This window comes from Ursus maritimus, unplaced genomic scaffold (assembly GCF_017311325.1).
Source record: "Ursus maritimus isolate PB19 unplaced genomic scaffold, ASM1731132v1 scaffold_36, whole genome shotgun sequence".
In the NCBI taxonomy this organism is placed as follows: domain Eukaryota; kingdom Metazoa; phylum Chordata; class Mammalia; order Carnivora; family Ursidae; genus Ursus; species Ursus maritimus.
The window spans coordinates 6,637,182-6,709,270 of NW_024426230.1; positions in this window are offsets into that span (position 1 = coordinate 6,637,182).

The window sequence follows — 72,089 nt, forward strand, 5'->3', positions numbered from 1 at the left end:
CCAATATTGTTCTATTCCTTTAAATCACTTTGTTCAAATATTCAATAATATGTACACTTAAATCTGTGCATTTTTTGAACACGTGTTTTACTTCAATGAAACGGTTACTTGACACAAAACAAATAATTACATAGTAATGAAAATAGGCTTCAGAAGATAGACATTTCTCCAAAGAAGACATACAGGTGGCCAACAGACACATGGAAAGATGCTCAATATCACTAATTATCAGGGAAATGCAAATCAAAACACAATGAGATATCACCTCACACCTGTCAAGAATGGCCAAAATCAAAAACACAAGAAACAACAAGTGTTGGCAAAAATGTGGAGAAAAAGAAACCCTTGTGCCCTGTTGGTGGGAATGCAAACTGGTATAAAACAGTATGGAGGTTTCTCAAAAAATTAAAAATAGAATTACCATATGATAGAGTAATTCCACTACTGGGTATTTACCCAAAGAATACAAAAATACTAATTCAAAAAGATATATGCACCCCTGTGTTTACTGAAGCATTATTTACAAAAGCCAAATTATGGAAGCAACCCAAGTGTCTATCAATAGATGAATGGATAAACAAGATGTGATAGATGATAGATAGATAGATAGATAGATAGATAGATAGATAGATAGATAGAGGAAGGAAGGAAGGAAGGAAGGAAGGAAGGAAGGAAGGAAGGAAGGAAAAGGAAGGCAGGCAGGCAGGAAGATTGATTAGTTGGCCATAAAAAAGAATGAAATTTTTCCATTCACAAGAACATGGATGGATCTAGAAGGTATAATGCTAAGTGAAATAAGTCAGAGAAAGACAAATGCCATATGATTTTATTCATACGTGGAATTTAAGAAACAAAACAAATGAGCAAAATAAAATGAGACAAATCAAAAGGCAGACTCTGAACTATAGGGAACAAACTGATGGTTACCAGAGGGGAGGTGAGGGGTGTGGGATGGATATAATAGGTGAAGGGGATCAAGAGTACACTTATCTCAATGAGCACTGCGTAATACACAGAATTTATAGAATACAAACATATTCTATATATAGAATCGTTGAATCACTACAGTATACACCTGAAATGAATATAACACTGTATGTTAATTATACTGGAATAAAATAAAATAAGAGAGAAAATAGGCTTCAGAAGAAAAGTTTTAGCTTTGCCTTTTCGTGTTCTTTACTGACCTGTCATACCAATAAATTGTTCCATAGCTGTGGGTTCTATACCGGCTTCATGAAGACTTCAATTGGTCTACAATTTTACTAATGGCAAATAGAAGTTAAGGACTTCTGTGCATAAATACCTCTGTAAAAATAACTCCAAATGAAAGGCACTATAAAGCACTACAGAATGCTTATATCTTAGATTTTCATGTGTTTGTAATTTTTCCCTGAAATCTAAAAAATTATTATACTGAGGAATAATTATCTTATTGTATCATGGCTACATAACTACCAAGTGAGTAGGAGCTGATACCATTATCCCATCTATCAAGTGAGGCAGAATATAACCAAAAACACAGCCAAAACCCATCTGGATTTTTACTTAAAGAGGACAACAGACGGATTCAGTACTTGTTTTGTGACCTACCAACTCAAATATCCAATTTCTCCTTTGACCTCATCTACCAGACAGAGACTCCTGTAGTCATTTTTCAGAAACTAGCTTTTAATATCGCCTTCAGTGGAGAAGTCCATGAACATTTGTTCCAGACATAAAATGCTTTGGACAGCTGTCCACATTTCTCTCCACACCTGTTTTTTCAAGGCTCCTTCAATTCTTTCGATTATATCAGATAGACAGCCTGACTGACATGCTAATCGGCATTCAACACCTTATGCAGTTTTACTCTCTCCCACCAAGAGGGCAGCTAAATTTCCTTTAAAGGGAGAGAATGTGTCCCCTGATCCTGAGTTCTGACAGTGGCTTCAGTGGGAGAGAGAGGAAGACTGCTTCTTGTTCTTAAAGGAACTGAAGATCGTTACATCATATTAAACTTCCATGCAATATATGTGAAAGTAGTAACAATGCCTCAAAAGATCTAGTGGGTGTCCTGATGACAGTACATCTCATCCTCCTCAAAACAGAAGAGTTATTTCTGATACGATTTATGGGACCCATTTGCCCTACCTCACCAGAATCATGTTAGTCTACCTGATTGTTTCAGGCTACTCTAGGGATCAACTTCTTAAGTGCATAAATAGTTCTAGGAGTGACCTACATCTATGATTCTAGCTTCTAAAATTCTCCAGTTTGTCTCCAACAGGTTTATAATGCCTTGCCACCAGGAAAGGTGGCTCTCATTCTCTAACAGTTTTATGGACCAAATCATTAAAACAAGCATTTATTTCCCCCCAATTATAGGTACTAAACCCTAAATGGAAATGTGATTTAGTTCAATGTAATAGCTGTCAGGAAATCCAAGCAGGGAAATTTAACCAAATTCACTTATCCTAATTTCAAATCCAGTATGTTCTTCCAAAATTTTCTAAATTGTACAACATTAGCAAAGAACATCTGTAATGAAACATGAATTATAAGTGATAGCATGCAAGCTCAGAGCTTGATAACTTCAGCTACCTGGTCTTCTCGGTTCCAGTTTCCCATCTCTACCTTGCTAATGTTTCCTAAGTAAATCTCCTTAAAACTCAAGCGGTTGATGTTCTTAGAAAAGCAGTATCTTCTGATATACTTTCAGAATCAAGTTCAAAATTCACAGCTGAAGACCATTATGCAATAACTTCTCTCATTCTCTCATCTCTGTCTATCACGATTATCCATTTCCATTACCTAGTCTTAGACCCATCAGCTATTCCACCCAACTGGAGGAAAATCTTTTCTTTTACACATGCACACACACACATGCACATTTTTCCAGGACATAACTAGTTAGTTAGAGGGAAATATACAATATGCAAAGAGATTAACTTTAACCATTTAAATATTCAACACTACCATTTTGAAATGCTGGGATTCCATAGAGGCCAATTATGTAAGATGAGGAATAAAACACTCATGAGAAGTTTTACATAAAACTGGAATGGAACTTGAGTTACTCTGCTCTTGGTTATTGTTAGATTTCAACCTTGTGAAAATTATTAGAGTCTGGATTTGTCACCATAAAGAGGAAGTATTAGTACTTAAATTAATGAATAAATGTTGCAGGTTTCAAATTCTTATACTTTCCATTTTTGCTCACAAAAACTATGCTGCAAACAATATTATTAGCAACTGAATAGCATTATCATATTTCTTCCCAGAATTTATTTACAGTATATCATTAATGATAAAAACACCTTTATGTACCCAAAATATTTTTGAAGAAATAAAACCAACCTGAAGGATAAATTATTTATTAGTATTTTGATCCTGAAAATTTTTAATGCCCTTTGAAAGCTATTTCAAAACCTTCCACGACCAATATAAAGTACTATGAGTAGAATGATTTTTGTCACACAAATTCCTTGCTGGTTTTCAATTAACTTCTCGCTTACCTAGATGTTGTGGGTTTACACATGCTGTTGACCTTGAATATCGATTTTCATTTAAAAATGTTAAAGAGATGATGTTCTGAACTATAAGTAACATAAACTCTGTGGGTATTTAAAATTGAAGACAGAGAAGAAGAGTTGCTTTTAGAAAGAGCAAAGAGGACAAGTGAACAATTTAAAAATGGAATGAATGGAATTTAAAAATGCAAATGAGTGAATCATATTTTTCAGAGAAGCCAGATGTCCACTTGCTTCCATGTTACAAATCAGTATAAAGGCTTATTTGTAAGGCAAGGTTTACGCAATAAAAACAAAATGATGTATTTAGAAAAACAGTCTATTGATCCATCTGGTTTCAATGTCTATGTAAGAAAGGAGAAAAAAGATGGCATTTTTGTTAACTTCACCTCAATTATCAAGATCAGAGTTGTTAATTTTCCTTCAAAAGGGCAGTAAATATGCACTATTTTGTATGCAAAATTTGTGTGTACTTATGAGCATTTTCTGTAAAGAGAGATTTCCAAAAAGGTTAAGAACCACTGCTCTTCTATCCCAAACATCTACATTTTAGAACTACATTGTTCGCAACTTCATTTGGTTAGATAGTAAGACACAGTGCAGTATTTTAAGAAGTCAAATACCCTGGAAATAAAATTTTTTCGTGGAAGAGCCCAATTTGGTGAGTGGATCGAAATTAATGTACTTGGAAAAAGGGAAGAAGGAGTAGAAATGACAAAAGCACTGAAACATCTATTATTGTTGTAAAGATAATCATTTATCCTCAGAAATGATAATACAAAAATCACATAACCCAGACAAAAAAATTGTTAAAAACTGTGTCAATACTTTAAGTATATATACATTTATTTGGCTGATTGTTTGGGTTGCTTTAATATGATCAGTTACCTATATTTGATCAAGTCCACCAAAAAAATAAACAAACTGAGAACTGAGAAATTTATTCAAACTGTGTTGAGTCACTGAATTTAACACTATCATATCACTTGAAAATTTGTGAATGGGAGGGGCATAAGGAGAATAGAAATGTATGCATCCCTAGGGTACCTAAAATCACTGAAAGTTGGCCAAAGTATATACTACAGATGCTATCCCTTGCATTTTTTTATTTGAACATTCTCTTGGAAATTTGTACTTCAAATCCCTTAATATACTACCATTACTTCACCGCTCTATTTTTTAAAAGGTCTACACAGAAGAGAGGGAATGGAGAATTATCAATTACTGAGAAAATGTAGGTTGAAGACAGCCAACACTTACCAGTAAGGCTCTTTCACACCCACATCCACATAATCCACTTGGGCCTGTTATCTGATCAAAAATAAGTATATTTTCCAGCTCATTTCACTAGATTTTTAGTTCAACCTTTGCTTTATATAAATAGAACTTATCTAACTAAGCAGAATTTTTAAATAAGAGGGGTGGCTAAATAACACAACGTGAATAGTACTATTTCTAAGATTTTCTTTTGGACATATTAGACCAAACCACTTTTACCTTCTGTACTCATACACAACTTATCACAATTAGAGGAAATATAATACATTTAATACATGGCCAAGGAAGTTATAGAAGCTACTTAAAAGAAGAAACCGACGTTTCACCTAACTTTTACAGTAACTAGGGCAAGTATTTTATACACGGAACAGGAGCTCAGGAAATACCTCTCAGTGAGGTTGTAATATTCATATGATATCTAAGAAGAAACATTAATTCTTTGTTAGTTATTGTTGGTAAGGATACAATCTTACTTGCTGAGGAAATGAACTTGAAAAATCGTTATTTGATCTTATTGTTTCCTTAAATCATCAGGCTATGTCACATGACTTGCACTCATAATATAGGAAATCACCTAAGGCCTTGCTTCTCAGGGTGTGATCTGCAGACCAGCAGCATCAGCATCACCTTTGAGTTTGTTCAAAATGCAAATTTTCCCATGCACCCCAGGCCTACTGAATCAGTATCTTCAATTAGACAAGATCCCCAGGTGATTCATAGACATATTAAATTTGAGAAGCACTGGTCTAGATTAGAGGTTCTCCAAGTGTGATCCTCAACCAGCAGCATCAGCCTCACCTGTGAGTTTGTAAAAAATGAAAATTCATCAATCCAACCCCAGGCCTACTGTATTTTAACAAGTTCTCCAGGTGGTTCTTAGGCACATTATAGTTTGAGAAACACTGGCCTAGGTCATTAAATTCTGATTTTGTTTCAAATATTTTCTATGTACCAAGCCCTCCTGCTACCTGCTTCTTTTTCACATATGCTAGAAAGAGAATCTTTCTAACACAATCCTTTCTATTCTATAATAGAAAGGGGAAAAAATGCTTATATATTTAGCTGTTCTTGGAAAGCCCTAGAATCCCATCAAATATTTAAAACAATTTGATTGTAGGTTTCCCTGTTTGAGTTTGTTGTTATTCCAGTATCATTCCTATTATCTCAAAAGATACCATGAAAGTCTCAGAGTCATATTCACTTACGTTTATCATGTGTGAGCATGCATATGCACGCACACATACACTCATACACACCATTCAAAACATGGAGGTACTGAATAGGTAGCAAGTAGTTACTGTTTCTCCTTTCCTCCCCATGTAACATAAAAGACAAGAAAGAAAACCCAATATCAAAACAAATTGGCAGAAGCAGAACTTCACATAATGTAAATTTTTAAAGCCACACACAAAAAAAGAATGTTTTAAAGCCAAGAGCCTCTTAAACAGCACAAATTAACTCAGCTCTCCTGTGGCAATCTTTGGCCTACTGGCAAGAAACGGTAATGGTCCCATTTTTACCATCGAACTAGTTGAGTGATCACCTCCTCTATGAAGCCTTCCAGTCTCTCTGAGGCAAAATTAGAAGCTCCTCTTCGGACTTCCTATAGAAATGTTGGTGTGCCTTTATCATAACCCTTACTATATTGTGTTGTTAATTTGGGTTATTGCTTCATTCAGTAGACTATGAATATTTTAAAGGTTTGGAACTTTATCTTAGTCTCTCATAGCAAGAATAGCCATGCTCTTTAGTCAATACTCAGTAAATATCTTTCACTATACGAATGAGTAAATGAATGACACTATCACAGTAAACAGAATACACCCTTTCAAAGCATAAGAGCTCAAACAACAATGAAAACACCAGGCATCAGAAATAATCACAACCCTGCAGTCCTTCTTACATTAAAAGTGTTAGAATCCTGTTCATTTTGTACCCAGGTAGGCCCTGAACAGTTTAAATGACTTGCTCACATTTAGATAGCATGATATTGAAAAATCAGACAAACATCTTCTTGGTTTTTCCATTGCCCAACACTGTCCCTTGAAAGACCATGAATGAACCCAAATATATGCTTTCACACTTAAATAATTATGAAAATTATGTTGCATTTCACCTGAACCATTGCCTTACTTCGTTACATACTTTAGAACATTTAGAAAAATGTTTTTCATTCTGGACCTTCACTTTTAAGCCTCAAAATTCTTACTATTGGAAATAGATTTTCTCCTGTCTGGTTTAGGGTATCTTTGAAACACTTCCAGATCTCATTTCACCTTAAAAGTCCTCTTCCTTTTTCAGTACCTGTGCTTGAATCCCCTTAATGTTAAAGTTGCACGCACACACACACACACACACACACACACACCAATGAAAGGGCAGACAACTTAACACTGCTTGGAGGATTTCTTTCCCATGCTTTGGTCCCAAACAAGCACATGTAATATTGGGTGACCTTTTGCTCCAGACTATTCAGTCTATTATATAATGGCTTCCTTTTCTTAGACATGCCAGGCCTCAGATTTTTGAAGTGGAGCATCAGAAATTTACCATATGAACAATGAACAATCCCAAAGATCTTTGGGGCCAGAGAATCAACAGTGTTAACAGTACCATGCCCTTACCCCAAAATTATCTTCCTCTGCACTTTAGCTTTCCAAATATATTTTAGTTATAGAAGGCTACTCAAGTGCCATGTGTGAAGAAATGAAGGTAAAAAGGGATGTAAGAAAAAGACAAATGTGGTCACAGTAAAGAAAATAATGTAAATAAACTCATCCTTATGAATATAACCAATCATTAATTTGACTATACACTTATTTACCTGGTTTCTTAGTGAGAACATTTGTAAAATTCTCTTGTACAGGTGATAAAATCAGTTCATGAAACACCATGCCCGGGACAGGGAAAATGTTTCAGGGCAAATATATACAAAATGTGCTTATTGAGCTAAAAGAAATACAGACTCTGTGTGTGTGTGTGTGTGTGTGTGTGTGTGTGTGTGTGTGTGTGTGTTTTCTGCAAGCTAAATGCATGATTTTGAGATACGGCAAGGGAAAATATATTATTTCTGTATGTCTTTCCCACCTACATACTACAAAATGACTGCATAGATGTCATTTCAAAGTCATAATAATTTCTTAACTAAGTGGAGGGAGATATGAAGAAAAGTGAATACTGAAAGTTATCTTAAACATCAATGCTTTCAAACACTGATTCATGGTAAATTTCTAGCAAAACCAGCCTGAGGTAAATGGAGATTAATTTTGAATTAAAATACTTTATTCATTCAGATCATGGCAAAGATAATACGTAAAATGAGAGATCTAAAATATATAATCCTATACATCTATGATTCCATGGAACGTATTAATGATTATTCAGTTCCTTGCCCAAAATGAAACGATGTCACTATAATATAGGAGGAAAACAAGTTTCTGTAACATTGTGAATGACATTGTCATTGTAATACTTGAGTTTATTTTGCCTTAAATACTGTTATTAACTTATTCTTGCTGGTTATAAAAACACTAAGAAGAAAAAAATTAAAAACAAAACCTTAATGGATAACTAAAGAGCTTTGTGTGCTAAATTCGATTCAGGTTTAATTTGTGAACAGAAATCTTTTAACGTGTATTTGGTTAAGGATATGTGATCTGGTCACAAAACGATGAATGGCCTGGGATGTAAGAACCAGCTGTGAGTTTTAAAACTACAACTTAGAGAATTCTAATGTCTTAAATTTATCATTGTCTATGATTTTACAATAGTACCATAATCTACTTTAATAACAGCACATGCTTTTTATTATTTTGTGAATTCTCAACCCCCTTCTCCAAGGAAATCAGATTTCAGAAGTTCTCACACAGTCAAAACCCTCCAACATGAAATTTATAATCAAAGACTCAGCCCAGAAACACATCTAAATTCTGTTCAAGCAAAGTATCTCTCTCTCTTAAATGTTCTCACATATCAAATCACTGTATTCATCCCTATGTATTATTTCTGCTATAAAAATATCAGTGTGCTTTTGGAAAGGTTTTTACTCTTACAAAATTATTGAGATGTCTATCTGAAAATCAATGGTAGGTTTGGTGACATAATTACTCTAATTCTCAAAAGCCAGGCATTCATAAATGTGGAGCTATGTCTTTTCCTGGTGGTAAAGTTCAGGATTTGCTAATTGGTACAATCAGAGAGCAATAGTTTCAAGGCTGCTGCAGCAGTATGCTTACCTAAATTGATGCACAAGCTAGGTCCATGGCGAGAAGCACTCATTTACCCACAAAAACTGAGAAATTATATTGCCCAGTAATCAACTTGCGTAGGCAGTTGTTCATAGATGTGTCTCTGATCCATGCACTAAAAAGCAGAGCCATGTAGTGTCTTATTTCTTCACCCTCCAAAGGAAAAGTCAGAAAACAAATCACAGAGAAGGGACTCAGAAAACATAAGAGCTGTATCTTCAGCCCACATAAGCTTATTATATGGTTGTACAGTTATAAGAATTATATCAGTAAAGCACCTAAATAGACATTTCACTTGAGAGTAAAGAAATATAGAGCCTTATAATAAAAATAAAGACTTTGAAAGCCAGTGTTAGTTTTCTATTTCCAAGTTCATGAAAGAGATTATAAATAGCATGTACTTTTTAACATGCACAGTCTATAGCTTTCAAAAATAATATTCTATAGAGGATACAATACATTTATTTAGTTATTGCTTACAGCAGGATAAATATCTGTCATTTCACTTATATTTCTACCCATAACTAGAAGCTATGGTAACCCCCCCTTCACTGTATTCGTATTATTAAAGATTTTGTAAGGCTACCATAGCTATATTTACATATGTACAACTTGAGGTGCATGGGAAAAAGCAAGTAATCAAGAACTTCAATTTGGTGTCTTAAGAATTGTCCTCTAGTCTTATTATCCTGCGATTGTGTTCAGAGCTTGAGAATTTAAAATGGGGGAAAAAAAAACCTCATATAGCAATCACCATTTTTCCTGTAATCAAGTCCATACTTCTTTTCATATTCTTTCACTGGATTGCTTTTCTCTGTTTATTGTTGTTGCTAAACAAGGTGAGAGTTTAGGCGACATTTTTCAGTGATGATTTCTTTTGCAATAACAAAATCTTAAATGCAGTCTCTCTTTTCCTCCTGCTATATGCTATCAAATTCATCTTTGTATGGAAGGCACAAACTAAAATGAGTAAATTGCCCTTAGTAGGTAGTACTCTTTTCCAGACACTAGGAAGTAAATTGTCAAAGAGTTACACAGGGTTTTAGCTGCATGATTCCCATTGACTTTAATGGGGGTTGCAAGGAAAACACCCCATGCAAAGCTCAGAAAAGTAGGGGTTAGTTTTCTTTATCATCTCCACTGTATTTTGTACCCTCCAGCCTTGAACATTCTCTCTTCACATTCCTTTCTGTGCTCCCCTTTGTGTCTTACCCCTAAAAGGATATAAATCTGAGGTCATTTCATTTAGTCATCTGCATACATAGCTACTCAACATACTCTACTCCTAATGCCATTTTCAAAGTTTCACAGTTAAACATCTCTTTCTCCAACCTCCCAAATCCAAATCATCCAATATCCGGTTCATATGTATAGCTAGAGAAGAATATATTTTTCATATTTGAAGGATTATTATAATATTAACTGGGTATTTTTGAAATTTGTATTGTATTTCAAATGATATCAAAATTGCCTATATTATATTCTTTCCTACTTCTTAAAAAAATGCCTATTAGTACTGTCACATTCACTATTATTTACTTTTTAAGTAGTTTTAGTATTTCCTGAACATTCCCATAAAGCACAAATTTATAAGCTACTGGGAAATGCACCGGGCATTGCAAGGCAGTTATCATAGCCACTTCAGCAGCAGTTAGCTAAAGTGTTTCATAGGACAACTAGTGAACAACATAATAGATACCATGATGTTAGATACTGGCAGAATGGGTATAAGTTTCTATCATGTCTGGGGAATGAAGGACACTCTTGTCTGTGTGATAGAGACAGCAATACCACAATTGCCTGATGTCACTCTTATATAATACATTGCAATACACACACACACACACACACACACACACACCCTATGGGATTGTTCTAATTCTCTAGCAAGTTTTGATTGTGGAGAGAGCCAAACTAGGCTAGCTTTGAGCTAGATTTTTATGAGTGTTTGATTCTGTATAGAATGCACAAAAGGCCCAATCTTCGTGCCTACCACTTTTTTCATTACTGTGGCATTAATTACAAAGTAAGATGCCAAGTAATTGGCAAGGGGAACACTACTTGCTTATTTATCAGATACCTTTATCCTATGCCCCTGGCTTCTCTCCTTTACTGCACTTTTATAATAGATTACCAGAGTAGCAATGTAAAGAGTAAAGGGTCTTTCCTTTGCACATTTATAACCCAACTTACCTTGAATTCTTTGTCTTATTTCAAATCATGACAGTAAGAAAGGATTTGCACTTAGCGACATATTAATCAACACACAATACACAAACACATAAAGTCTAAAACAAAGCAAAGAGTATGTTCTGCTAAAAGCAAATGGTTTGCTACCAAAAATCCTCCCAGTTCATCCTTGCACCTATGGATTCATTATTTCTGGGAAACACTGTGGGAGTGTGCCATAAAATACCAGACAAACAGAGCGAGCATCCTGAAATCTTCTCAACACGCAGGGTACCTCAAAAACCTACGAGAACACACTTTTTTCAATTTGTTGTCTTATTTGTCCCCAGTTATTATCAATTACTACTGTTCTGTCTCCGTGTTGATCATGACAAAAGATATGTTTCTCATAAAATAACACGTTTGGACATAACGAGAACCTTGGTTCCCATCTTTCCCGTTGCCGAATAGCACGTCTCGTGCTGTACAGGCGCAGTTGGCTGTCCAAGGACCCTGATGCCAAATTGCGGAGGATATTCTTGTCGCAGTGACAAATTGCTTGCTGGTGGGCTGTGCAGAGTGTTGTTCTGGCAGCATCAGAGTTGTCTACGTGTCTGTCACTTGGTTAGGCTGCTTCAATGCTAGGTGATTTCATCCCCACCCCCACCCCGTCTCCTTTTTCTTCAGTGCGGTTTTTCAGACTTACCTTTGCTTCCCAGTGAGTGGGGGCTTTAACTTTCACTTGACAATGAGCCTATGGAAATGCCTCCCAAGCTCTCCGTACAGGTATCTGTAGGGTGAGAGAAGGATTTTTTTCACTGTGCCATACTTGTTTTCCATACAAACCTACAGGCTGCCATTACAGCCACCCACATCCCTGTTGGCAACGCACTTATGCAGTGAGCGCCTTAATGAATCCAGACAAAACTGCACAGCATTCCTGACACACAAGAAAATCATGCATTTTAATGGTATTGCAGGGTAATTTATTGCTTCAGTCTGTAAAATGTTGATGGTCAATGTTATTTGATAACATTTCAGCAAAGAGATTATTTTGCTTTTGATTTGATGCTTGCTTTTAAAACTAAAAAAGATTTATTTTATAAATTCCTTATATTAAGTATATTTATTCAGTGAGGATCTGCTTTAAAAAAAAAAAGCAGAAATGTAAACGAGTAGACAATATTCAGTAAACAAATTAGCTTGTAAACATACTGCAGGCAATCCCAAGTGTCTGTTGACTACCTATGAAGGTATATAATTTAATGCCTCCAGATAATTTGTGGGTAAAGTCTAACCAGTTGACATTTTGAGATAAATAATAAATAATACTCCTATTTCATTACTGAGTTTATAATTAAGTATAAACGTAAAGGCATTAAAAAAAACTATAGCTACAGGAGATACAGTATTGTAAAATTGTTTTGTAAAACTGAAAAGGATAATGTAATGATGTAGGAGGTCTTTTTTATTCTATGGAATGACAGTAGATTTTTTTTCCATGGAACATATTCTGCAGCACTGGGGTATTATTTAAGACTTGAGGATGTATAAAAGAAGCTAATGGGTTTTTCACAAAGGATAATATACAATGAAATAATTCTAAAAGGAAATGAACAGGCTTTTAATCTTGTGGGAAAAAAATGTTTGTTTTTGCTCTTCTCATATATAAATGTATTTGTTAGTTTTATTGTTAAAACTGTACCCTTGAATCAAGTAGAATATAACATTCTTCTAAATACTTTAATATAGAAATATTAGATAAGACTGGTTTTCAAAAAATAGATATAAATGTAGCTATACCACAGATTTCACTTGCATTGATTAGAAATAGTAATAATAAAGCCGCAAGTAGATGAACTTGGAGAAAGACTAAAATATATTTTAAGTTTCAACCCTCAGGATACATAGGTAAAATTTTCAGTGCACAGTGACATTTAATTTAGCTTGTTTTTATCATGACTGTTGCTATAAGACTTAAGTCAGCCCTCTGCACTACATGGGTATTTCCAAACTAAACTTATCGAATTATCTTTCCCAGACACTTTTGTGTTCTGTTTTATTCTCTAAAACCTGGCAGCACAAATGTTCCAGCTTTTATCACTTAGAAGCATCCAGTATGAGGCTATTGATCCTAAAATTGCTAGGGTTTTCTAAGAAGGCTGCTTGTTGGTTCTGCACTGTTGTCACTGAAGTGGTTAAAGCTTTGTTTGTTTGTTTTGTTCTGAATGGCTCTTAATGGATTAAGCTTTAGGCTTTCACCAAAGCAGTAACTGATTGTAAAAGTAGCAAGGAATAAACTAACCACAGGGTGTATGTGTGTGTGTGTGTGTATGTGTGTGCTGCCAGAGCAGAGTAAATTATGATCTTTAAATTCTAAAGCTAGTAAAAATATATGTTAAATAAAATATTTCTTACTATATATATATTAAGTTTATCCCATGTAAATTGCCATGAATTAGATTAGCTGATACCTACAAAAGATCATCTCTATTTAATCAAGTAATTGAATTAAACTATACAACGACCCACAGCTCTTGAGATATTCATTACAATTACAAGATCGCATTGTACCATGAAATCAACATGCCATTGTGTTTTGATCCTAGAACAGCTTTTCATAATTTTACCAATAATACTCAAAATGGTGATCCCAAGTTATATAAACCTTTAAAAGCTATTACTAGAACTTTAAGTAATATATGCACTTGTCTTCATAATATTATGCTGTGGTTCTGGACTTGTATAATTAGGTTTCAGCTTGAGTGTGATATTAAGTAGAGGATTAATAACTTGATGAGTAAAGAAACACCCATATTTGGAGAAACAGATGGAAATGCATGAACTTATATGACTATTTTATACAGCGCCAGCTCCTAAGACAAGGACCTTATTCAAGGTCTCATTACCAATGCATGGTGATTCAAAGAGCTAAATACTCAACTCAAAAAATGAAATTACATTGTACAAATCTTTCAACAGGGGTGATAGACAAAGCACTACAGATTATGTTCAAGTCACCCCTCCAGTTCTCCAGGAATGGCATCCACTGCTGCTCTTGAGTACCCCATAGCCATTAGCAAATAGAGGGTGACTCCACCTGGCACAGCATGACTACCTGCCCTTGGATTTGCTGGGGAATATTTTTTTCCCCCAATGGACAAATCATGAAAATCTAGAAGAAACTGGACTAAAATAAAATGGCCTCTGCTTCAGTTTCAAATAACCCAAGACTCATTAGTCAAAGTCTACAAAGATGACAGTCCTTTGGCAAATTTTCAACATGGCTGTTCCAGAGATGCAACACCGTATCTAGGCCTCTCTGAATGTTATACTTGGAATACTGCATTTTAGAAGAATACCATGTTAGAAAGAATGAGGATACCTTAAACATGGAGTTAAAAGCCCTCCATTATACCTCTAGATTCTCTTGGCCATGAATATAAGTGCAAATGAACAGTTTGTTTTACCTCTTAGAACATTAGCTAATTCACTAAATCTCATATATAAAGAACAGTAAAAAGTTCTTCTCTTTCTCACAAATATCACGCACAAAAGACCTGAAATCTTGGGGGAAGTTTCTAATTCCCATCTCATACTTGTAATAAAGGCAATGAATTGAATTGAAGTGAAAGGGGGGCTATATTAAAGGAAATGCATAAGCTTCAAAATGAGAGTGCATTTATCGTATAGAGAGAACCATCGATTCTGCTATAATGCTGGTGTAGTCTTTGTAATTTTCAAAATTCCATTCAAAGTGCTGATATTCTGATGACAGAACTAACTGCCACTGTAACTCCAGAGCCTAGCATTAAGAGAAGGGATTTCAATGAGTGCAATAAAAAAGAAGGCAATTTTTCCCCCTTGCATGTAATATTCTAAAATTAAGGGAGGCAAAGTGTTATAAAACCTAGATGAATGCTGTTAGTGAACGACTAATTTGCTAACTGTGTGACACCCAAAAGCCAAATGTACTTAATATTTATATAAGAAAAGATGATGCATTTATAAAAAGCAAGGGTGCTGTGTTATAATCCTTTCTTGAGGCCTTATACCAACATAATAAGGGTGGGGGTTATAAAGGAGAGGGGTTTTCCTCCTCTTTCTTTCCTTTTTAAGATCAGGGATACCTCTAATTGACCTAATACACGTTTATGCCTATACCTTGTCAAGAGGAAAACACACAAGCCATAGGGCCTCCTTTTGGTTGTGCCTATTTTTCTCACTGTATTTCCCAATATTCCTTCATTCTACTTTCTCCATCACCGTTTCCTCTTCCCTACTCACACTGCCCTGGTCCACATCCTCTCGCATTAACCCTCCTGGAGTCCCCTAGCCTTCTCTTGTCACTCCTTTGTCAAAGACAGAAGAGGAGGGCCCTGGGGAATGACATGGCCCAGGACACACCCCTAATCTTCTTCCTTGTTTACACCACCACCTGCAAATGAGGAGGAAACTTTCCACAGTTTGAATGAAAAGCTTTGGCCTCTCCTATAGACAGGGATGCACAATGCGGAAATAGTATTTGTTAACCAGGCTGAACCATTAAAAAGATCACACACGACAGGGTGGCTTTGAAACTCTGAGGAATTTCGGCCATACCAGGTTAACTAAATGGGAAGCCAATAAATCAAGTGAACTTTCCTGACCCCCAGACATCCAAAAACTCAAGTTTATACAGAACTTTAAAGAATTGGGTTATGAAGACCTTTTTGTTTTTTAATTTCGTGAGGATGAAGGAGTACTTGACACACTGGCAAATACTTCATCTGAGAGCAGAAACATGTTTGCATTTTGGAAATAAAGCAAAAAAAACATCCAGAACTGATTGTCAGTAAGTTGATTTCAACAGTGTTTGGATTTTAGATAGTATATTAAAAAGCTGAAATACAACTTTAAAGTATGCAAAAAAATATGATTCCCCAGGTTTTCATTGCATTCTTACAGTAGAAAGAAGAACACAATTAGGAGATACAGAAGGATTAGGTTAAAAACTGGAAGTACACACCAAGTCTAATATACTGATAATCCTGTACAAAACAGCTCCTGTTAGAAGAGCGTGTGCAAAGGCGAAAGGTTTATAAAATGTACCTGATTTTTAGATCATAGAAATGATGTGTACATATAGGTTTCAGTAGCTTGAAAAAATATCCTGTGCAGTAAGAACCTTCTTTTCACTAATTTGAACTGCGCAATATGGCAGGAAGGAATTTCAAAGGAGATATTTATATATGTATTTCAATGTTTACTGCCAGGCTTTGCCTTCTCATTTTATACTCAGCATTTCGAATGAAAACGCTTACCTACCTTCAAAAGGTTCTAAGGGCTTGCCCCTTTATATTTATGTATATGCAGAATGTTTGAGGTACTAGAAATATATCAGCATTTCCAAATATCTCAGAGGTAATACTACCCTGCATTTGTCAGTATATGGGTATGTGTACACCACTTACTGAGTAATTATAATCTGCCATTATGTTTCATTGGGAGTACATTTTTATTGTAAATTTTAATAGAGGGTAGACTTTAATGACAATAATCTAGGAGACAGGCAGACAACAAAGAGATCATAAAGATGGAAATAGGTATGAACACAGATAGTGATAGAACTTCAGTAGAAGTAAAAGGGATCAATTTTGGCTTGGAATTATTTTCTGCCCTTAGGTGAGTATCTCCAGGCCTCATTTCCCTTTCGACCAATTGAATGCAATAATTGTTATCTATTTTTAAGCAATTATGAACCAAAATATCATAGTTTTTCATGGCTAGAAGGGACTTAAATACCAACTTTTGGCAAAAATGGATGGCCAAAATTTTCTGAAGCAGGGAACTGCCAAAGGATAGAATATAAACTTCCCACGAGAATCCAGACCCCAAGTTCTGAATTCCTTCAGAAGAAAGTTCAATCACATCTGTATCTCTTAAATACTTCACTACTTCTACAACAAATCCAGTGGTACCCAGAGCACTGTTGAACACCAGAGGTGCTTAGCAACATGGCTGCTGACTGACTCACTGTTGGTAAAAGGAAAATTGTACGCAGCCCAGGTTTCATTGTTACCAATTTCATTACTTTTTACTTGAAGGGCTGTAATCTCTCACTCTCTTTCTGGGAGACTCCAATTCATTCTGAGGTGTCATGCACACATGTGTGTGCACGCGTGTGCACGCCAACCCACAATCACTTAAGCGCTAATTTCACAAATAAATGCTGAGTCTTCTCCCAATACCACAGAACCACTCTACCTCCAACACCCCGGCCTCCCACTGTTTTCCATGAGGAATACAAAGAATAAGGAAAACATTCTTTGAAATCAAACAAAAAAATCACTATCATAGATGGAAAGGAGACTAGTGCCAATGAATGATGGTAATGGTCAGATGGTTTCTTTTTGCTAGACAATTCTGCTCACACAAAAAATCAACGGGGGTTGAAACACAGAAAAACTAGCAGAGCACCATGTTCAAAGCACCTACTATGTGTCAGGCACCAGATGTAAATTAATCAGGATAAAGAATTGTACAAAGTCTGAGAGCAGATCTTTTTTTAATCTATGCCTTCTATAAATTGCTTTAATCCATTTAAAGTGAAACATCTCCAATAAAAGGACGCTAGGCATTCTGTACTATTCAATTTTGATAATGTACTTAGAAAAGAATGCCTGGCACATAGTAGAAACTTAAATATTTGTTGCATGAGTGAATGGTTATACGTACTTTTCAAAGGCAAAATAAATCATCTGCCACTTCTAATGTATTTGGAAAGACATCAATAAATGGCTATTGTAAGGAAGATTGCAGATGCTAGTTAAGATAATCTAACTGTGTAGTAGTTTATTTATTCTACTATAGAATTTTTGTTCAGAACCCCTGGGGAAAACTTTTGTTGTGATTACTTCTAGGCTGGCAGTCAGTGACTCCACTCCAGAACAAAATCTCAAACCAAACCCATGTCCTTTCCTCATGTCCCTGCCATTTAACCATCCAGTTGTTAACACATTTTAAAATCTGACAGGTTATTTCACTTCCAAAATGATAGTAAGAGTCACACATGTCAGAACTCTACTTGATAAGTTGTGCTCGTTTCAAATGTGGTATGTGAGCACTGAATCCTCACTCTTTAAATCCTGCAAAGCGTATCAATAATTATGCCAAATCCATCCAACAGTTGATTGAGGTGTTTTCAGTCTGATATGGGTGTCAAAAAGGGAACATTAACTTTATTCAGATCTTTGCCTGATATGTTGAATGGAAAAAAAAATCCATTCATACATCACAGATTCATCCCTAATACTGGAAATTAGGAAAAGGTATCTCTGATTCCACACACATTTTCTCTGTGGTTACGGAGGTGATTCTGCCACCTGGCACCCTATCCCTCCTTATTATACCCAATTATATCTGTCATATGTAAAAGTTCTAAGAAGGATACAAATTTGTATAATTCTCAGGTGGTGCTTTACAAAGAAATCGCTTTTTTAAACTCCAATTCCTAATATATTTTGAAAAGAGTAATGATTCCTTAATTATGAAGTTAATTTTTAAAAGGCTATCTATCACAATCTCTTCAGGCCTCTCCTGATTTAATCTTACATGTTCCTGCTGTATGAAGAGTGGCTGAACTCCAGCCTGAGAAAATTCAGTGGTGGGAACTCTTTACTTGGGGTTCCCACATTTATTTGTGACATCCGCAGTTTGGAGCTGTATTTGTGCTGGAGCAGACAGAAATACCCAATGAAGAAAGTAGGAGCAACACAGTTTGTCTTTAAAGTGATGCAATGCGGCTCCAAGGTAGTAACCCAGAAAGACTCAAAATGTATTTTTTAACCGAATCAATGTGAACATCAAGTATAAATTGAATACAAAAGGGGATTTTCTAATAAATAACAGACCAACATTGGAATGGAGAGTATCACTCTATATATTAACTTTACTAAGGAAAAGTTTAAGAAAGGTTAACCTTAATTTTATTTTTTGATCATAGAGATCTGCAGTGAATATGTTACTGGTTATATATTGTAGATAAATTCATCTTCGGTATAAACATATTTTTTCAAATGCTTATTCTTGGCAACACAAGTGAGAACAATTATTTTGTAATTGTGTATGTTTCTGCTCTAGAATTCTTCCCCTAGAAAGCTTCTAAAATCCTCTAGCTGTGGGTGACAGTGGCCTGAGGTTAAAATCTAAACATAAATTTGTCGTCATCTTTTAATTTCGTGGCCTTGAGCTGTTGACCCAAAGAGGTGTTAGGAGTTCTCAAGGGCAGAACTAAATGGAGCAAACACTTGTCTTTGGAGCCCAAGCCCTGACCTTAAAGATGTAAACTGAATTGCCTACTCCCGAGGATATTGTTATAGTCAGGTATGTGAAAATGAGCAATAGGATGTGAAAGAAAGACAGAAAAAAGAGAGAGACATTTGGGGGGCAGGGAGGGTGGGTAAGGAAAAGCATTTTAAAGACTTTGATTTGGCATAAGTATTTAGTGTATATTTTATATTTGTTTCATTTTATTTTTTTTTCTTTTTTACCATGGTCTGCTTTAAAAAAACTGTAAAAGAGTTAGGCTTCTGACTTTTAATGAATTGCTGTGAAATTTGGTTACATACATTACTCCAACCCTGGGGGGGGTGGGGGAAACAATTATAGTTCATTATATGCATCTCAAGTTGTTTATTTCTTAGGATGCACAAGGATAGTTTAAGGACTTGTTTCTGCCAAGAGCTTTCTTCCCCCCCAAATAATTTCACAACAGAGTAAAAACACATGGACTTTATATAAAATAAAAATAGAAGTGATATAAGGGTTGTATTTTTATAGCTGTATTTGAGTACATTTCAAATGAATGTTTGTTAAACAGGGGGAAAAATCAGACTGGCATTGTCGTGATTCTAAGCGAATTAGGTGAGGCAGGAACAGGAAGAAGCTGAGTAGCTTGCATTTAATTAGCACTTACTGGTACAAAATAAATTAGACAGATTTGTCTTGTTTTATGAGCAAGATCCTGTTTTTCTATTTCATTTTCTTTGTGCTTTTGGTAAGGACGGATCTGGCGCTTTGGATACTAAATAGGCAACTAATTCAATTGGTGCTTTCTCCGAGGGTCTGCTTGCAAACCGGTGCCAGACTCACTGGTCCTTTGTGTACTGCCCGCCCTGCATGTGTCTGGGCTCCCCTGGCCAGTCCGTTTTTTTGTCTCTGATGGTTAATAAGCTTTGAGCCTAGTAGTCAAATGTGGTGGGAACGGGGACAAGACGAGGGTCCTTAGTGAAGGTGTTTGTTGTTAAATAGAACAATTCAGCTGTCTCTTTAGAAAACTTGACAAAAGGAAATGCTCCCTGCTGAAAATTTTCTTAGCCTGTTGCACAAAAGATGAAGTTTGTTTAAGAAATTGCTGCTAAAGAAAGCGTCAACCCATTAAGGTAATTATATGGAACCTGTGCCGTATAACAGCTTAATTGATGTTAATGTTTGTCTAATTGGTGATTGGGAGAGTGCAAAGGACTAAAGGTCTTCCGAGCACTTTCAGTCACGGCTCTGAAAGGGGCTCTTCTGGTTTTCACAGTTATAACAATGCCTGCGCGTCTTTCTCAGATTACGCCTTGTTTTCAGCCCCTTACAGCATTCTGCTCCACTACTTAAAGCGTAAAATAAGGGTGAAGAGCCATTGTCTAATGCAGCCTTTTTCAAAGAGTGTTTCTGACAGGGATTGTTCTAGGAATCAGGCAGGAGAGAAGGGAGTGTGAGAGGTGAAAGCCACTATCACCCACTTGTGTCACCTCCCCAATGAGCAGCAAGAGCCGCCTAATTGCTGCATCTGGGTTTTTTTTTTTTTTTTTTTTTTTTTTTTTCCCCCAACCCTCATTTTTTTTAAAAAAATTCTTCACACCTTTTGCCTCCAAGCCTCCATTCTCTTAAACAAGATCCTTACACCGATGCCACATGTTCCTGTGGAATCTATCAAACAAAACAAAACAAAAAAACACCCAACCTGGCTGACATTTTTAAAAATTGGCATGAAAAGAACCATGAGGAAAACATATATAACAATAAAATGCATGCACAAAAATCTATGCAATTTATCTTTTCTAAGATTTCACACAATAGTATCTATGGACATATTTACAAATATAATTAGATAAAACAATTCACGTGTGTCCCTCAACATGTATCTGTGACTTTTCTGTGCAAAGATGCAGGCATGACTATCACATGGATCCTCTGCATGCAGACACAAATGTAGAGACTTTGAAAGCTTGCATTTGTTTTCCTATGAGAAGGCCATTTAAATGTATCATTCATCTTTAGGGTTTTTTAAAAAAGTCAATTTTAAATATCATTGATCCGGGTTATAAAACTCAAATGCTTAAATATTTTGCATCCCAAGATAAACTGATTGAAGAGCCAAGACTTGTCTTTAAAAAAAAAAAAAAATCAGCTTACAACACTCATACACACACACACACAATGCATTTAACATGCCCCCATCTCTGAAAGTTATAGTTCGTTCTCAAGCTTTTCAATTTTTATGTTTTACATTCCTATATTTAACAGATTGATATTTTCCTGTTTGTTCTCTTTAAGATTTCTTCTCTACATACAGAGTGTATTCATGTGCTATCCTAATGAGGAAATGACGAGTTTTTATCAACCTTATTAAACATACACCCAGAAGATATCCATTTTAATAAGGGGCCAATTACTAAGTGTGTCTTCAGTTAGAAAGAACTTAGCTTTTACCTTGTTCTTTGGCTCTCCATGTGTCTAATTAATTGAATCTTGAAATCGTTGGACTTTCAGCTTAAGAGAAGACTGAAGAAGGGAACTTAACAACACTGCCTATTCCTTTATGTCTAGAACGGGCTAAAAAAAAAAAAACACCTGTAATGCTAAAAGACTCAGGCTTTTGTCTGTTTCTAATATTACTTTTCTGCCTAATTGCCATCACTGCCACGTACATTAGGCCCTTTTTCAGCAGGGTTAAAACAGGGCCAGTGATGAATGGAAAACTGATTGTACTGCTGTCAAACTTGAATGTGAGGCTTATTCTAGAGATAGAAGTATGAGGAAAAGGACAGAGAATTGCACTTCATTAAAGCTCTACCAAGCTGATTGGAGTGGAGGAGGTAATTGAGATTTAAAGTGGCATTCCCATCACACTGTCCCTTTTTCAACTTAACAACTGTCATTCAAGCCACATAGGGCAACAATTGGCCAGATTTCCCAGCTCTTCTGAGTAATAAAACAGACACTCACCTTCTGGCTATTCGTTTTACTTACTTTGTTCTAATTTCCAATTCATGTGTCATTAGTGAACGAAGATTGACAAGAAATAGCTTTGACCTCACAGATTTGACCTTCAACCTCAGAGACCCAACTCTAGTCTGAACATAGGTTGGAATATGCTAAGAAACACCTTTCCTTTGCACAAGAATGAATGGCAGTTTTTTCATCATTGTACCACCCCCTGCTTGCCACTACATTTAGACTATGAGACATGTCAACTGCCTGTCACAATTACAATAGACACAGCAAACCAGAATTTTCCCCAAATCCAAGGGGAACTTCCTGAACAAAGAGTAAATTTTATTGCACAGATTTTGGAGACCTCCAATTTGTAGAGCCATAATGAATGCATCCCACAGACAAATAGGTAGTTGTTAATTATCCCAGCAATTTCTTTTTTTAATGTGCTAACAACACAGCATGCTAAGCCTTCATATCCTACACTGTTACCTGATGATCTCATCACATTTGAAAAGATGGTAGTCTGGGAAGAAGGCATTATTATAGCAAGTATGCATGACAATAAGTTACATGATTATAATTCCTTATTTCCATGATTTAATAAAAGAAAGTGTGATATTTTGGAAACAGATGGGTTTGGCTACACCTTTACTGAACCAATGGAAATAATTTACCTATAGTATCACTTTAAGATAAACATAATCTTTGTATTTTCCTTGACTGATTATCCGAAAGCTTGTATATACTAATTTTGTGTCATGAAAGCATGCTGTGGATTAAAAAAAAATTGAAGGACAAGACCTATGACCTGAATAAGAACCCTCAATAAATTTAAAAGTAATTCATGCCTTTGATATATAGTTTTGAATAAAAACTGGATTTTGGAAATCTATTATGGTTAGGAAACTGTTATGGTTCCTTCATATTGAGTAACAAACATTTGGATGATACTAGTATTACACCCCTAAATAAACAGAACAATGAAATACACCACTTTATTGTGCCAAGTGTTTGAAAAGTTGACTTTGTTTCCTTCATGATAAAACATTTTGAAAACACTGCCAGGTTACTGCTTTGACTTCATTTTAATGAAATGTGAAGTCATTTTCATTTTACCAGCAATAGTCATTCTTTTCTTCTGTTGTTTTTTTTTTTTTTTTTAAATCATGGGTATATGACTATAATGACTTCACTTTAATGGATGTTACAGTCATTTGGTTTTCCCTTGTAATATTCTTCTATTATAACATGGATTTGCATAACTCATTGTGCTTCACTGTGTTTTCTGAATTTCTTACTTGTGTTGCTAAAAAAGGAGAATACAATATATTTTCTTACAGGAGGAGGCATTAACTTTCATGAGAAATCACAATTGTTATCACATCATCCGTAAGTACTCTTAAAGCTACTACCTTCAGAGAACATTTAAATAAAACTCAAAGAACTGATTTCTTTTGAAGAAGGTGATTAGCATATAAATACAAAAGAATCATTTCAGAATAGGACACACTTCCAGAGTATGACATAGTAAGAGTTTACTAATAATTATAAAAATTTGGGGTATCTATTGTGCATAGACCATTCTTTATTACACCTGTCACAATTATGTATGAAACGTGCTTTCGGGGTAACAACAGTAACATATTTACCATCCCTTTGCCCTGATGCACATACCCTCCCTGTTACAACAATGATCTTCAAGCTAAACAGTAAAGAAAACTCTTTGTATTTGGAATTTTGCTTTCTCATGGGTAAATTTTTATGACCTTCCAATTCTGAGAAAGTCTGAACTTATGATTTTATCTCAGCAGCACATTTGTGGTCATCAAAAGAAATAAATCTCAGACTGTTGGTAGCCTCTGTAGAGATGTCTTTTATCCTACACCTGTGACAATTACCCTGTGTTAGTGAAGCTAACAAGAGTTAGGCCAGAGGTCAAGGGTCGGGGCACTGTCAAGAGGAAGTTATTCTTTAGTCCACTAAAACTCTTATCATCTTCATCTAATGTGATATCCACCTGTCAGTCAGAGAATGTAGGCCATTGTCTGGTGCTAAGTGCTGCAATTTCTGCCTCAAAGATAGCACATTTTATTACTTTTCTTATAACTACCATTTTCTATCATTAAAATTTCATCTTCAACATAAACATACTGAATAAACATTTTATACTAAAATAAAAACAAGGAACAATATTAAAAACAAGTTTCAGGTATTGATGTTTGTTTGATGGATTCAACAGTCATATGTAGTGAACGGAGTCAAAAAGTGAACCAAATAAATAATGAAATGAGTAGCATTAGAGAAATAACAAGTGACAGAAGAGTTCAACGATGTACCATGAGCCTAAATGAGTGTATATCTACATGTAGGCAGACTCATTCCCAATATTACAGACCAACACAATATCCAGCTAACAAATATGTTTCTAGAACATAATAAAGTATCTTCTGAGAAATGTTTTCATAATGGACTTTGGTGGAGTTGATGTGTATACACAGTAGGCTTTGCTTTTGCTATACATGGATATAATGACATTCCATTTAGAATGTGTAGTGGAAGGCTCAGTTATCCTAGAAGTAGGATATACAAATTGCAATTCCTTATCATGAGATAACTTGCAAAGAAAATCTGGTGTCAAAGAGCCTTCCTTTAAAGAAAAAAAAATTAATAGAGATCTCAAAGTATTAAAAAAGTGCAATGTGTGATTTAAGAGTCATAAGGCTACATGTGAGTTAAGTTGGGTTTTTTAAGTCTTCTCTTCACAGCAAGGATACTCAATCACAAAAGAAGCTTCATTCTATCCTTTGTCACCAAAGGAAAGTAAAGAAAATCTCTAGCACTTTCTTGTGTCCCTTTCCTTCTGGTAACTCCCATGAGAATAACATAGTGGGATGAAAAGTTTTAGAGTGGAATGCAGGGACCATATACCTGAGCTTCACATCACTACACCAAGCTGTTGGCTAGTTGAATAGCATGAGTCACGTTCCTTAGCTGTCAAATGGGAATAAGAGCACATTATTCTCAACCCTATGAATTTTTAAAGGCTTAACAGCATCTTTTTGCATCCTCGGTTACAGATAGAAACCTCTCCCCTGTGCTCCCTAAAAAGTTTTATCTTAACCTGAGAAGAACATATATATGCCACCTTCATGGCTTTGATCTTTTTGAGGACAGTGATGGTGTCTTCATTTTTTCCCCACGTACTTAGTATTCTGTCTGTTAAATTAGTGAATAAAGGAATCATTCTTAGGGTGATTATACCTCCTGCTATTTGCCTACTTCTTTTAATGTTTATTAATAGGCCCCATTCACTTTCAAAATTATCCAAGTTTGGATGACAAATTACATGGTATTCATCATTTCCTTACTGGAAGTAGAAACTACTTATGTCACCAGTGTTCTCAAGATCAATTAATGTCCACTCAGTTCTCTTTTCTTTACAAAATAACTTCAATTCTTCTTCTTTTTTTTCTTTTTTTTTTTTTTTTTTGTCTAGTTGTTTTAAAGTTTGGAGATTGTTTTAGTGAATAACTGAGGCATAGATTTGGGCTTCTACATTTACTGTCATCCAATATTTATATTACCCTGTTCCTAAAATAACTCTGGAGTTCCTTACAAGTTTAAGATTATAGGATTCTAATAAATACAGTCTTATCCTTTGATCGGTCTCCCAAATTATATCCAAAGGCCTCACATTTTACTATTATTTTAGGTAACAAGCAGGTACCAGCTTAGGTATGCCAGCAAGCATAAATAAACAGTACATTCAAATAGGATTGGCCCTGTCTTTGGAAACACGAATTCTGTAGAGAAAACACATGTGAGAGGGTGAGGATGAGAAAATAGGTCTTGTCTTTATGGTAGTAACTGCATGATAAATGACATCCTCAGATAGGAGGCACATAGTTCAAAAGTTGGCATCTGTGTCTGAGTATACCATTATGTTAGAAACATGACCATTTCCGATTCCAGAATCAAAAATCGAGTTTGCTAAGAAGCCACTTCCAAATTCAACCATCTTTTTGTCAGCCTTGACATGTTCTTCACTTATTCAAACATTCTATATCCTTATGCATCAAAAGCTCTGATTAAAATCCTTAATATGAAAAACACACAAAAAAGAAAATACGTAGTTTTGCAAAATAAAACTTATAGCTTGTAAGTAACATTTTCAACTGATTTCCATTGGATATTAATTGTAGGCTGTTTAAGAACCTATACTACTGTTATCCCATGTACTCAGTATGTGACTTCAGTCTGGCTTTTGAAGTAATATGTAAGGAAATGTTCTCAGATAATATTCAGAGCAAACAAGCCAATTTTGACCCTCAAACAGCCTGACCACCTTCCATTTTACTTTAGTTCTATTGTCTTATCTTCTTTATATCCTATCCAAATAAAACTAAAGGAAAACATCAGAGGAAGCTCAGGGATGAGTCATGAAAATCCTTCCGACCAGCCACCAGCTGAATCACCAAACCATGAAATTGCTCCTGATTGGCATATCACTGGCAAAATTTACAGAGGAATGGGATAGTGGTCCCATAAATTTCAATAATTTCTAAATCTTTAAAATAATACATCTTTAACCTATTTCACCTTGAAAATAATACTAGTTGGAGGTAAACAAAGACAAATAATATGACACTTCCTAGATTTCTCAAGATTTCCTATGTTCTTTTAGCATCTCTGTGGTTACCTGTAATCAAACCTGAATCAAGACGTTTCCAAAATAGTAAAAGTTAGTAAAACTAATTAACAACAAAGGAAGAGGGGGAAAAAGTGTTTGTTTCTGTGCCTGAGTTATGTATATTCAAGGAAAGAAAACCTGGAATTTTTTGAAACGTAAGAACCTGAATGATTTTTGTGAAAGGCAAATATATTCTTTGCAATGATCCATAAAGAACGTTCTACTTCACACTCAAGATGAAATAAACCCTCTTCTCTCAACGCAAACTACTAAAATCCACCCCAAATAGCCTCAAACACATGGAGATCAGCCTCAAAATCAGATCAGCTGAGCATGAAAGTCACAGAAGTAGAAACGTAATGGCTTTACTTTGAGTATTCACCTCAACAGGGTTCCTCGAAGTTTGCTGATTCAGACGCCTGGTTCGTTTTACTATTAAGATTTTAGAGGTTCTGGTTCAAGACGGTGACTTGGGAAGATCCTGACCTCACCTCTTTCCATACACACACCAAATCTACAGCTCTATATGGAACAATGTTCTCTGAAAAAAATCTAAAACCTGGCAGAAGAACCCCTTCACGTTGAGCAAACAGGAGGGATACCACATCAAAGCAAGCAGGGAAGGCTGACGCACAATCTCGCCATAAACCCCACCCACAGCGAACGCAAAGTCCGCGGGGAACTCAAAACCCTGAGCAGCTTCCTGAGGAGAGAAGGGCTAGTACCCCACAGCTGGCACCTCAACATTTTTTTAAACGACTGTACTTATTTGAGAGAGAGAGAGAGAGAGAGAGACAGACAGACAGCACCTGGGAACCATGGGGGAGGGGCAGAGGGAGAGGGAGAGAGTGAGAAGCAGACTCCACGCCGATCATGGAGCCCCTTGTGGGACTCGATCCTTAGGACCCTCAGGTCATGCGCCCCCCCCCCAGCCCAAGACACTTCACCGACTGAGCCACCCAGGCACCCCCAGACACCTCAACTTTTTAGACCAGTACCTGAGAGAGGAGCCTTAAAAACCTCCGGGGGTGGAAGACTAACAGCGCTTGCGCTCCAGAGACCCGGGGTCTGTGGTGAACGGCGGGGAGGCTCTTAAAGGGCCCACGCCCGGATTCACAGACCCCAGGGCTCAGGGCGGAAGCAGCCCTTTGAAAAGCACCCATTGTTTACGTGAAAGAGGCTCTTTTACTAATCTTAAAGCATTGGTCCGAGGGGCGGGGGCCTGCTGGGAAACACTCTGGGGAAGGAAGCTGGTGGGCACCATCTTTCTGATCTCGCTCTTCCTTTCTAAAGCCAGAGCGCACCATTTAAAAAATTTCTTTTCTTTTTCTTTCCTTTTCCTATCTTTTTTTTTTTTTCTTTTTTTGCTGGGTGCAATCTTTGTATCCCACCTCTGCCTACTCCAGGTGTGAGTACAATCCTGATGCTCTTCCAATGCCACATTCTAGAGCTCCACGATGGGGCGGGGGGCGGGGGGGGGGCTCTACACATAATCTGGTGACCCAGTTTTTGCAGCTGTCAAACAGTGAATACCCCCTTGAATCGCCTGGCTCTGGAGGTCAGGTGGCCTGCTTTCCCGGACCCCATGAGACTATAACAATCAGACAGTACTTGGTAGACTACCATTCCCAGGACACTGCCTAGACCTCAGACTGAAACACATCCCAGTCTTCCTGAAAAAGAGTCCTATTTGCTTGTCTAGGAGTTTTGGCCTGAGGGACAGGCTTCTGATTTGGCACACTTACAGAGGCCTACAGAAGTACTCCTAGGGAATGGAGGCTAGACTTTGCACTCTTCCTCTGCCTCACTCCAGATCACCAGTATCTTCCAGAAGGGAGCTTAATACCCTTGCCTGGTGCCCTGATTTTCGCAGCTGCTGCCAGGAGACACTACATCACTTGGCTGTGTGACTGGTGGGGCTCATGGGTCCCACAGGACTGTAACTAATGGAGAAAGTTCTTCAACAGCTACCACCCCTAGAGCACAGCAAGAGGAACAGGCCCAAAGCTCAGTCTTTCTGTGAAAGAAACCTATTAGCTTATCATCACAGCGGCAACCTGAATTATGCAGGCTCATAAATAAACACATCTAAGGGCTGACTGTATTTGTGTCCTGAGACCCGAGACGGTGGGCACTATCTTTAAACTCTTCCTCTGCCATGTTCCTGAATGCCAGCAACTCTCCAGGGAGGGAGCTCTTACTAGTGTTTGGTACCCCAGTTTTTATATCTGGTGTATAGTGTTCCCTTATTATTCATTCAATGTCTGTAGGATCCGTAATGATATCCCCATTTCATTCTTGATGTTGATAATTTGTGTTACCTCTTTTTTCTTGTAAGATTTACTAGACCTACAGGCTAGAGGTTTCAATGTTATTAATCTTCACAAAGTACCACCTCTTTATTTCATGGATAGCTTTCAATTTCATTGATCTCTGTTCCTATTTTCTTACTTCTGCTTGCTTTGTACCTCTTTGGCCTTCACTCAGTCAGACACTTGAGAGGGTAGGGACTGCTTCATTACTGACACCACAGAGGCTGGGGAAAAAGAGGGAGACACCACCCTAGCTGGGAAGGGGACTGGCACCTCGTCACAGCTAGGTAATGCTTTAAATGCAGGCTCTCTAGGTGGTCTCTGCTGATATCATGGGACAAGGGTAGAGGCAAGTGGCAGGGAGGGGGAGCTCATTACTTCCTGGTGGGAGATGAAAGGTTTTGCTCTCTACTCAGCCTTCTTTGATACCATCCCAGCGATACCATCCCAGCGAGAGATTTGAGGAGACTCATTCCAGCCTTGAGAAGATAGAATTCTAGGCTCCTCATTTGGCCTTTGCTGGTGTGAGTAGGGGATGGACCAGGTTTTTTTTTTTTTTTTTTCCTACAGTCTTTTGGTAAAGTAAAGCAGCTATTTTCCAAAAATTTTGTTTTGCTAGACTGCCCCTTTCCTGTCCTTTGGTGAGAGAGCAGGCTTTTGTTGGAGCTTTCTGTGTCTGCACCTACTGGTGTTTCCCAGTTACCAACTTCTTCAGCTCCAAGAGTGGGGTGCGTGAAGCAAAAGGAAAACCTAGGGAACTCATTCTGGGGCCTGAACTCCCTAAGTGGTGTGCCTTTTACTCTTCACTTTTCAGAATGTCTTATGTTTGTTTTATATATAATTTCCAGGAATAGTCTATCTAATTTATCTTCCCAAAAGTAGAAGTCAATCTACATTATTTTTATGTTATAATAATTTTTATAATATATCATATATTATTTTGTTGACAGTCCATTCAGTGTATAATAGAAATTCTGTCTCAATGGAAACTGTAGACCAATTTACCTTGGGAGTAATTAGCTAAACGAAGAAACCCATGTTGATAAAAATCACCTTAGAGTCATCTTTATGGTTCTGAAAGTTAAAAAATATACCAGCACACAGTTCCAGATCTAAACTATCTAGAAACTATGACATGTTTTGAATCACTGGCTCCCAGCGATTAGGGAAAATAAAATTCTCTGAAGAATTTTAGGAGGTTGAATACGGTTGCCAACCTTTTTTATGTTTTATCTCGAGAAATATTTGCTATTATTTAGTAAGATCTGGTTTATTTTATTAAGAAGACTACAATTCCTTAATTGTTAAGTGACATCAAGAACCGTTTATACTGGCTAAGCTGTATAAAAAAGTATTTCCATGTGTTATTTCCAACTGGCAAAGTTCTGCCAAATACCGATAGTAATGCCTCAGTGAGTTTAACTGCTTAAACCTAAAAACTATCTCAATGAAAGGAGAGTAATTATTTTGCATTTGATAATATTTAGATAAATATAGTTGTCAGATTTAGCAAAAACAAAACAAAACATACAGGACACCAGTTAAATTTGAATTTTGGATAAAAAACAAACAATTTTTAGTGTAAGTATGCCCCACACAAAATTTGGGATACACTTATACAAAACAATTACTTGTTGTTGTTTATCTGAAATTCAAATTTAACTAAGTGTCCTGTATTTTATGTAACAATCCTGTATTTTAAAATGTTAAAAGAAAAATATAGCTCATTATACAAGAACTAGATATATATGGTGTTTTATATATATAAAGTATATATGTGTTTTAATATAAAACATATATATTTTATATAATATAAAATATCATATATATATAGTGTTTAAAAAGGCATCAAATATGTGTTATATTTTAGAAATTGCTCTTAGATTAATCATAAAAGCAGAAAAGCAAAGAATTATGGTCCAAAAAATACTAAAGCAGAATGAAAGCAATTGGTTAGGAAATATAAAATAAATGTATTTTATATTTTACCCTTATTTTCTCTGTATGAAAGAGAGTAAGAAGAGTGTGAGAAAGAAATAGAGAGGAAGGAAGGAAGGAAGGAAGGAAGGAAGGAAGAAAGGAAGACTTGATTATTGAGGGAGTGGTAGAAAATGGTAAAGAATCACAAAAAAAAAGTTGTTTTATATGGAAAAACACACAGTATTAGTCCTTTTGCTAAGGCAAAAAATAATAATTTCTTTGAACCCCCAAATGAAAGAATGCTGAAGGAGGATCATAGGAGGAGCAGTGCTGGGTTGTGGGATGATTATAAGTTAGCGGTCAAATACTTGTTTAAAATATTTATATATTACCTATTAATATGAAAACATCTTTAAGCATGAAGTATTCTGACCTATAAGAAATTATTATTGTCATTAATCATTATCTTTGGAACAGAAAGATAGTATAAAAATAGGCATTAGGGAAAGCTTTCATTCAGTATTTTATGTTTGGAATAAGGAAAAATGAATCAAGGGTTAGTAAAGATTTTTATTAGATCAAATGCCTTCTAATGTTTGACCTGCGTTATTTTATTTTGCCTAAGGAGGCTCCTTCTCACCCAACGCCAAGGGTATACCACTAGATTAAGTCAGTGACCTCCGACCTGGTAACCCAACTTCAGTTTTATCTACACTTAGCTACAACCTACAGGCCAGTGATAAAGTTTTCTTTAGTAATCCTTTTCTCATTGTCCTTTTCTTCATTGTCAAAACCAAATGAAGACCAAATTCTCAGCCTGTTTCCTAGGGCACCTCAGTGAGATCCCAACCAACCATCCAGCTTTCGCTCTGGCTATTTCCCCACTGGCAACCCAGGAAGCAATCCAATCGAAATTATAGTTGACCCTTGAAAGACACAGGCTTGAACTGTGCGGGTCCACTTTTATACAAGGATTTTTTTTACAGTACTGTAAATTTATTTTCTCTTCCTCATGATTTTCTTAATAACAATTTTCTTTTCTCTAGCTTCCTTTAATGTAAGAATATAGCATATAATGCATATAAGATAAGAAATATGTGTTAATCAACTGTTTATGTTATCAGTAAGGCTTCCCATCAACAGTAGGCTATTGGTAAAGTTTTGGGGGAGTCCAAAGTTATATGTAACTTTTCAACTACACAGAGTGTCAGTGCCCCTAATTCCTGAGTTGTTCAGGGCCACCAGTACTCATTATCTTCTGAAGCCCTCAACTTTCCTATCTCTCTGGTTTTGTTCCTGATATACCGCTCACTTGTGCCTTCCTCCCCAGATGCCACTTTTTACTACAGAAATCCTTGTTTTCTTTTAACAGCATAATTTCAATTCCTCTCCACCACACTGGGTATTTCCTGGTCAGTAGCCCCAGTTGTTCTCACTCCCAACTATGATTTCTTACCTATTTCTTGACATTGTTTAACATATTTGAATTGCTTCATCACTGCTTAGTTACTTCTTTGGTCCCTCCAGGAGACAATAAAAGCTTTGATTTGCTCATCCATCTTTGGACTATAATTTTAATACTATCTCAGACTCTAATATTTTTCTATAAATTTTCGATAAAGATTGGTTTAATAGTATTGGTAAGAAGCCCAAGGTTTTGTGGTTTCCAATGAATGACTTGGACTTTGGGTGATAACTCTTTCCACATTCTTATATCGTCAGGCTTGTCCTTCAACAAAATGAAGTAAATGAGCCACTGGAACATGAGTCAATGATTAGAGTCAATAGCTTTTATGAATAAAGAATCAAAATGGCCATTAGGAAAAAAAATACCTGAAACTGTCTTGGAAATTTCAAGTGCCTTAACTACAGCTGAGTGCTTACAAAATAATAAAATTCTCAGAAACAACAACTAGAATTTAAAGGACCCCAAACAGGCTTCTATATGACTTCTTAAAGTGGAAAAAAATACTTACAGCTTACTTTATAGGCTTTTTTCTGGTTTAGTTGAAACTAGCATAACTGAGATACAGAGTGTCAATTTGGGGAACTTTTTAAAGGTTTTTAACTTTGCTACTGGAAAGGAGAGAAATGTATTTCTTTAAAATGAAAACTTAGCCATGGAAGAAAACAAGAAAAATTGCAAAAGGCAGGGAAATTACAGAATCTACAATTTTGGATGTTCGTGATTTTCCACTATCCCTAGTAGATAACCTCGAAATTAGATGACAATAAGAGGTGCTTTCTGTGACAAGTACTTCTGTTCTTACTAGATTTCCAATAGTCATTTAGATATGGCATGGTCCAAAAATGCCTTAAAATGTTATAACTTCTCTTATTTTCAAAGTTATATAGATGTTTTAAAACCATTCCTGATATAATCAGCTCTTTAAACGGTGGGTGATATCTGTAATTCCTCCAATGAATTCTTTTCTTTAAAACTTTTTTAAAGGTGAAGATGTACAATCTACATTGACAAAGAAAAAGCTAGTTATTAATATGGTGGGAGAGACAATCTCTGTAATTCAGAGGAATCATCCTGTTTCTCTAAGAAATCACTATCATAGCTTCTCAAAATGCCCTCTTTACCTAGATCTGCTATAAGCCCTAACCTTCCTTCAAAGTTCAATTTAGTTCTTACATTCTTCAAAAAAGCCTTTTCCTACCCTTTCAGTCCTTCATGATGACCCCCCAACTTGAACACCTGTTATATATTTGTCACTTGGCATGCAGTACCTGGTAGATTTAATTACTTTTTTAAAGTCAATTTGGTCATTCAAATCATAACATGAGGCTCTTACTGTCAGGGTCTCTTACTACAGTGTCCCAAGCTTGATAGGACACTGTCAATAATGTACGTGGTCTTAATAGAGACGATTATGCCTCAATGTTTAGGGAGGCTCTACTTGGTCCCTTCACTGTATCAAATAAGAAGAGTATCATAAACTGAATGTTTGTGTTCCCCCAAAATTCATACATTGAAATCTAACCCCCAAAAGTGATGTTATTAAGAGGTAGGGTCTTTGGGAAGTAATTAGGTCATGAGGATGGAATGGATGGTATTAAACCCTTATAAAAGAGGCCCTAGGGAGATCCCTTGCCCCTTCCACCACATGGGGACACAGTGAAAGACAGCCATCTCCTAACCAGGAAGCAGGCCCTCACCAGATACCGAATCTGTTGACTCCTTGATTGTGGACTTCACAACCTCTATAACTGTTATAGAAATGTCTGTTGTGGGGCGCCTGGGTGGCGCAGCAGTTAAGCATCTGCCTTCGGCTCAGGGTGTGATCCCGGCATTATGGGATCGAGCCCCACATCAGGCTCCTCCACTAGGAGCCTGCTTCTTCCTCTCCCACTCCCCCTGCTTGTGTTCCCTCTCTTACTGGCTGTCTCTATCTCTGTCGAATAAATAAACAAAATCTTAAAAAAAAAATAAAAGTCTGTTGTTTATAAGCCCTCCAGTTGTCTATGGCAACTTGTTGTAATAGCCTGAACAGACTAAGATAGGGAGAAAGTAAGCAATCTGAAATTTCTGCTGAGTGAATAGATAATTTTTCAAACCATGGAGACGTTGATAAGTCTTAAACATAAGTACAAGATAACCAGGCTCAGAAGTGAGTAACTTAACCTGTCATTTATATAGGTACACTCCTTCAAATAGTAGTCTCAGAAATTTTTCTATTGTATAAATGTATTTGAGGAACACAGCAGACTATACCACCCTCTTGACCATGTGCAGTGCACACTTCCATATTAAAAGTTCTGAGAAATCCAAGCATAAAGACACATTTTGAACTCAGCCTTCAACCCATCATTTCCTATATTTGTTTTTGGACCCTGTAACCTTACTACCATAGCTTAAAATTGTTATCATTTGGAGCACACTTTGAGAAATAAATTGCAATGCATCTTATGAACAGCATCTAACCCACTTATCTTCACCAGAAGTGGGTGGTAGATGGGACGCTGCCCAGCTGAAGATGTGGAGGCATTTTTCACACAGGACCACGTCAGCATTCTCTTGGCATCCTTCTATACTTTCTAATAATACTTGACCAACAGAGTGAATTTCATAGTTATTTGTTAAATAGCTAAAAGTTTGGCATGCTGTTATTCTTATAAAAGCATATACCACTTATATTTAATAAAGATGTAGTGAACTCAGGTCTGAGGACAAATTATAAGTAAAAAAGGATAAGTGTAGGCTGGCACAACTTGAAAATGTTTAAAGTCATTTTGTCATAATAAAATACAGACATGTCCCTAAATATATTTAACTGCCATCTAATATTTAAGGAAAAATAAAAGTATCCTTCCTATATTCAACTATTTCAGATTCAGATATTTTTTGGCCAAGTCACATTGTCACCTACCTAAGTTTTAAAATATTTGTTGTTGCTAATTATTCTATATACTGTAAAGCATAGGATGTGGGTATGACAGGTGTGAGGGCCCAGCGTAAACCAGGAGGGAAGTCACTATAAGAATGAAGTCAGCCCCTCCTCCCTCAAAAAAAGGAAGGAAAGAAGGGAAGAAAAAAGAATGTGGTTGGTACCAGGTGAGAAGAGGAAAGACACAAAAGTAACTTTTCCTCTGATGAAACTAAAGGCTTTCCTACTTGTAATTTTTATGTCATAAAAGGTAATACATCTTCTTTAATATATAGGCTTAAGTTTGATTCTCCGCCATTTACAAATAAAAACATCATACTTGATATATAATGTGGTTCTGAACGTGTGGTCTTATAAGTGATATACCCTAAAACATAGGATTATTTGAGTCCAGTGATGACATTTACATCCCAGGTTGTAAAGCTGGTCTCATTATAATGTGCTAGGGTATCAGTTGCTTCAAGAGTTGCCCGGCTCTATCTAAAGGCTCAAACCATGAGCTCACTCAGGATTTTAAATTATGTTGTATATAAGTGAGGGTCCCACAAGGAAGCAGAGGGCATACTCAACTGCACTTTTGAGAACTTAATGAAGACAAACATTTCACATAGATGTGGACAAGATTAATGGAACCAACATTAGATCTCAGGCATCTAGATGTTGACAATAATTGGAAGCCATGAGCATCCTTGGGCCTGTAGGGTTGAAGAGAAGAAAGTGTTCCTGGAGCACAAAGAAAGTGAAAGCTATAAAGGAACACAAGCACCACCGAAATTGGCAAACCTGATTCAGAAGAGTAGAAATACTTCGCCACTCCTTCCTCCCTCCTCCCCTGCGCCATTCTCCTACAAGATTACTCTTTCTGGCCAAATCACAACTGATTTCTTTTTATCAGAAAAGATTTATGAAAGAAGATGGAGAAGGGGAAGAAGAAAGGGAAGGGGAATGGGAAAGGAGGGAAGGAAGGAAGGAACAAAGAAACAAAGATACAAAGACAGAAACAGTAAGGAGATGGAAAAACTAAATTGTTGCTACTATTAAGAATATTCTTTTAAATGGGAATTATATTTCTTTTTTTTTTTTTAAGATTTTATTTATTTATTTGACAGAGAGAGACAGCCAGCGAGAGAGGGAACACAAGCAAGGGGAGTGGGAGAGGAAGAAGCAGGCTCCCAGCGGAAGAGCCTGACATGGGGCTCGATCCCAGAACGCCGGGATCACGCCCCGAGCCGGAGGCAGACGCTTAACGACCGCGCCACCCAGGCGCCCCTGGGAATTATATTTCTATGTAATATTTATACTAAAACTTTGAGTATGATATTTGGAAATTCCATTGCAAAACTTAAAATGAAACTGCACTGGGAGGTCATATGAAACTAGATTCCTCTAAATATGGTTCTTTAAACCTCATTGGGATGAAGAATTTATTTATTAATTTGCTTTATCCTGCATTTTCTTTCTAGATTCAGCTGTTTTTAAGACCCATTTTACATACTGTCAGTAAGAACTTGGAGGCTATTAAAATAGCCTCCAAATATGAAGGTGTGTGATGCTTGTTTGATTCATTGAAAGAGGGTCATAGGATCTGTGCAGACCTGCAACTCAATGCACAGATACATTTTTAAAATTAAAACCTAAACATGTTTTCGGCACAGTTCCCGACTTGCAGAAGCCACAACTTTATTTCATGTAGCATGGTTTCTATATCCCTATGATTAGGTCTCTCACACCATGTTATAATAGTCTCTCTACTTCCCTGCTTCCTTCATTAGATGATAGGTTCCATGAAAGTCTTATTCATTCTTCATTCACATTGCTAAATATTCCCACTATATAGCATTAGTAAATTCTCAATACATAACAAGATCGAATAAATGACAGATTAGCATGTTCTTGAAGTGAAAGAAATGGATTATTTCTCAGATTATAATTCACATTCTTTTTTTTTTTTTTTTTAAAGATTTTATTTATTTATGTGACAGAGAGACAGCCAGCGAGAGAGGGAACACAGCAGGGGGAGTGGGAGAGGAAGAAGCAGGCTCATAGCAGAGGAGCCCGATGTGGGACTCGATCCCGGTACGCCGGGATCACGCCCTGAGCCGAAGGCAGACGCTTTAACGACTGCGCTACCCAGGCGCCCCTATAATTCACATTCTGACTTAAAAACTGCCAGAGGTTTAGGATTATCCTGAAAGACCCGAGGAGGAATGAATTTTTAAAATAATTTTACAAAATGCAAGAGAGGAAATTTCTTAGAAAATATTTTTATATGCGTGAGACCAAGAGTTAATGTAAAACACAGGTAATGCCAAAACTCACTAGAGGCTCTCCTCTCTGTAGCTGCCACCTGACTAGACCACATCTCTTAAAATCAAATCCATCCATTTTGTAAGTTTCATTTTTCTATAGCTGAGATTACAATCTATCATTTAGAGAGAATCTGACACCTAGATAAAAGCAAGTATATAAAAAGGAATCGAAACTGATACAGAAGGGAAAAAGTACAGAGAGGCTGCATTTCTGCTAGTTAAATGACATGGTTGGGAGCTGAGGAGAGAGCATGAGAAAAAAAACTTTTTAGGTCATTTTTATCAAGTGACTTGTAGGTGAAGGAATATCAGTACATCAAAATTTAATCATATCTTCTAAATTCATTGTTCTCAAACCCGTCCTCGCTCTTCTCTGCTATGTTGTGTATTTGTTAAGATATTCACTCTACAGCATGAAATGAATTTCATGTTTGCTTTAAGGATAATAGCATCCAAGACGTCTGCTTACTACATGAAAAATCTAAGCACAAACCCGTCAGTCTTCATATTACCCTCCAGCAATAATTATCATGTACATTTGGTACATGGTGTGCCTTTTGCTCACACTTGGTAAATATACCAATCGACAGTGTGGTTACACAGTAATTGACAAAGTGGTCCCTAATACTGAAAGCTGAATGTTTCCTGTCTTGTTTCATGTGTGTAATGAAATAAGGCATGGGGATAGGAAGTCAGGAGACATGTGTTTCTGTTCCAGCTCCATGAACAAGTCACCTTTCCTGGGCCACACTTTTCTCATCTATAAAATAAGTTAAAATAAGTTTAGGTTAAAAATAAGACAATGAGGAGGCTTTATTTATGATCAGTTCCTTAAAGAACATTTTAAAATTTTTATTAGTTGCAGTTATTTCTGCAAATATTATAGTAAATAAGATGGGATAAAATAGCCTCCAAATATTAATAATGTTTCCAAATTTATTAAATTAAAAACCATTGGGTTGATCTTATACCATTTGTGGAGGAAAAAAAAGTACAGTTTTTTTTTTTTTATACTTTCAACCTCTCTTCTTCTCTTGAAAGGCAATACATCTTAACCGCGAGCAGCATACATGTATGTATAACTTACCAGATGACAAGGGCAGTCCTTCCCCCGCAATTCTGTCCAAGCACCTGATGTGCATTTTCAGTGGTACAAAAGTTTACTCAGTAATTCAAGGTATCAGATGGTGTTATTTTGTCTTTTGGGTACCTTAGTGATAAAGAGAGAATGGACCGAAAGTCAGGCAAGCTTCCAACTGAACCATTAATGTTTGCAGTTTGGCTAAAATTATGCTCAACCCTGGTAAACCTGTATTTACTCATTTTTAAGCATTTTTTTATTGCCTGCAGGTTTCTAACATTACACTCACTGATGTGTGCCTTACACATTAGGAGAGCATCTTAAAAGAAGGTTTTCTCCATTTGTAAGCTGATCAGTTGGAACCAGGACTGGTTATGATTTCCACAAAATTTCTTTTTTTTTTTTTTTAAGATTTTATTTATTTATTTGACAGAGAGAGACAGCCAACGAGAGAAGGAACACAGGCACGGGGAGTGGGAGCGGAAGAAGCAGGCTCCCAGAGGAGGAGCCTGATGTGGGGCTCGATCCCAGAACTCTGGGATCATGCCCTGAGCGGAAGGCAGACGCTTAACAACTGAGCCACCCAGGCACCCCTCCACAAAATTTCTTATTACAACCCAGAACCAAAAATCAAGGTAGGAAAAATGCTGCAAAAATACAAAAGCTTAGTAGCTTAGAAAGAAATAAAGGTGTCAGATTATAAAATAGGATGGAAAGTACCTAGTAAAGAAGAAAAGGAAGAGAGAGGGTGCTGTCTGTGTTGTGATTTGCCAACTGGAGCTTGCCATAAAATCTACATGCCGTTTTCCCCACCATTGACATATCATGGAGTTTACCAGATCACAAAGGCCAAGGAGCCAAGCTACTTTACTGCAAGTTAGACCTGATGCAACCCCCTTCCCAAAACAGCAGCCTTTAATGTCACCTATGTAGGTCAGAAGCATTCAAATATGTGGTCCATAGTACGCTCAAAGCCCAGTGAGGCTCACAAGGCACTGTGCTGCCTTTTTCAAGAATGGGGCCACAATATGCGGTAAAATGTTTCCAGATGATGCCTAATGTTGGTTGGGTCCTCCCAAGTTCAGTTGTGTATGGTTTATGATGTTTGAAGGGTTTCTTTAGGAACTAAAGCGGAAAAATGCTGGTCAGTTCAGAGAAATCAAACGATATTTTTAGTGAAAAAAATACATTTTATAACTTCTTATAATTAGAAGATGCCTAAACTAACACTTAAGTAAATATGTGTACATAATTAACATAGACACTATACACCTAATTATAAATTTATATATAAAATATATTGTGTAATTAATTACATTGGTGCTTAAATTGTTCATGTATATAATTAACGTAGACATATATATTTTTAATTTTTAAATTATCTGCCTTAATTTACAAATAATTGAGGATTAGTTAGGCAAATAGATATATAACATCATTAAATATATTTTTAAATTAAAACGAGGATCACAAATAATATAAACTAGAAGATTCTTCAAGCTCAGAAAAAATTTAGAACAAAGCACAAAAATGCAAACCACAAGTTCCTACTGTAAAACACAAAAATGCATGTGTGGTCTATACGAAGTCTTATATACTTTTGTAAGAAAATTATATGCAAAATCATAGACTTTGGCCTCTTTTCTTTTTATTCCCTGATCAGATTGCCAGTTCTTGGGCTCTACATTGACATTTCCTATAAGCAATAAATGAAAGTCAGTTTCCCTCTCTATGTTCACGGATTTTTTTTTTTTTACTACAATATGAGAACTTTATTTCTAATACTACTGTTCTTTATCCTCTTCTCCAAGTGCATTTTCTGACTCTATGCCTTCTTTCTTGTACCCATTTCCCGCTGCCGTCAATGCAGACAACGAACATCGTACTTCCTCTTTGGCTAACTATTAGGCTGTTTCCTCAAGGCCGCAAAAGCAATTTTCTTCCGGGTCATGCTTTCGTCAATGACTTTATTGCTCACTTATGTTTCTGTCTTGTTGACCACCCTGGCTAGATTCCCTGTTGTTATAAGCTTACCAGTTTAATGTCAGCCAGTTATGAAATTAGTTCTAACTAAGTCACAAAGTAATCTCTGACAACTTCCCATTTACAGGCTGCTCTGTTCTGATCTGAGAATATTTATGAATCTTTACAGTTTGCTTTCATGAAGAGGAAAAGTCTTTTTTTTTCTTGACACCCTTAGTTTGAAGCAGGAAGAAATGGCTTTTGGGAAAAGGAAGCTAGACCAACTGTCCCTGGGAAATTAAGTCCTCTTTCTCCTTATCCCTTAAAATTTTCCTTTATCGCTTAAAACTTTTTGGTGACTTCCAGGTTCATAACAAAAGCTTCTGTATTTGAGGCAGTATGTGTCTATCCTGGATTGAGGTTGTGACTTCCAGTACATTAAAGGCAGCCTAACTACTGAGGGACACCTCCAAACTTTTTAAATTCTCTAGCAACTCCGTCACTCTATCTCTACTCCCCAAATATACCCACTGCAGGATGTAAACTGATGTTTCCAAAATTCACACAAAGTTTGTTATAGTTCATAGTAAAAAGTAAAGAAATGCACTACATAGATAAAATCCTTAAAGTCAAAAGTCTAGAAAAGACCAAAGGATGATTTGATTATCAACTAGGAAGCAGTTATCTAACCAGGTCAAATTCATAAAAGATGTGTTTGTGTGTGTGTGTGTGTGTGTGTGTGTGTGTGCATGTGTGTGTGATTGTGAATCAAAGAAACTTTAATAAAAAAGAAGCAGAGCTTTGATTATGATTATGCACATCTATTCATGAAATTGATTTGGCCACTCTTTTAGAGATAGAGGTGACTATAATTTTACATCTTGTGAAGGCAATTAACTTAGTACCTTACTCTCTAGAAACACTAATCCATGTTCCCTTAGTTTCCATAAAGTCAATCAACAATCATTTTTGGAGCACCTACCATACATCAGGCCCAGGCTAGGTTCTAGGATTATAATGATGTACAATACGTGATACCTGCTTCACAGAACTCCAATCTTTCTGAGAAACTGGACGTGCCTTACAACACACTCTTCTAGAATACTGTTTGGACAGAAACAGGCACAAGGGCTATTGGAGCATCCCACAAGACAGGATTAGATTTTTCTGACAGATCTAGAAAGGCTCCATAGAGCTTATTCGCTTCCAATGTATACATTAGGATAATATTTGTTTTCTAGGTTGTTATGATTAAAATGCAACCATTTGAATTGATTGCTTGTATCAATTAGGCCTTTTAAAGATAGACTAATCTTGGTTTAATGGTGAGTTCCTAACGAAGTTAAAGTGAAGGTAGAACATCATTGTTAGTGATGAAATTTCATCCAAATGTATATTTGGGGACTCAATGTCTCAATGGGATCCTTTCTTCTAAAGTTTTGAAAATGCTTGTCCTTAATTCTGTAGAATGCTAGTAGTATTGCATTTGTAGCCATAACACAGTTGCAGAATTCCAAAAGGACTATTTCGTTCCATTTATTATAGTAAAAAAGAAATCCTTGCTGAATATAAAACATTGCTGTTTTGATTATGTGAACTGATTGTGTGTAATTTTGCCGCTTCTTTTTATGTCATCATGTCCATTGAATCCCTTTTAAAGGAAAATCATTTTCTAGACTAAAATGTTATCCTAAGAGCAGCTCTACTTTTGCTGACATGATTTTGATTAGGAAATTTAGATCTTCAGTCTATATGAATACATTAGAAGAGGATTACTCTGATCGAGACTCCACAAGAGAGCTAAAATATACCACAAATAAATAATCAAGCATCTTGTATAAATTTAAAAATAAATCATGTATCATAAAGTAAAAATGGCCAGTTTGGGCTCAGAAAGAACACAGAGAGCATTGCTAATTTGTCGCAGAGTGAATCCAGTAACATGGGTTTTTAATTAGATGGCAGAAACAGTAAGGTGACAGGGCTGAGAACAGGTAAATCATCCAGGAATAGCAAAGCACCGAGCACAGAGCCAGCTGGTGCGGAACCGCCTCAGTGTCAGAGATCCGTGCTGCCTCCTGAAACGGGGACTGTTCAGACAGTCTGTCGCACAGCTGTTCTTACTCAGAAACAAACAGCCAGGTCTGGTAGTGGCATCACGCTGCAGGTACTATCATGACAGTAAAGTTTCTAGGAAGGACTGGGTATCTCAGGGAGATGAAAAAAAAAATCAAGCTTTATTGGAAACACCAGAAAGATGTATTTAAAAATATCTCCTCTCCCCTCGTTTGCTTAATCCATTGCATTATGGATGTCAATTGGATTATTTAGTCAGAACTATCTTTATACCATCAGATTTGGGGTTCTTAAGAATTTGGGCTAAGAGGAATCAGTACAGAGTTGCTGGTGCTGTTTTTAATGTTGAACGTGATCACGAACAAATCCAGAGATACTGTTTTTCAGGGAGACATCAATATGGGTAAAAACATTGTTAAGAATTGTTTGAGAAGGAAGGTCTTTTCCTTAATTTCTTTTCCTTTACTGATGCTTTTATTTAAGGTCTTGAGAGACATCTTATTTGCTGAGACCCTCCCCCATTAATAATTGAAATTCACTATATTCATTAAAGTTAGAAATAATGTGTGTAGAGAGGTTCAAAAGATAGAAAGTCAGTACTTATGATATAATTAATTTTAAAAAACTGTTTTGGCCAAATAGAAAGAGAATAACTTCCTGAACTGGCACTCAAAGCAAATTAAAAGGACATTTCTCCAATGCTATGGTCTTAATTGCATGCCCCACCCCCAAATTCATATTTTGAAATCACAACCCCCAATGTGACTATATCCGGAGATAGGGCCTTCAGAAGGGATTTAAGATTTAAAAATGTCCTAAGAGTGGGGCCTTACTCCAATAGGATTTGGTGGCTTTATGAGAAGAGAGACTCTCAGTCCCTCTTTTTGGTGGGCGCACAAAGATGAGGTCATGTGAGCACACAGGAAATGGCAGCCATCTGCAAGCTAGGAAGGGAGCTCTCAGCAGAAAGGGAACCCTGCCAGACCTTGACTATGGACTTTCCAACATCCAGAACCGTGAGAAAATGAACTGCTATTGTTTAAGCCACCCAGTCCACAATATTTTGTTATTGCAGCTCACACTGATTGATACACCCAGAAACAAGAGAGGGATCCCAGCAAAGCTACTGATGAGTCACAAGGACTGTATAGTGAGCAGGTAAGAACTGTGTCCAGGTGCTCCTGAAGTAGCAATGGGGCCTGAACAGTCCAGTAGAGGTTGCCACAAATTCCAGACACTTGCCATCTCCCTTCTTATTGATGGTTTTGGCTTTAGTTTATCAGTTCTGTTTTGTTTTGTTTTGTTTTCTCATGTGTGTGTGTGTGTGTGGGTAGGAGGGAGCTGTTATTTAGCTTTGGTTTGTCTGTTGTATACAGAAACAGAAGCATGTCAATTGGGTAAATTATTGGCATTTCAGCCATTTTGTTTGACAAAAACTGGTAGAAACAAAGAAGAAAATCACCATCTTTACTAAATCTGAAAAATAATCTTTTATTGAATACTTTCTGTCAATGACTTTGAGGATTCTTGCTAATTTTTATACAAAAACCAACCAACCTCCTTTAGGAAATAAAAGTCTATTACTTTATCAAAAAACCTTCTAATTGCTTGCCTTGTTGAATTGGCAGAGGCTTAATGGAGGTATCACTAACACCACTTGCCCAAAAACAGAGCAGGGCAACTTCCCTTAAGTGAGATTCTAGTCAAAGTGAACACAAAGGTGGGGAGCAGTTTACCTTTGCCTTTGCTCACTCCACCAGCTAAGATTCTTTTTTTTTTTTTTTTTTTTTTTTTAGATTTTATTTATTTATGTGACAGAGAGACAGCCAGCGAGAGAGGGAACACAGCAGGGGGAGTGGGAGAGGAAGAAGCAGGCTCACAACGGAGGAGCCTGATGTGGGACTCGATCCCGGTACGCCGGGATCACGCCCTGAGCCGAAGGCAGACGCTTTAACGACTGCGCTACCCAGGCGCCCCCCACCAGCTAAGATTCTTAACCTTTTTTTTTTTTTTAATCTCTTCTCATATTGGTTTTCCATATTTGCATGTATCCCGGGTACTATCATCATTTATTCAAAAAAGTGTAATAAACACTGGCTAGATATTGGAAGAGCAAGGAATCTGCTTGCTCTGAGAGAACTAAAAACAGGTAAGGGCGCAGACAATTATGTAGGCAACTAAATTATAATATTATAGACATTATGGTGGGAGCATGAATACGTCAGTACCCTGTGAGTACAAAAGAGGGGGGAAATCAAAAAGTCAATGGAAGAAATAATATTTGCTGTTGGCCATGAGTGATGGGTTGTAATTTTCCATAAAAGTAGAGGAGAAACAACAGACATGATTCCTTTGTTCAGCACAGTATTAAAATATTTATCTTAGAAGGCCTAAGCTCTCCCAATTCACACAATCCTCATCCCTGGTTTGCCAGATGCCTGAAAATACTTAAATCTGCAACTTCCAGGATAAAATAAGCAAAACTGGCATTTGGAGGATGGAGAGTATCACCTAGCACTTTCTAGGAACTATAAATACTTTAATATAGTTCAGCATACATTTCATGGAGATTAGTGTTACACAATATCTGTAATAATTGCTAACAGTTATTGAGTACTTAGCATGTACCACTTTTAAGTACTTAATGTGTATCGATTCCATTATTCTTCAAAACAATCCCATGCAAAGTTAGGATTATTATTATTATTTTATAAGAGGAAATTGAGACAGAGAAAACCTTGGTATCTCACCCAAAGTCATGCAACAGGTAAGTGATAGACTCAAGTTGTGAAACCAGGTTAGGATGTGAGCTCCCAAACACCAATACGTACCATAAAAAAAGGTAAAATGAGGGATAGGGAATGGTCTTGAATATCACTCCAAGGAATTTGTATTTTATTCTGTGGTAATAGGGAGCCATTGAAGGTTTTTAAGAAGAGAACAACTGCCCAAGTTTGTGCTTTAGAAAGATAACATGGAGGATGCATGGGAGGGAAGTGAAGACTTTAGTCAAGGGAAATAATCGGGAACCAAAGGTGATTAATCTAGACAGAAAGAAAATGAAAGAGTGAACAGGGCAATGACAGGGCAGTCCCTCTTGTTCCTGCCCCCATCCCAATCAGCCAGCATTTTGATTGCTGTGCCTGTCTTCCCTACTGAACAATACTGGCCATGTCATTTCTCCCATCTCCTTCTAGGGACAGAATTTCTGTACCATTCAAGGTGACAGCTAAAGAACTTGTTGCTTTAATATATGTTTACGCGGGGTGCCTGGGTGGCACAGCGGTTAAGCGTCTGCCTTCGGCTCAGGGTGTGATCCCGGTGTTATGGGATCGAGCCCCACATCAGGCTCCTCCGCTATGAGCCTGCTTCTTCCTCTCCCACTCGCCCTGCTTGTGTTCCCTCTCTCGCTGGCTGTCTCTATCTCTGTCAAATAAATAAAATCTTTATTTTATATATTTATATATATATATATTAACGCATTAGTTAAGCTGAAGGGGGCAACTTCACCCTCAATTCCCTCTTCAGAGCAGAGCCCATGTGAGAGGTGAGTTTAAGGTCGAATAATTCTGAACTCAGATATAAAATAGAGTTGGAAATGCAAAGAACAGGTGGAATTTAACAATTATCAGATTATACCATGTAAACCAGCCATATTTAAATAAATTTATGTGTGCAGTCTTAGCCTGTATACCCATAATTTCAAAAATTAATTCTTTGAGTAGCGAGATATCTTAGAGTTATATATTAACTTTTTTCGTTTAGCCTTTTTTCATTTTTATTTTTGAAAATTTTCATATATATGTGTATATATGTTTTACATAAATTACAAAACATAATAGCAAAATGAACATCTGTGTCTACTACCCAAGCCCCAGATTTTTAAAACAGAACATCATTTACTTACTATCATGTGTTCTTTATTTGTCCTTTCATCTGATTCCAAGCTTGGCAAACTAAACTGATTGCACTCTGTGACTGAGAGAGGGTTTTATGTCTGAGAACACCCATGACAGACCTGTCAAGGGTTTATTTGCATAAAATACCTAGGAACTTACTAGAAAAGAACTCATCTTAAGGAAACAGGCAAGTGAGGAGGAAAGAAAGATTGAAAGATCCAAGGGTCTTAGGCCACTATTTGACAGGCAGTTGTCAGACCATCCATCAGTGTCCCACCCCCAAGTCTTAGAACAAAACCCTATAATACCCACTTGACTAACATGTTTGTGCGATATCAAGAGCACAGGACAGCATTGGCAGAGTCCTTAGCATTGGTGCCTTGGCATCCACAAAAAATGTTAAGGACTGGCAAATATGGGAACGTGGGAGGAGGCTTTGTGGATGTTCTGGCAAAAGTCAGATTCACAGCCTTCTGAGGTAAAACAACGGCTTTACAGAAACTTCAGTTGAAGTCCACATCTCATCAGAAGCCTCTTATGGTACTGGCATCAGAACAAGAACAGAGGAAAGGGTGGATTCCACAGAGCCTAGAGAACCTCTCTGCTTTCTAAATACACTGACTGAGACTCTGAGCACTGACTAATGTGTCTTCATATGATGCTGATTCCTCCTCAGGAATTTTAGGGAAATCCCTGCTTTAATTGTTTTTTAATTAAAAATATTATTTGATTTCTAATATATTTTTCTCCTATATATTCCATAACAAACATCTGAAGCCAAGATTTGTGGTAAAATGGTTGCAATTTTATCTGGAGCAACTACGAATTTGGAAACTGCTTTACTCCTTTCTCATGGGTGGGGACCTGGGTTTGAATACAACAATCTAAATGGAAAATTCTTCTCCATATTTTTTTTAAAGACAAACAGAACCCCTGTTATCTCTGAATCATTGAACAAAAAGTAAAGGAAATTTAACTGGATTTTAGTAATTATCTAAGTTTTCAGCATCGTATGCAGATATTAAAGATAGTTCCCTACTAAATACACTATCCTTACAAATGAGTATTTTTGGATCCGGAAGAAGGGATCACTTTTTATCCACTCTAATCTTTGCTACAACTGTCCTAGGGCCTGTTTGTTTCTCATGGCCGGGGACTGAAAAGTGTGAAGTGATGAGAAGGGCTTTCAAATGCCATTAGCAACATTTCCCTGTCTGCAGATATCTTGAAACTCTGTTTCAGATACCAATACTGTTCAACCTAGAACCTCATTTACACATGAAAAGAGATAACAGAGAATTGGCAGGCATTTGAGGAAAACCACCAGCAAGAGAGAAACTAAAGTCAACGCAGTCCATCCACACAGAGGGGAGCTGCACGCCACACCACCACAACAGTGCTATTGAAGGAATCAACTGGTAACAACGTTTCCAAGAGAGAGATTGAGGAGGGTAACACATCTATATTTTAAATTGATAGACTCAGTATTGCAATATTACAAACTTAATTTTGAGAATTATAGGAGATAGCAAAATATATAACTACTCCTTAAAAAAAAAAAAACTCCTACAAGGAACATACTATTACTATGTTTCATAAAGTCTTACAGAGGACCCAAAATGTGGAAACCTTCCAGACTGATTGACCGAGATGTGACCCTGATAACAAAACCAAAAAAGAGTAACACTCAAAAAGAGAACCTCTCTAGACCTGTATTGTTTATAAATGTTTATAAACAAAATGCTAGCAAATTACTAAACGCAGTATATAAAAGAAAAATACATTATGAAGTAGGTTTTATCCCAAAAGTTCGAGGATGCTTCAACATCTGGAAAACTGTTAATGTGATATTCACATATTGAAGAATAAAAACCATATAATCATCACAATAGACACAAAATCATTTCATAAAATTCAGCACTCAGTTCTATTAAAAAATAGTAAATTAGTAATGGAAGGAATCCTCTTTTGCTTGGTAATGGGTTATGTACAAAATAGCTATGGAAAACTTAAATGTAATGGAAAAATTAGAGACAATTTCATTTCAGTCAAGAGCTATTCAAGAACGCCCATTATCACTGCTACAATGTAGTGGTAGGAGGGGTTCACTTCAGATCTGGTAAGTGTGTAAAGGTAAGTGGTAAAGGTATGTGTTGTCCGTAAAGAACCGCAAAACATGGGGCACCTGGGTGACTCAGTTAGTTAAGCAGCTGCCTTTGGCTCAGGCCATGATCTTAGGGTCCTGGGGTTGAGCCCTTTGGCAGGCAGGCTCCCTGCTCAGCTCAGCCGGAAGTCTGCTTCTCCTCCTGCTTGTGCTCTTTCTCTCAAACAAATAAATAAAATCCTTGAAAAAAAAAAAAAAAAGAACTTCAAAACCGGAGCAAAACCAACTAAAACTCAGGCTGCTTTTATTATTACTGTGAGCCAGCAACCCGAAACGTCAATGATAAAATGTTTCTCTCTGAAAAAAATATATATTGTTGATCTAAGTTTTAAAACTACAGCTTTGGTGACTGTTTTTGTAAATATACATATGTTTTAAATTAGCACATTTTATTATTTATCTTTTAATAACTTATAATATATCTGAAAGCCAATATGGAGAATTCTTATACAGTCAGCCCCTGACAGAGGGCTCAGTTATATTGATTTCTATTGAGAGAAAGTTCAGAATTAGTCAAAGTTGCTTCAGGCGTTGTTCGTGTCTAGAACCTCTATTCCACCACATATTCCTGCATTTAAAGAACAGATTTCAAACAAAATATAATAATATCAAAGTGATTATAAAGATAAAGAAAGTGAACTGGACTTACCTTAATTCTGTCATTGTGTTAATGCCAGAAGGACAGAAGATACTGGGCTTGAATGCCTTGTTCATTTTCCCTAAGAATTTGGCACTTGTTCTACAGCAATGGATCAAATAATGACAATGTTTGATATTATTCAACTATTTCCTCTGATTTTTGCAAAAGAAGAAAAGTTTTGGATGTTTCAACCAAACGTAATAGAAATTTATGATGACTTTCTGATGAGGATATTTTAGTGGAACTTTTTTATATACAGAGATATTTGGAAGTTGAAAGAATTAATCCTTAAGAAATATAGACATGGACAGTATTACAATTTGTGGAATGTATTAAGAAATAGGGTCTGGGGTGCCTGGGTGGCTCACTTGGTTGAGCGTTGTCCAACTCTTGGTACTGGCTCTGGTCATGATCTCAGGGTCATGAGATCAAGGCCCATGTAGGCACCATGCTTAGTGGGAGTCTGCTTGAGATTCTCTCTCTCCCTCTCCCTCTGTCTCTCCTCCCATGCTCTCTCTCTCTCTCAAATAAAAAAAAAATAAATCTTTTAAAAGAAAGAAATAGGATCTTTGGAAATCACTGAAAATGTTATTCTTACGTTTAAGACTTTTCCTATTTGTATATGTCCTGCTTCATGCGAAAGAAAACTTTAAAATTAAAACTAATTGAAAGTCTATCTACTATGAGCAAAAATGGATTAACAAATCTAGCTCTACTACTAAACATGAATATACCAGGATTCATTTTTCCAAAGTTCAATTGACAAATTTGCAGAAGTTAAGGCTTGAAAATAGAAATTGTAAGGTTATTTATTAGTGAGAGAGACTATATATATAGATTTAATTCTCTTTTAAAAAATACATTAATATAATTAAACATTATTAACCCACAGATTTTTTCCTTGTAGGTATTGTAATATTTGTGTTATTTTTAATATTAATTTTAACTGGCATGTATATAAGTATAAACTTCAATTAAGAAAATTTCTAATCTGTCTCCATTTCTTTTCTGGCCATTATTACTTATTTTGTTTCATGATTATTACTGAAAATAATTCTGTCATATAGAGGACAGAGTGCTAAAAATTATCTACTCTAGATGTCAAGTAATGAGGTATATTACTGTATCTACCTAGAAAATATAAGACTGTCAACAGAAAAATCTCGTAGAAATTATGAGAGAGCTTGGTGATGTGGGATGATATTAGCTTTCCCACCATAGCAACAACGAAACTCTAAAATATCAAGTAAAAAAGTTAATACTAAATGAGCACTAAACTATAAAACTATTAAATTACATAAAAAATGAATAATGAATCAATGGAAAGATTCAATATTTTATTGTATTTTCTTTTTTGAGAAAGAGTGTGTGCACATCATCGCCCTAGCGGGGGGGACGCAGAGGGAAGAGGGAGGGAGAGCGTCTTAAGCAGGCTCCAAACTCTGTGCACAGTCTGATGCAGGGCTGCATCTCAAGACTCTGAGATCTTGACCTGGGCAGAAATCAAGAGTCAATGGCTCAATCGAATGAGCCACCCAGGTGCCCCAGGAGATGCAATATTTCAAAGATCTAAATCTTTTCACCCCCAATTAGCTGATAAAGAATCAGGTTAAGAATCATACAATTGGAATTAAAAGTGACCTTAAAATTCTAGTTCAACCTATTCAATTTACCAGCAAGACTAGCCTACAATCAGGGTATTAATATTTTATGTCCACTCTGAGATGGACGATAACCAGACCAGGGCTTTGATTTCCCCATCAGTGTGATGCGGGCACTTTCGTATTAAAGAAACACTAAGATGCAACCTCACAGGAGAATAAAATCTCCTACACCAATTTTATGACACAATTTTAGCAACTCTCCCATCATTGTGATCCTCAGTTTGAAATGCCAATGAAATCATATGGAGACAACAGTCAGAGACAAACTCCACTTAGCATTCATGAACACTCAAGACTCTGTCTTCAAAATCTCCAGAACCAGTTGCAGAAAAACAATTCACTGATTAAGGACTTTTGTGAAACATCATTTGTTGAAACTGCTATTGATTCTGACCTAAGAATTTCTCATTTTTAATGACACTGTTCTCTGGCAACACATACATATGATAACCTCACTAGATTTGGAGCCCTCCCAACAAAGAAACTATTTTCAAAGAAATACATTTTATGACTTGCCAACCTCTGGTGGAGTAAATTAAAAATGTTGAAATTTCCTATTCTTAGTTGGGGGCAGTCTCTATTAACCTAATCATATTTACCAACATTTAATTATAGGGTATAATAGAAAAATCCTAAATTCACTGAAGATTATTTAAAATAAATGCTCATATAGAGACAAAGCATTAATCCCAGACATTCTGTAGATTAATAAGAAAATTTCTGTTATGTCCATTGGAGACATTGTACACATACTTGCTGTCCTGGATTCTTTCATTTTATCCTAATACCTGAGTTCACTTCTCAGAGTCTAAGACCTAGTGCCTTCTTAGGTCCCACTTCCTGAAGCAAAATCTTTTCTTTATCCTCTATTCCCTTTCTCTCATGGCGTCCCCTTTAGCCAGTGGCCAAAGGTGACAAGTTGATAAAAACTATTCTCTATGAGATTATAAAAGACTCTAAAATAAGGAAAACATTGAAAATAAAATAGATTTGGGGAATCATTAATTTCAACTTAAAACCTCTTTCCTCTATTTGCCCTCACTGTTCTGGAGGCTTCTATTTCTATCCAGGTCAGACTTTGTTTCTCTTAGTCCTGACACAACTGGACCCCACTTTGTCAAGCCATCATCTTCATGTCTCCATTCCCAAGGTCAGAGTCAGAGAAGCTTTCTGAATGTCTAATGTTTATGTTCCATCCTCAGAGTGCCACAAAATTTTACTCTGCCTGCAAAATCTGTGGCTCACTCTTATCCTGTTTCTAAACTCATGCTCATTTAGGATTTACCCTGCTTCTCCCAATTTTTTTCTCATCTGACCCTAATCATGGAAGAAGGTTCCACTTACCCTGTTCTTATCTATTGATCTAGAATGTGCACTAAAAATTTATAATAAAAATCATAGAGTCGTGATAACTCCCATATGCCCTGCCACGCACTCTCCCTGAGCCAATAACAAAGCAGGCAGCTTGACTAATAGAATATTTAGACTAGCAGTGAAGAGAGAGATCTTTTTCCCTCCTGTACTCTGAACAAATAAATTAGTCTGACCAAATGAAGAAATGTGGTGTGACATGATTTATTTGGGCCAGAGCTGACACTAGTAAGACAAAGCCTCGTTATCTGCTTACAGAAACTTAAGCAGAGGTCAAGAGACACATCCTCTGATTTGGGTGCCATGAGTGAACATCATGGGGACGAACTTGAACCTGGTCTTCAATAGGAGTCCAAACATATACTAATATGTCTTATAGACTAAAAGGGATTGAAAATAGAAGCCAGATTATACGGAGAATCAAAGGTCTCCTAAGAGAAAACACATCACGACTGAAGCTCAAAACTGGTTTTGCCAGGCAAAGTCAAGCTCCCCATTCCGAGCATGGAGGTCCAGGAACAGAGCACGAGTGCATGAGAGCTGCAAACTCAGTGTTGGCCTGGTCTCACGACCATGGAACTGCCACCACTAACAATCTACACACTGAAAGGGAAGGTATATCCTTGCTGGATAGAAAGAAATTTTACTCCCAAAGGCCAAAAGTGGAAGCGGCTAGAAACCACACTACGTGGCCCCCAAGATAGTGTGGAACACATTGGGTGAGGACAGGTCCATCATTCCTATACCAAATTTTAGGCACCTGGAGACAGGCTAGGGAAAATGAAAGTCCAGCTGGAGCAGAGAGAAGCAACGGCAGACCCTGGGGCTGCAATTCTGAGTCTCCTCACCTCTTTTGGAAGTGCCTACAGAGATCCCACACAGATGCAGGTGAAAAGGCATTGTTCTTCTTGGCCGGTGAAGTCTTTGGACCCACTGCACCCAGGAACAAATGACTACAATGCTCTCTCCTAAGACCTATTAGCTGTGGGATCTAGTGTAATGATGGAGAGTAAAATCTCAGTCCAAAACTAAGGACCAGGTAGACTAGGGGGAAAAACATGGGATGTTTTCCCCACAAATACTTTTTTGGTGAAGAAATAAACTATTTTTCAGCAAAGACAAAAATTCAAAAATAACCAAATATGGTCTTTTGTTCCAAATTTTTATTTAAATTCTGGTTAGTTAACATATGGTATAGTATTGGTTTAGGGAGTAGAATTTAGTGATTAATCACTTACAACACCCAGGGCTCATCACAACAAGTGCCCTCCTCAACACTCATCACCCACCAAATGAGGTCTTTTATTGGTATGATGAGATGTTTAAGAAGGAGAATAAACAGGGGGTAAGGCTGGGCGTCAGATAAACCCACCTATTAGAGATCCCTTTCCATCGAAAAGTTGCATTAGAAGTGCAAATTACACTAGAGCTTAATCTATTCATGCTGCAGTATACATTTAATATATCCAAGTTAATGGACAGATGAAGAAGAGTCTGGAGTGTTAGTTCTGGAGAAAGGAGTTCATCATCTGATAACTTGGCAGCGTAGAGAACTCAAGGGAAAAGTATTGAGGTTCCATTGACAGAAGAGGAGGCAAAATGGTGCTTGAAGAAAGGTGAACAAAGGCCTTGGGAGGGCTTCTAAGACAAACTCACAATCCCCATAAACAACAGTGCTCAGATTTCCAGCACAAACAGCTTGTGTGCTATGAAAGGTCATTTTAATGTAGCAATGGACTTTCTGCTAATGATAACCCAATAAGCTGGATGCTAATGATAAGGGTTAGAGCAAGAATCACATTATACATAAAAAGTGTGTACAAATAAATCAACAAACAATTTTAACACATGTATTTAAGGTCCCATTATTTTTATATGGTGCCTTTGCCCTGCAAAGACCAGTATCATTTTTATCTTGTCTTTTCGGTATCTGTTACATAAACTCCATTTGAGTTGAAAGAAATTGTACTATATAGCTATTAGTGAAAGTATTAATTCCCTTCGAAAAAGTATTTGTCCTTTATTTTTAAAGGAAAACAAAAGATACAGAGATATAGATAAAGAAATCCCTAACTTGAGAAATTAAACCAATTTTTTTGGTTCATTAGTGTTTCTTTTTTGTCAGCTTTCAGTATCTTTACACCTTCCGAAATGCTCAATTCTATTCATGTACACTCTATTGTTCTCCTTGTTTCAACTACTGGCAAAATCACAAAACAGAAGACAAAGGAAGTCATAATATTCTATCAGTTCAAATCGAAGGACCACGCGTTTAGGAAGGATTCAAGCCTGCTTTTGCAAAATGATCCTGAAACACAAAAACATGATGAATATATCAAAAATATTTCTCACATACTGCCTGCCATAAAAAGATTGTTTGAATTAAACATCATTATTGCTCTGTTGTCAACATGTTAGAATATAGAGATAAGCCACACACATGCCTAAGCTCTATCATGATCCACAAATTACTGTTATTTTTGCTATTCCTGTTTTTTTTTTTTAACATTTAATATTTTCCAGAGCACACTAACCCAGACCTTGGATTCTATTTTTGTCAGTTTATTTTTCTTCAAATTATGAGACAAATTCTGAGCAATCCTTTGAACCTCTCGAATGTTTTAAAGTGTATTACTGATGAATGATATCATCTAGGTCGGAGGCTGTCATTGACATGGTGTTTTGTCGTATAAATGTAAGCAAGGCTAAGGAGTGGTTGCTATTATTTAAAGGGCTTATTATGATAGACTTGCTTTGTTTCATACAATGAGGTATCATTTTTTTAATCATTTAGAATTGACCTATCTGATTGGTAGATCATAAAAATTTTAGAGATATGAAGGATCTCAAAACTACCTCATCGAAACCCTTTCTTCTTTCAATGAGGAATCGATGGCCCAAAGTTTAAATGGCTTGCCCAAGTTCACTCAACTAAAACAAGGGGTTGGGGGACCTAGAATCCACCTTTCTGTTCCACTGCTGAGTCCCTCCTAGTGTGTGTGACACCTCGTCTTGAGGCCAGCTACGCTTATTAGAAAATTTACTGTAAGAAAAGCTTAAGAAAAGCAAAACATTAAACGGATGCCAGCCTTTCCTCTGGTTCCAATAAAAGACATCAGTTGGCTTTGGGAATCATCTATGATTTTGCTTCCTGGTTATCATCCCACTTCTATTAGAGTTGGTATATTTTAAAACTTCACTAACATCTAAGTGAACATGAATTGAAGGATTCAGACTGTAGACTTTCCAAATGTGTCAGAAAAAAATGTGCAAATTAGAGGATCCAGGCATAAGGTGTATACCCGGTTATGTTGTTGACAGTTACATGGTCAGATCGCTGTGTTCCAGCTTGCAAATCAAGTGTTTCAGTGTGCCATAAGATAGCAGGAAAATGTGATTCTATGATCTGTCATCCATCTGGAAGTTTTATCTGATAGAAACAAAAAAATCAAGTTCTGAGAAAATAATTACTATACATTTTTTCCTACAAAGCTTGCTGTGCTAAGGTCTGCTCCAAACTGGAATACCTGAAAATCCAGAACTGAGTCTCCGTGGACAGAACAAAATAGGAAGAGTAATTCGATTGCTATGGATAACCAAATTAAAGCATTTTGATTGAAACAAAGTTAAGTATGCAGGGTAAATTATTTGGATGTCGTTTAACCAAGTGGTAGAAGCAGAAATTAATTGTAAAAGAAGAAATGTTTTATTCAAAATAAAGATGAATACTGGAATTAAACAAACATCCTGAGGGACGCCTGGGTGGCTCAGTCGGTTAAGCGGCTGCTTTCAGCTCAGGTCATGATCCCTGGGATCTAGCACCGTGTCAGGCTCCCCTCAGCAGAGAGCCTGCTACTCCCTCTGCCTGCCGCTCTGCCCACGTGTGCTCTCTCTCTATCTCTCTGTCAAACAAATAAACAAAATCTTAAAAAAAAGAAAAATCCTGACTATAAGGACCGTGAGCTTCATAATTCTATGGATGAAGAGGAAGAAAGATGCATTATTATAAACTTCTCTCCAGATATTAGCTACAAAGAGATAAAAAGCTATTCGATAACTATTGAGCAACGACTATGTCCAGGACACTGTTTTAGGCACAGGGAAGGATTTTAGCAAAAATAAAACAGACAAGATTCCTGTTTCCAGGCAAGCTAGTATTCCATTAAAGGAAGGCAGTGGATAAAAATGAAGAGATTCACTGAATGATGTTCCTATTCTTTTGTTGTTCTCCAAGTGTCAGGTTTCCACTTCTAAATCGAAAGAGTTTGAAGCAAGTAAAGAGTGAAAAAAAAATCTACATCTCTTTTCATATTTGATTTCTTTTTCTGCCAGAAAATTATCCAGTGATTGTCTATAAAATTTTGATTTCATCTCCTTAAATATGAATACCTATTTAGGCACATTAAATGTTTTTCATATGAATGAATCAATTTTATAGTTAATTAAACAAACATGGATTGAGTATCTACTACTTGCCAGGCACTAGCACGGGGACTGGGAATATACATTTCAAGGACTCTTACAGGATAAAGACAAGCAAAGACAATTATCTTTACTTCCTGGAAGCGTCAATACTCTTGTCCTGAGAAAAATGTAGATAATAATAATGCCTAATTTTTAGCAACACTATTTCTAATAATTCCATTTCCACCACCATTTTTAATCATACCTTCATAGCTTCCAGTCCTTATGCATTTTCATGATATGCATTATTTTTCCTGTTTTATAGATGAGGAACCAGGTGGATACAGGTTAAATATTTTCCAAGGCTGCATAGGTGAGGAATACATAATATAATGAGATAAGTTTATAATCCAGGAATATTTCCTTAGTTCTTGGATCATTTCTTACTCTAAGGCCTGCACGCCTTCTACCAAACCCCCCATGGTCCTGTTTATCTACCACTCCCTCCTATTTCCAAGCATTTAGGCACTTCTTTTATTTGTTCAAAAGTCCAAGTAAATTGTAGAAAGTGATTTGTTTAGAGAACGCTTTTATGGCACTGCCCCCACAAAACATGGTAATGGAGACCCCAAAATGACTTGCCTCTCTGTGAAATGATGTGCCCTATTGTGTAGGAGTGTGCTTTACTCCTAAGCTATGAGATGCATGCAAATCATTTCCATGTTGTAGGCAGGCTTCTGAGCAATATGTAAATAAGCGAGAGAAAAAATATCCACATTAATAAACAGCCCTTTGGATATATGAAACCCATCTGCAACATTAGGTAAAGAGTTTGTATACTGTGCAGTCAGACGGGATGTCCATATTGCATGCCTCAGTGTCTGTACGGGAAAACAGAATGACGGTTCAGGTAGGGCGGTGCCATATGGCTGCATCCATGAAAATATCACAGAGTTATTTTTTTTCAGCAACTGTGATCGGTCCATGTAAGCAAGGATCAAGTCTCTGCAAATAGAATTATGACACTCCAAGTTTCATCCTGTTTCCAAGGTCTCTTTCTCACACATCCTGCTGAGATTAACCTATAATATTTCTCTGCACGTGGATTGAGTTCTCCTAAAATAGGGGATGGCGACCAAAGGGAAATTGCAAGTAGAAGAGACACAAGCAACAGAAATGGCCCAAAGTGAGAATCACAGATTGACAATACAACATGTGCCAGTGAGCCCATGGCTGACATTATCAAGTAAGATGACTCAGAGGGAGGAAAAAAAAAAAAATCCACCAAAGGAACTGTTAACTCACACCAAACAGGAAATGACTGATTAAAGACAGAACAGAAATGCAAAGCCAGGACCCAACTCAAGTCGGAGATCTTTAGCTGTGCCCTTGTGGGACAAGACCATAACATGTAGTCACACCTGTACTTGCCTGATACTATCACCACTCTCTCGGAGAAGTGGGAACGATAACAAGAGAATAACAAGCATGCTGTCATTTCTTTTCCCTTTCATTTCTCTACTTATTATTTTTTATTCCTTTCCTAATAAGATTAGGGGTTCAGTTTTGTTGTTCTAACCACAACGTAAGCATGGAAAGATGACAGAATCCAAACAGAGTTAGTCAAATTTACCTGTGACTTTGGCAGGGTGTGCACCTCACCCTCTCTTATAAGCCTCAAATTCTAGATAAAATAGACTGCTTCTTTTGCTGCTATTACCACAGGCTTTGGAAAAGCTGACTTTCGATGTCTTCAGTAACATTTTTGCAAATTACGCCATGCAACCCAAGAAACGCAACAACTTTTGGCTAGGGTCTGCCCGAGTTCACGTCAGCATTCCGACCACCTTGTCCCACAAGTGAATTCTACTTTTATTTGGCCCATGAAGCATACTTGTGCTTGCTCTCAACACCCAACTCTGGATTTAATGCTCAAATGTATTTTAATCAATATTCTGTTTGATACCTCAAACTAACTTACCTTCTGCTGACTAGGCCACAGAGAGGCAATGAAGAGGCCTACAACTCCTGAGACCCCAGCCAGCGACAGCAAACAGTTGCGTAGGAATGCTCTCTTCAGAACATTAGCACCATCGGCTAAGTTTCTCTCACAGCCCCATCTGCTTTGCCCGTCATCCCAAATACAAGCTCCACCCAGTCACTCATCTCTCCTGTACTCCCACTTCCTTATCGCTTTGCTCTTCCTGCTCCCCGAGTCCACTGCCAAATGAACTCCCTCTGCCTCTTTGCCCTTACAAAAATCTGGCTCTCCCCTGAGAACCAGCTATGTCTTGCATGTCTGGAGTTGGAGAAGTGGAATGGAGGGATTAATTACTCTTCTAATTTCTAGTTTTCACTTTCAGACCATTATGTTCCTCCCTCATATTAAATCTTTCCCCCTTTCAGGCTTTTGCCTCCTAGGATGTCATGTTTTACTCCTCCTTGCTGTTGTCACTCACATTATCTTTATTTCATTCCACTTCGTTCCCTGTCACTTCTTTACATGTTTTGAGCACTTTAGAACCTGGCTTTTTGTCTTCTCCATCCCAAGTTCAAACTTTGCTCTGAAGAGCTCCAGTTTCCATAGGAAACCCCTGACTCACGGTGAGTTGGCTTCCTCAGTTTAGTGGGTTTCACTTCTTCACCAAGCCTCCCCCACAAAAAATGTTTCCTCCCCCAAAATGTCCTACCTTTAAACTATTAAAAACCATGACCTTCTCTGACCACACCTGCCATCTGTCCAAGCTCATTTATATTGTCTTGTTCTGCAATTTGTTAACATCCTTCAGCTTCCAGTCCCACAGCCTTCCGCGTTCTCCCAGTCTTCAGCTCCATGCCATCACTGAGTAATGACAGAGAAAATGTCGCTTACTTGCCCAGTTTTTCCACTAGAAATTTATAGTCTGGACCTTATATTGCACTTTCAACACTGCCTGGCATTTCTTCTCCGTAGTTTACTTTTCTCCTCAGCTGCTCTTTTAAAACTTTACTCTCCTTCATTGCAAACACATTCTTTTTCAGAATTACCTAGTGACCTGTTCTCTTTTCTCATGAAAGTTAAACAAAAAGTTCGATAAAGGGAAAATTGTTGGACCTTCTACTTTTCTTACAGGTGTTTATGTTCCCTTATTGATGTGGAAGGAAATCCAAAGCTCCCATGTACCAAGTGGGATGTGAAGATTGGCTGAGAGAGCCAGCAGGGGTCCGGAGGTTATATGGCCAGGATAAGGGGACACAGAGTTGGTTACCATTCCAACCAGAAACCCGAGGACAACACGGCTGCAACACAGAAAAATCAGTTGAGGCAAATATCCAAGCAGCGTTCCATTAGAACCACAGACGAGTCATCACTGAAGAAACACTGAACACCGTTTGTGTCAAGGGAGGCAGCTTGATTAGTCACATCTGGAGAAAATGCCAGTGCAGAGCCAACTCAGAGCCAGAGCTGGAGTCTCCCCTCCCTGAGCCTGGCGGCAGTTGCAAAATGCCCCTGGAACTTGGAACTGACTCTGGAGAGAATATGATGAGAGAAAACCAGAGCAGAAAATTTAAACCTCCACATGGCTAAAGTGTTAACCTGCATTAACCAAGTGTAAAGTTAGTTTATTGAACCGACTGAACCTGAAATTGACCAGGCAACATTTTCGTTATCCAGCAGAAATGGGGGCTTACAATAGAGATGATGTTGAATCATGAAAAAATAAAGTTATAAATTATACACACAAATATGGTATGCCAAGTTAATAAAAAATTCATATAACTACCAGTGTCAAAATGCACAAATGCCACTTGAAGAAATTTTCCCTGAGAAGATATTCAATCAACCATACAAAAAGAGATATATGTCCTAAGTTGTTCATTACAACATTGTTCATAATAAGAAAAACCAAGGTATCTATAAATGAAAGACTAGTTATTTATTTAACCATAATTAATACATATAATAGTATGCAATGTAGTCATTTAAAATCATGATGTAGATCTATATTTGTGTGCATAGAAAAATGTCACCACATAATACCGAGTGAAAGGGGAAAAATGACAGCTCCTCCCCATATATGAAGTATTAAATTTTCATTCTTCCTGAAATAAACAAATCCATAATAACCACTTGGCCCTGATCCAGGGCTCATTTTCCTATTATGGCCAAAGATATGCTTATCAGCATCCTTGCTAACAGTGTCTTTGTGACACTTCATCAGACAATGCCTCATCTCTTCACATTTAGCAGCAGCAAGAATTTTGTCCTGTCAGAAGGAGAGCGAGGGGTGAGGAGACCAACTTGTCTGAGGGGGCAGTGTTTGGCCCTGATGATGGCCCTACCCGTAATTGTCGGATTCAAGCTATGGATCTCTCAGCCTACCTCTTAACTAGGGTGCTCCCCTAAGTTCCTTTCTTGGATATTTTTCCTTTTTGTTTTAAATACTCTACTTGACTGGTCTTATTCACAACAGGTCTTAGGTAGACATCCCCAAAAATAGACCATGACATGAGAATTTATTTGTGTGCAAGCAATTTCCAGGGAGGCTAGCTAGGGAGTAGGGAAATCGGGTGGGCACTGGGAACAAAGCAAGCAAAGGTACAGTTTGGGGAAGAGTCCTAAAAGCCAAATTATACCTCACAGTTTGCCCCAAATGGAGGCAACAGAGTTGGGCTTTTGTACGCCTGTACCCCTTAATAAATGGCTAAGGTCTACCATGGACACTGAAATAACCAGACAACGCCTGCTTTCTGAGCCTGCAGACAAAGCAGCCACAGTACCTCCCTCCATGGGTTCAGGTCACTAGATACAATACCATAAGGATGCTGGGGTAGGAATGCGGACTAGAAGACAGAAATTGCAAATGGGATCCCAGGGCATCTGGGCGCAAAATACGAGTGCCCGCTATAACACCCACAACTTCAACCAGTGTGACAAATTTCAAATCTATATTGCTACCACAGACCTAGCCCCTGAACTCCAGACCCATATACCTGCCTATTGGACATTTTCCTTGTCAACCAGGCTCCCCAAATACACCTTCTCCAAAATGGGGCTCACATCTTTATCTTCATGTATGGCTTTTCTCGGTGAATATCACTTCCGTACCCCCATGAACCAGTCCAGAAAATTCAATTCACTTTGCAGATACCTCATGCTTAATTCACGAAGTCCCCCTGTTTTTATCTATTCAGTGTACCTCTGATCTATCCCTGACTCCCCTGCCTTAATTCCAGCTTAGTCCTTTCCCAAATGTTCCCCTGTTTCTGCAATGTGCCCCCAATAATACATCTTCCATCACACTAACGACCTTGGATCATCACTCTCAGATTCAAATCTCACCATAACACTCCTCTGTTTAAAATCAATGGCTTCTCATTTTGCAGCTTAAAAAACTAAATAGCTGGCATTTCAAATTATGTCCATCCTGTTCTCACTCCTACTTTTCCAGCACCATCTACCACCCTTAAAATCCTAAACTCAAGACACAATTAACAATTTACAGCTTCACAAAGTTGTCTTGCTCTTTTACTGTTAAGGCAATGATGAGTACCTTTCATCTTTCCATACCTGATTCCCATAGTAGATCTTCTGAAGGCTTCCTTGGCATTCCCTTTCCATCAAGCTGATGAAGTTTCCCTGTTGTTCCCCACTGCAGCCTATGTGTATTCTCATGGTAGTATTTATTTATGCCTAGATTGTTAGATGACTGGATCTTAAAGGACAGAAATATCATGTTTATCCTTGGCCTGCCTTCCACATTGCCTGATGTTCTAACTCTTGTCCTTTTGCCCATCTTTTGACTCCTTTATTCATGATCAGGCAATAGACTATTGTATTTGGTACCAGTGATAGAAAGATAAGTAAGGCTGGGTCTCTGCGTGCAGTCTAGTATGGAAGATGTTCACATACGAGATGACTCAAATATAATCCTGAGATGAGTTCTGAGTTAGGGGGCTCCACTGGGTGCTGTGTGTTTCAAAGAGAAACACTTAGCCTAACCTAGGGGCTTAGGGAAGACTTGCTATAGAAAATGATGTCTGAGCAGAATTTCAAAGGAGGAATAAAGGTTAGCCAGGGAAAGAAATATGATTCCTCCAGATGTTTCGATTTCAGCTTAAAGTCAGCAGTATTATCAACCAAATGTGTCTTGTCCTTAAATGTCACCAAAGAAACCACAAGCCAACTTGGAAAAGGACAGTAAAATGATAGGACTTCCTCACCAAAAGTCTGTTGCATTGTTTTTGAGTCTCAGTGAAGTTAAACACCAGTGAAACACCTATGCATATATTTAATCGACTCTCCTTAATGTACCATTATCTGGAATGAACTTTATTCCCACTCATTCTAGATTTTACTATTAAGCAAATTTTAAGCAAATTGCAGGCAAACTTTATATAGCTGGTTTTCCATTGCCTTTTTAAAGGTATCACCAGAGTCCAAAATGTTTGCAAGGGTTTTTTTTAAACATTATTGCAATAGGGTAAATTTTTATTATTATATATGGAAGCTAATCATTTCAGAGTAAACAACAGATGTTTGCACCCTTATTACTGTTTGGTACTGACATCGGTATTAAAAGATAATATGAAAACATGTCACAAACGTGAATGATGAATTCAAATGTCAGGCATGGAGGAAAAGAAATGTTTAAAATAGAAAATTTAAGGGTCTTGGATGAGAAGTAAAACTACGAGCACCTTCTTCAGGCAATGTGAAATACTACGTTTCCACAGAGTAATAATAACCTGGAAAATTCCAAGGCACAGTTCCCTTCAAAGAGTTATCACTGAAGTATAGGTGATCAGAATGCTCACTTGATCTATTAAGTAATAGTACCTGGCAAAAAATTCAGTTGTGTCAAAAATAATAAGCTTATCGGATATGTATGTATACAAATATGTATATAGATGTATATAGATAAATATATCTATATAGATGTGTATAGATATGTATGTATATAGATCAATAGACTGATTGCTAGATAGATGCTTTCATGTTGTGTACTATATTTTCTGGACATTATATGATATTTTTCTAGAAACCCAAGTTCATATATTTAGATATTAATTAATCTATCTCACATGCAGTTGCAAATTATATTGTTAATTTAAATTATTTCCACCATTCAGTGTTTTCTGAGACAGAATCTGATTATGCTAAGACATGAGCCTGCCAAAATGGGTTAGTTTTCATCCAGTAAAGACTTACTAATCTTTTTTATTCGTGTGGCTAAAAAAATACTGGTGTATTTCACAAAATCAAACATTCTATGTCTTTTTTTCTCATCATTAACTAAAAGTCATCAAGCCTGAGGAAATGAGTAACGAAGGCTTTACCTCTAGAACACAGGTTCTGTCTCCTCTGACCGGAAGATAGGCTCCATATAACTGGGCGTCTTCTCTGTCTTGTTGAGTGCAACGTCCTCAATGTCTATGAGAAGGCTCAGAACCTAGGAAGATGTACAATATATATCCGCTAAATGAATGAACAACACAATAGTAACAGCATTCACAGCTTTTAGGTTTCCATTAAAACAATATCACCTTCAGTACAGTTTTGAAACTTTCAAGACATTGAAAGTATATTAGCAATCATAGATGTTAAATCCATAATAAAATTTGGAAATAATAACAGTGTTAATGGAGAGGCTAGAAAAGTAAGTTGAGTTCACATTCATTTCTGCTCTCCACATGGAGGTAAATGGGCATTGACTACAGCCCCCGGTTGACCACAGTGGAAGGCCAGGGTGGGAGGTGGCCCATTTTCTCCTCCACAACCATTGACTATTCATCTAGAGTTCTCTAACGTAGGCCGTGAAAAACCAGAATTGTTTGTTTTCTTAGAGAATTAGTAAAGATGAAATGACTTGACTTTACAGTGTAAAGACATCGTTGTTGCTGGAGGGAGGGTTGTGACTCTTACCTAGGAAAATGAGGTCAAGATCTAAGGCTTGACTTCTCATCCATATGCTCTGTGTTTCTTCACAGATTTGGGACTTCACTCTTAACCTGAAAATGCCCATTCTTGGTCACAACAGAAACCACAATAAAAGAAAGTGACTGAATCCTTGCAATTCCATCTCTAGCATAGTTGCCAATAATATGGGCTCTAGAAGTAGAGCATAGGGTATGCATCTTAACGTGAACTCTTAGAAGCTAGGTGACCTTGGGTAGCTTCCATAACTTTTTTGTGCCTCTTTATTACCTGTGAAAACGGAAACAGTAATAGTTCCCACTTTGTTGGTTGTTGTGAGAATAGTCAGTGGCCAATCAGCACACAAGACGTGTTTGTGCTACAGCCACAGCAGAATAGAATATGACATTGAGAAGGACATGGATCCCTACTACTTAATTTTTTTTTTTTTTTTACATTAGATCAACCCAAAGCATGCCATCGCAAAGAGGCACTGAATGAAACTGATTTCTGTTTTTCACACGTAAGATAGCCTGTTCTCGCTACCCAAGAGCATGGTTTCAGGGCCAGCAGCACCAGCATCATGGTGAGGTGTTAGAAAAACAGAATCTTGCGTACCATTCTTCAACCAGAAGGTGTACTTCACGGGTGACTCCAGGGCATGTTAGGCCACAAAGGGTGAGAGCCTCATGTAGGGAAGGAAAAAACCTCCCTTCCACCACATCTCTCACACAGGCTGACCTTGAAACAGGATGTTAAACTGAGGCTATTAGGGCACCTGGGTGGCTCAGTCGTTAAGCGTCTGCCTTCAGCTCGGGGCGTGATCCCAGAGTCCTGGGATCGAGCCCCACATCAGGCTCCTCTGCTGGGAGCCTGCTTCTTCCTCTCCCACTCCCCCTGCCTGTGTTCCCTCTCTCACTGGTTGTCTCTCTCTCTGTCAAATAAATAAATAAAATCTTTAAAAAAAAAATACTGAGGCTATTAAAATAAGTAAGAACATTTTCCACTTGTAGGAAATAAAGGGGAAAGAAACTAAAATGTATTATCTCCCTACTTATGTCTTGTACTTACTATGCTTTTCTTAAAGTAATCTTCACAATAAATCTCAAGGTCACTATCATTTTCTTATTTTCACATTCAAGAGTCTGAGGCTGAGAGAGATCAAGTAACTTGCCGAGCTCCCAGTCCTGGTAAGGGGTAAATCTAGGACTCAAACTCAGGTCCATGTTGTTTGAATAATGTCCTGTGCTGCTCGTGGTCCTAGACCTCTTGTTCAGGGCCCTGCCCACCCACATCCTGTCCCAGCTCTTAGACTAAAACACTCCTGGCAACTATGAGAACAGACGATGTGGCCCCACCACTCCTCTACCCCACAGCTCCAAAAGTAGTTGGAGTAACAAGAGCTTCCATGGAGCAAGGGCCGTGTCCCCTCCACCAGCTGACCTCTTGGGAGAAGGTAATAATTTCCTAAAGCAGTGCTTCTCAAAAGCTAACATGCCCTGGAGTCACCCGTGATGTACACATTCTGGTTGAAGAATGGTACGCAAGATTCTGTTTTTCTAACACCTCACCATGATGCTGGTGCTGCTGGCCCTGAAACCATGCTCTTGGGTAGCGAGAACAGGCTATCTTACGTGTGAAAAACAGAAATCAGTTTCATTCAGTGCCTCTTTGCGATGGCATGCTTTGGGTTGATCTAATGTAAAAAAAAAAAAAAAATTAAGTAGTAGGGATCCATGTCCTTCTCAAATAAGTTTACATTCCTAAATCAACTGTTTTATTTGAATGGTACGGAAGGGGCACTCACCAGTGAGAAAAACAAAAAAAACTGGGAACAGCCTGCAAAAATATGAGGAGGGAGAGGCATACGATGATGCAGCAAGACCTAAGTATGGGCACGTATCTCCTCTAGCCCCTTCAAAATAGAATTCATTGGTTTATCGTTACTGTTCTACGTCTTCCAGCTATCGTATCTGGCTTAGAGATTGCCGCATGAAAGCTACATCATGAGCTGAGGTACAGGAAGCTATATGTAGATACGTAGGTAAAAAAATAAAATTCTCCTCCCTAGTCCCTAAATACCTACATGAGAAAATAATCTAGACAAGTTAAAAAGAAACACACATGTTCTTCCCTACTCCTCTTCTTTCCTTAAAGAAGAGGGAATTTTCCCTTCTATTTCCTAGGAAGAGAAAGGTCCAAGGGGACCCATGCAGCCTTCACATTTAGGTCTCAGGAAAGGGGGAGCAATTTCCCTGAAGATGCATTCAGGAGAAAGCTCAGCGTTTTTCTCCTTCAGGTCTGCCTGACAACAGGGAGAATGTCTAGGTCCACCCTCCTGAGAGTCAAGAGACTCCAGCCCTGCTAGGGAGGCCTGCAGGTATGTGACATTGCCTGAGAGGGGTGGGAGGTTTATTTACTGAGTGGCGTTTTGAGTGGTTCACCTGTTAGTCAGACCCTATTTTCCACCATCTTCCAGTGAAAGCTGGCATTCTGGCTTCATCCAGCTGCCTCGAATACCTATCTTTTTTTTTATTTATTTATTTACCTACTTATTTATTATTGAAGTATAATTAACATACACAGTTATATTAGTTTCAGGCATATAATCGAATACCTATCTTGTAATTGATTCTAAATTTAGGAGAAAGAGAAGTTATTATTTACTGACCTCCTCTAAAATCCCACACGGCTACCTGGAATGGGGAAGGTTGGTAGAGAAGGGCTCAGTATGATTTGGAAGGAGAGGCAGACATCACTGGCATATTTAGAACATGTCGAATAAATGCTGCTTTTACTACTGAATGACTCATTAGCTGGGTTAATTAGTTGATTATTTTTTCCAAATAGCTTTGCGTGTAAGAGAAATTTTCTGATCCTTTTTCTGTAGACAACTTTGCTTTGGAGAACGTAAGAGTGTTGGAGAAATAATGCTAGAATTAAAGTTTGGATTCCTGATAGTGCAGCTGACCTATTGCATGACCTCTGGCAAAAACTATGCAAACAGTGAAAACCGAAAGATATTGTTGATTGAATTATCATCCTTCTGACTCAATTTTTTAATCCACATGTGATTAGGCTCTTGAGATTCTTGGAACAGAGAAGCTAAATGACTTCTATATATTTTATCCCAAATGCATTCTTTTTAACTGAGACTATGAATTGTATCTGTTAAATTTCTTACCACCTTTCTTTTGATAGAAAATACCCTTCTGTTGCATTTACTCTATTCATAATATATTCTGATATTCATCTGCTCTTCTTTCCATTAATATTTCATTCAAATTGCAAGGTGACATCATTGTTTACATACTTGTATTTAAACATCTTTCCTGGGGAATATTTTCCCTTTTTATTGTTTAAACAAGGTAGCAAGCAGATGAATTTAAATTTAAGCTGAAGATAAGTTTTATATACATGTTTTTATTCTATTAAAAACCATATACAGCTCAAACTAAATATAGCCCCCAAAATTCAAAATCCAAAGTAGGAGGAGTAAAATATTTATTCTCCATTAAGCCTACTTGAGCTTTTGCACAAAATCTAGTATTCATGACATTTCCCACCTAGAAAATACGGGATGAATTTGACATTTAAAAATATACTTTTCCCCTCCAGAACCCACTTTTACAATAGCTTCTGCAAAGCACCAGAGGCTCAAGGGACAATCTTTAAAATAGCAATTTATTTCCTGATTTCTTTTTCAGAATTAAGATAAAATTGTGAAAATAAATGCTGGAAGCCTTCAAGTTGAAACTTACCCATTGAAAAATAACATACATGTCTCCATTGTCAAAATGTGTTTAAAAGGGAAGAGCTTAATGGTTTCTCATTTTAGCAACCCAGATGTTTGTTGTCAGCTGATCCTATTATTATTAATAGGACTCTAATTGATATTAATTCTTCAACAACTAGGTTAGCGCTTTCTCGCTGTTTAACTTCTTCTCTATCGTTGCCACATTTAACTGTTTTTTAAATTCCCTCCAGTCAAATTCTACATGACCTTGTCATCTGTAAAGATAAGCTGTAAAGATAGCAACTTTGTTTAGAAATACATTTTACCAAGCTTAAATGCTATCGAAGTCTCATCAGACAGCAAAGAGCAAGCCGCACTTCATTTTTTAGATAGCTCACATTGTTTTCCATAATGTAATGACTGGAACTTGGGATGTTTAAATGGTACTTCACGGTGCAGACGTGGTCTAAACTTCTTCGTGATTATACATATGCTTTTCTATGGTGCGCACTAATCTCTCCTGCCTTGGGTGTTTTAACAAAATGGCTGAAATTTTCAGCCATTATGGATGAGTTATTCAGCAAATCTGTAAAAGCAATTCCACTTGGCAAGCCTATAGTACTACTTTAAGTGATTGAATCTCTTTGATTCCACAATGGCAAGGTCCTTATTATTCTTGCAGGAATTTTACAAGTTCTAAGAATATTTCCAAAATGCCACTAGCCACACTGCCAAAGAGAGACAGGCAATTCAGTCAGAACTATACTAATTTGATTTAGGGAACCCAGTTAAAGCCATGATTTCTTTTAAAATAAAATAAAATAAAATAATAAAATAAAATGATTTGTTATACTTTATGCCCATATGCGCTGATCTTTTATTACATTGAGTGTCTTAAAGTTCAATCCATAATATGGCCTTATTCTCTTGCTTAACTTTATTTTCTAGTAAATGAATGGAAGCCACAGAATTGGTGAGGTCATGAAACTTATTTATCTGAAACACCGAATTGTATACATCCCTTAAAGGCAAAGGGATGTTTTTTGCCCTGAGGGTATTAGTCATGGTCCATAGTTCGTGGGAAAAACGAAGGAAGTCTCAAAATTGTGTTCCTATTATTTCCATTTCTCTAAGACTTTGTTTGAATTCCAAAGTGAATTTTCTATTATCCCATTGTACATTGCATAGGAGGGTACCAACCAACAGCCTTTGGGGAGCAACACCTGCAGTTACATTCAAAGGCATGACTTTTCCAAGCAGTTTGTGAGCTGGCCGGCATTGTCCCCAAAAGGATAAAGGCCTAGGTTCTTTACCTGACTGGCAGAAGCATTCCAGCACCACGAAAGGACTCTAAACATTGTTTTGTAAGTAATGAGTCCTGCTGGTTTCATCCTGCAAGACATTGAAATCCCACAGGGAAAATGTGGTTGGAAATAAAACAGAGGGCTGGGGCCTTTAATGAGTTTCCTATCCACAGATGCCATCAAGCTTTTATACTATTCATTTTATTTCTACAGCTTCAACAAAGATTCCCAGAGTTGTGGGCCATACTCTTAGCACTGAAGTGCATAGAACTTGGCAGAAATCTACACTTCAGAGATAATAACATATCATTCCATGAAATAAAGGAAAAGGCATAATCAAAAAAAGAAGTTAAATATGGAAACCTGTTTTGACAACAAAGAAATACAGATGAAGCCAGACAGGAAAGGTGTTATGTATGCATGTTTTTTTCATGTTTCACATAAATTATGATATTGTAAGAACCTATCAAGTTTTCTGTTTTCTTTTTTCATATGCTTTTAAGTCAGATAGATTATTTTGTTCTCCATCTTACATCAAAGAAAAATTTCAGACTAATGCTTTAAATGAACAGAACACTTGCAAAATCTATCAAAAACATATATGGCTCATTCCTCAATTGCATTTTATTAACTATTATAGTTGGAGATTCCTCAAAGTCACTTGGATATCCAACAAAATAAAATTAGACATTCTGAATTTAAAAAAAAAAATAAGAAAAATGAAAAACAATTGTTACTTAGAAGATGGAAATTACCAGTGGAAACAAATAGTCATCAAATACATTTTGTTAATAATTACTGAGTTACAGAAAGTTTCCCTGAAATTTGCACTGGGGGAAACATCAAGTCTCATCGAATTTTTAATTAAACGACAGATAAGGGATATTTCATTTTGGATTTATAATTTCTTAAAACAAAATAAAACTTAGATTTTTCCAATCTTATAAAACTATCCCTGACTTTATTTTTCACTTACAAAGGGTTTTCTTTTATATTCAAACTTGAAAATTCTGCAAGAGATTTAGAAGAGAAGAAACCAAGAATTATGGAGAAATTATACCATAAAAATCTATCTTTCAAAAAAACCCTATCCTTCCAGAAATATTTTTACTTTAAAAATACTGAGCTTCCATTTTGAGAACTTGATATTGACCCTTGGCTGAATTTTTCAAATTGACTTCTGATAAGCCAAAAATCTCTGAATGTCTTAGATTTTACAATCCTGTCTAGAAAATCATTGCTTAACTAAATTAATGGTAATTTCAAAAATGTCATTCTGAGTTATGACTACCAAAAGGTAATGCTGAAAAAGCTAGTAGAAATTATTGAAATAATTCTACCATTTCTAACATGCCTGTCCTGATGCAAATGTAGGAGAGGGTAGTAATTCAGGAGACCTATAGAAACTTTTTAAAAAATAGATATTCAAGGGACCTATGTTGATAAATCTGAAGTAGAAGCTTGAGGTAGTTCAAAGGTATTAATGGGGGAAAAGAAAAGCTTTTTGGAAATAATGAATGGAGAAATCTGTAACATTTCTATCCCCACCCCAAATCATGTGTTTTAAATTCCTTAATTAATAACATTCTGTATTTTTGTTCAACTGATGTTTGGAACTAAGAGGCTAATATGACGGGAAAACTGTGTATTTACATTCACAGATAAAACCCAGAAGTTAGGGCCCTTACTTCTACCATGTCTACCATCACCTCACACATTTTCTTTTCTTCATGGCATAAATCAGAAGAGCAGCTTTCAGGGGCGCCTGGGTGGCACAGCGGTTAAGCGTCTGCCTTTGGCTCAGGGCGTGATC